At 41.0% G+C, this 71423-nt stretch overlaps 5 protein-coding genes across 5 annotated transcripts in view; 3 read left to right on the top strand and 2 right to left on the bottom strand.

Moving 5' to 3' along the window:
- The window catches only part of LOC143111727 (uncharacterized), a 9845-nt gene extending 3743 nt beyond the window's left edge, over positions 1 to 6102 (top strand). Inside the window, exons 3-5 of the mRNA XM_076273982.1 lie at positions 756 to 1283; positions 3377 to 3476; positions 4895 to 6102. Of these exons, the coding sequence (XP_076130097.1) occupies positions 756 to 1283; positions 3377 to 3476; positions 4895 to 4994 (728 nt within the window). The 3' untranslated portion in view covers positions 4995 to 6102. The remainder of the gene's footprint in view (positions 1 to 755; positions 1284 to 3376; positions 3477 to 4894) is intronic.
- A 6988-nt stretch (positions 6103 to 13090) lies between these two features.
- Positions 13091 to 19666, top strand: tbx5b (T-box transcription factor 5b). The gene is made up of 7 exons (XM_076274913.1): positions 13091 to 13182; positions 13515 to 13634; positions 14210 to 14357; positions 14472 to 14624; positions 15867 to 15958; positions 19124 to 19233; positions 19338 to 19666. Exons 1-7 carry the CDS (start codon positions 13091 to 13093, stop codon positions 19664 to 19666), a joined length of 1044 nt encoding a protein of 347 aa, XP_076131028.1.
- Positions 19667 to 22033: 2367 nt separating this feature from the next.
- Positions 22034 to 24493, bottom strand: drc10 (dynein regulatory complex subunit 10). Its single transcript, XM_076274912.1, has 4 exons — positions 23843 to 24493; positions 23179 to 23412; positions 22859 to 22930; positions 22034 to 22315 (listed from the first exon to the last, which is right to left on the bottom strand). Exons 1-4 carry the CDS (start codon positions 24491 to 24493, stop codon positions 22034 to 22036), a joined length of 1239 nt encoding a protein of 412 aa, XP_076131027.1.
- Positions 24494 to 25315: 822 nt separating this feature from the next.
- Positions 25316 to 50113, top strand: tpcn1 (two pore segment channel 1). The gene is made up of 27 exons (XM_076274225.1): positions 25316 to 25967; positions 37039 to 37169; positions 38105 to 38281; positions 39667 to 39780; positions 40464 to 40594; positions 40870 to 40958; positions 41059 to 41093; positions 41798 to 41856; positions 42030 to 42129; positions 42555 to 42671; positions 42937 to 43061; positions 43150 to 43198; positions 43449 to 43512; positions 43659 to 43703; positions 43809 to 43865; positions 44303 to 44356; positions 44471 to 44543; positions 44692 to 44799; positions 45401 to 45472; positions 45607 to 45696; positions 45784 to 45899; positions 46041 to 46087; positions 46412 to 46480; positions 46779 to 46881; positions 47257 to 47393; positions 48449 to 48529; positions 48756 to 50113. The coding sequence occupies exons 1-27, from the start codon at positions 25868 to 25870 to the stop codon at positions 48855 to 48857; spliced, it is 2445 nt and encodes an 814-aa protein (XP_076130340.1). The 5' UTR covers positions 25316 to 25867; the 3' UTR covers positions 48858 to 50113.
- Positions 50114 to 54602: 4489 nt separating this feature from the next.
- Positions 54603 to 70983, bottom strand: rsf1b.1 (remodeling and spacing factor 1b, tandem duplicate 1). Its single transcript, XM_076274224.1, has 16 exons — positions 70807 to 70983; positions 69933 to 70024; positions 69695 to 69787; positions 69204 to 69409; positions 66766 to 66908; positions 62289 to 66388; positions 61639 to 61923; positions 61221 to 61325; positions 60753 to 60832; positions 60547 to 60601; positions 59616 to 59731; positions 59294 to 59361; positions 58410 to 58620; positions 58037 to 58281; positions 57003 to 57182; positions 54603 to 56776 (listed from the first exon to the last, which is right to left on the bottom strand). Exons 1-16 carry the CDS (start codon positions 70958 to 70960, stop codon positions 56160 to 56162), a joined length of 6750 nt encoding a protein of 2249 aa, XP_076130339.1. The 5' UTR covers positions 70961 to 70983; the 3' UTR covers positions 54603 to 56159.
- Positions 70984 to 71423: the final 440 nt, after the last annotated feature.

Below are 71423 nucleotides of genomic sequence, written 5' to 3'. Positions count from 1 at the left end.
TATATTTTCCATGAAATAGTCAAATTTGTCATTTTCAATATTTGATATGTTGTCTGTGTCCTTTTGGCAAGTAAATATGAGTTTACGAGATTTGCAGATTATTACATTCTGTTTTTAGTCACATTTTACACAACGTCCCAACTGATTTGGGGTTGTACATACAGTACATACTGTAATATATATACCGTACAAGTATTTACATAAACTTCAAAACAATTGCGCTGTTCATACATCTCACTGTTATGATTGTTCTAAGATGCATTGTGAATTGCAGTCTTTTACTGCAAGTTGATAGTTCTCACAGAGACTTGCAACTTCCCTCACAGTTTAATATACCATCCCCATACCACATTTTGATATTTGCGTAGTGAGAACATACATTACTTCGACAGCCATATACTGAGAAAGTCGGTTCTAAAAATATGTATATCCTGCCTATGCAGCCTGATTACCACAGTTGCTAGCTATAGGTTATTTTGACCACCCAGCTCTCTAAATCAAGATGCTTTAAAGCACCTCTCAACATCTGGTATAGCGAGCAGGAATGCTTGTGGTTCACATCAAGTGCAAGACTTTCTACGGAAAACTGGTTATGACATATCTTGTTATTTGCTTGATTATTTGTCCGTATAGCTACTTCAATTGAACAAGGCAATGTATGTGCTTATTGTAAGAACACCTGCATCAACCTACTCTAATAGTAACAATCTTCAAATGACCTCCTCTCTCCTCCTCCTACCTTTTCTCATTAATAGCCAAAGAAGACAAAGATAGAACTGGCCAACCGCTGACCACAGAGGTCCCTGTAGAACCACAGCGTCCAACCACATCAAGTAGCACAACAGCAGCTATTAAGGTGATTTTCTCAACTGCACTGACCACCGGAGAAACCACTGCCCATTCAGATTCTTCCACTAGCAACAATGAGTCCGACGCTAGTTCTGTGTCTATCTCATCCACCACCAGCAGCCCAAGGGAACCTCAAACTAGCACAAAGTCTCCACTATCATGGGACGGCGATGCCACAGCCACGGCATGGATAGAGTATAAGCAAAATACAACGTACGACAGACAGAATGTCAGTGTGTATCAAATCAATGCTACAACAGTACAGAGGGCAATGGGGACGCGAGGGTCAAAGGTCAACAACATCTCAGTCGAAGAGAGTACACAGCAGCAGGCGGGCTTGAGGACCCAGACAACTGCTGCTATTACCACTGTTACATCATCAGACCACCAGAACCATGGCAACTACACTACTGGAGTAGTAACCACCACGCCTGGTAAAGTATCTGATAGACATCTCTACTATCCTCTGAAGGCAATTATAGGGCTGTAGACAGTGAAAGCATGTATTTTGCTGACAAGATATCAAGCACACCATTCAGGACATGGTACAAGGTCAAGTTTAACTGTACTGTAGTTCTAGTTCAAGCTACAGTATGTTGCCCTTAAGGCGATCTATAAGCAGAAAAATATAGTTTTTAAAATTATGTTTTCATAATGACCTGTTATTATGAATTGCCGTGTTGTCTAAAATTAACTCTTTATAGTAAGATAGGAATTGGGTTCCCCTCCATGGACTGCCATCTTTGTACAGCAGCCCAGAAAAAGGGCTTTTTACTATCCTTTCTTTATGTGTACCGCTCTAGGATCACCGTCTAATAGCTGTTCATTCTGTGTGTGAGTGTAACCAGAGTGCGAATTACCCCACCATAATTGGGGGGTACTGCTCCTTCACTTCTTCTATGACCATCATCCACTACCATATCAATCCCCATCGTGATCGCCAAGTGCAACATGTGTTGTGCAACACACATACAAGGTCTAAACATGCGACAAACTGATAATCAGTAGGCTACAGAATATCTCATTGTTATTATATATCCAAAAGATAACTGTTTTGATCAACTCTCAAAAGTTAGAAGTTAAGTGCACTGAAATACCATTAGTGAAAGTAATACCTTACAAGAAGCCTATTGCCTATTTCATGACATATTGATTTGGTTTATTTTTAGATTTCATAAGACCTGGAGGTAAGATCCAACCCTCTCTAGGCCTACTGTATACAGAAACCAATTTTCCATTATAGTCTATGGTAGTCAGTGTCAAATCAACACAAATGTCTAGAGATAGGTATGTGAAATCTGAGCAATCTTTAATGTGATTAAGGAGCATACTATGAAAAAAACATCTCCTTGGAAATGACAATCGATTTTACCTCACTACAATGTAAAATAATTATTTAAATAGAGATTCTTGCTAACTAACCTTGGTGACTAACCAAGGTCCACTTTACTAGCCTCAGTGGGTAGGCCTAAGTAGCAGGTAAGTAGCCGGTAATTAAATGTATGAAGACGTGACATGAGCTATGAAAGAACAAAATACGTTAATAAATGAAGGTTGTAAAATAGCACATTTTCAACAAGCTAGACGTCTGCTAGCAACTTACATTTACCCATGCACGTCAGCAGCAAACTGAATTTAGGCTAGGCTACTGGAGGAATCTACTTAGCGTTTTGTCATTCAAAGTTGACACTTGCTTGAGAAGTTGAAGTCGTTCTCTATCCATAGTCTCTATCGCCGTTGCTTCTAGCGCCACAGTGGTTATAAATGATACGGTCCATTATAGGGGTGTCTGAAATCGCTTTACATTATTTTTTTCCTAGTGAAAATAGGAGTTGACTTGTATTGTAGCCAACTGTAATGATATTTTTTCACAATATCAGAAAAATTATCTGACCCCCCCCCCCCCCCCCCAACTGATATTTCTGTCTCTTTGGGGGGTACTGGGTCTTCATTGGGGGGTATAGTACCCCCCAGTACCCACTGTAATTCGAACTATGAGCGTAACACAAAATCTGGTAGGCCTATATTTGTACATACTCCAGGCTCGCTGTAAATAGGATACAAATAGATTGGCTCCTCAGACTGAGCCAAAAACATCTCCAGCCAATCAAAACATTGCTTAAGGAGAAGGAGGATGCGATTTCATTGGCTGTTGAGCTCAAATATCAGCAACCTTTTATCAGAATTGTGGATTCTACTTAAAAGGCTTTATTCGCCTTATTCACATGGTGGCCATTGTAAACCAAAATGAGGCTACAGAATACACAAATCATAGGATTGTTGTATTCTATGTATTCGCCAGTAGGTGGCGAAAATGCATATAATGTAGTCAGTGTACCCTGTAGCCTCTTATTGGTTTACACAATGGCCGTCGTGTGAATAAGGCAAATTACTCTATTCGCCTAAGGCCGACACAACACGAAGCTCACAATGAACAGCTAAACAGACATAATAAGGCATTGAAACATGCAGATTAGCTGCCTTTCAAATGTGTTGATCTGCTATCTTCTCCTTGTATTTTCATCAGATAACAGTCGACAATACCTGTCACTCATCATCATTCTGCCCTTCCTGGCCCTGCTCCTGTTTCTTGGACTTCTATACCGTAGATATCTCATTCGGAAGAGGTCAGTCACCCCACAGTCCCTGACGCACACAACATACACCAAGTATTTAATTATGAGCATTGCTAGTGCTAGCGCAGCATGGTTATATAGGTTTTGTTCGATTTTTGCATGATTTTTCCCCCCAGCAATTTTCAGTCTATGATTTTACATGAACACTCGTGAATATGTAGGCTGAGAAGGAATAGAAGCTTTTGGTTCTCATTGGCCACTCCGCCAAGCACTGGCGATCAATAAAGTATCTATCTATCTATCTATCTATCTATCTGATAGGTTGCATCAGTACCAAATTTTTCAGATGCATGAAATTACATACATACATACATGCTGCAACTGACATTTTTCTCAAGACATTCGTGTACCAATATCTTGTAATGTACATATCCAAGTTTACTCAATTTTACAAGCTGAATCATCACCACAGTCTTTCCATTCACACCAAATGTTGTGCAATTCCACCCATAGGGGGCACTGCAACTAACACATTTCAATAGATGCTTGGCCCACTATGATCACTGCATGTGGATGCGCACATATAAATCTGTGCATTCAGTCAGTTTGGGAGCCGCATCTAGTATGCAGACTTTTACACACACATACACCCATTTAGGGTGTCACCAAAGTTGAATTTCTCTCTTGTTGTACACTTTTCTTGTGGAAGCAGTGCACACAAGTTTGTATAAACACACAAAAATTCAGTCTCACACGACACATGCACGTGCACACACACACGTACACAGGCACACACACACTCTCTCTTTGTCTTTGACAAATACTGTGTGTGTGTGTGTGTGTGTGAGTGTGTGTGTGTGTTTATGTGCGCGTGTGTGTGGTTGTCTCTAACATCAACTGCTAAACCACAACCTCACTCCACATAGAAATGGAACTCATTATGCATTTAGTATATAGTGGCATAGCACTAATAATAGTAATAATAGCATATAGTGAGTTTCCCCCACAACACATCACATGGTTCAACAAGCACAGTGTTCAGCTGTCGTCCCTCTGTGTTGGTCACCGACTACCTCACAAAAATCTCATCTCATTCTCAAAACTCCAGCGACTGGTCTCCTCAGTTCCCAGTCATTTACAGACTGTTGAAATAAGAGATGAAGGAAGCAACACAGTGGTAAACATGCCCGTGTCCCAGCCTCTTTGAGATGTGTCTCTGGCATCAAATTTAAAATGATCATGTTTTTCTGTATCAACCTATATTTGTCCGTTTCAACAATTAACATGTTGATACGTATGTACTTAGACATGGTGTTTACTGCTTATTTTGTTTGATGTGTCTTCTATTACAAACACACAATAGACATGTTAAAAAGGTTAAAAAGGTTTATTTTTGCAGATGCAGATGCCAGATGCATATAGATCCAAGGTCCTAAATGACAGATTGAATATTTTTGTGTGTTTCTTAGAATGGACGGTCCTCCATCTTTTAAGCCCCCTCCACCACCCGTTAAATACACATCCATGAGAGTACAACATGAGATCCTTATGTCGGACATCCTGGTGTGACAGGACCACACCACACATATCAAACGAGAAGAGGTGGCTACTCCTGACCTGTATAGGCCTAGTGCAAGTTGGAAATGCAGCTCAGGTGGAGTATATGCCAATGGCATCCTTTCTAGACGAACCTGCAGAGCAAATTTAAATTTGCAAACACGTTCATCTGGGTTCACCCTGGCTAGTGTCTACCAAAAGGCTAAACAAAAAGGACAGAAATGTTTCCGATGTTTTTTTGTTTTTACTCTAAAAGCTCCATAGTTAAAGGCTTATTCCATATAAACTTGTATTACAAAAAAAACATTCTTTGGTGGTATAAATTAAATATTCCATATAAACTTGTATTACAAAAACATCATTCTCCGGTGGTATAAATGAACTCACTGCTCCACATTTGTCCTTGGAATAAGCTATTTTGTTGTTTTTGGACTAAGCTATTTTTGTTGTTGTTTTTTAGAAGTGTTTTCTGTTGGAAAAGCTTACATATTTAGGTTAGAATTAGCAAACTTCAAGCCCACTATCCTGGAGACAAGGCCAGGATGGCAGTGGAACTGTTAAGTTGAAACCAAAAACATGAACCAAAAGTAGACCTAACTCTGAACCTATTAATGTGAAAATTGTGTTGATAACTGCAAATGAAACAAGTTCTATTTAGGGTAGTGACACATGATGAATCTACTGCTCATACTGTTATTGGCACAATGCAAGTCAGACCTTTCATAAGTGCCTGTCACTGCATTGTATTCCGTGTAAATTGTGTAGTTGTTTTTATTTATTTTTTTCTGTTTTATATGCCATGTTACATTATGGCCTTTTCTATGATTCTTAACAATCTAACCAATTATATTTTTGCCTATTGAACTTTCTCAGTGCTCAGTACTGTAAATAAAACATGTTTGATGTAAGTGTATGCATAACCCAACAGGCATCTTTTCGCTGAAACAGACAGGGAGCTGTGTATAATATGATTAAATTGTTTTAAATTGTGTTAAGTTTTAAACTGTTTACCATGTGGTAAATCGCTTTGCAAAAAGTGTCAGCCAAGCAATGTAATGTAATGAATGTATTCATACTGGGATATTACAGTAATATTATTAAATCATTGCTAACACACTTATTCCCTCCCAACCTTAATATTGCCTCTACTGCCTTTCAATAGATGTTATTTTGATTCTCAAAAGGAGAAGGGAAATGTGGGACATGACTGAATATGTTTGAACAGAAGTTGTTCCTATTAAAAGTTACAGGTCACTGATCTTTCAAAGGCAGCTTACTACCTCCACCTTCTGGTTAAATAGCTTCATTACAATGGTCTGCTGGTGAAAATCATATTACTGTAAAAATATTGATAAAACCAAATATTCTTGATATTCTAATCAGACATCATAGCACTGAGTAACAGATATCATAGCACAGAGTTACAGACATCATAACACTGAGTTACAGACATCATAGCACAGAGTAACAGATATCATAAGTCTTCAACTCGAGTCGTTAACTGGGGAGGATCCCTATACTGTGGAAGACATCATGTCTCATCCCAGTTCCAAACATACCCCAGTGAACTTAACAACTTCAGGCCTGTTGCCCTGACATCATACATAATTAAGTCCCTGGAACAGCTGCTACTTCATCTCCTTAGACCTCAGGTCTACCATGCACTTTACCCACTGCGGCCCACTTACCAGGATGAGGAGGGTGTAGATAGATAGATACTTTTTGATCCCCAAGGGGAAATTCAAGGTCCCAGTAGCTTATGACACCACACGCAACAACATAAACAGGATGATAAAAAAAAAAAAAAAATCCACATGACTAAAAAGAACAGTAAAAGACACTAAAGATACTAAAACAAGGATCCAAATGAATGTACTGAGGAAGCATGAGGCGCTTGAAGTGACAGGGCAGGGACTGACTGATTCAGTATGGAGTGGTAAGGTGCTCAAAAAGGTGTGTGTCATGGTGGTAGTGCAACAGTGCAGGGTTAAAGTCTAGTGACCAGCAATAAATATGGACAATATAAGAGACCAGCATTAAATATGGACAAAATGGAGAAAAATGTAAACATAGTAATATAAAAATTATAGCAGCAGTGCAAGGATAGGTTTGCAGTATAGGGTATCAGCCATTGGTCAAGTATGATGTTAGACCACAGACCAGACTGGGAGATGGAGGGAGGGGTTGTACATATGGGCTAATATAGCCAGTAAACAGTGTAGACAGTGGCTGTGTCTCAAACCGCCTACTTGCACACTTCAAATACTTAGTTTAAGTATATAGTGTAGATATTGGGACAATACTAAATATCGAAAAGTGGGCACAACACAAGTAAGCGCTCAGTGCACACTAGCAGTGTACTGACGGAAATACAATATGCGGTTTGAGAAACAGCTACTAGTGTAAGCAGTAACACAGTGGGCTAGTGGACAGTCAGTACTGTAGGCCTACAGTCACGGAACTGTAGAGGAAAGTGTAGATGCAGATAGACTATGCAGAGAAGTCTAACTCTCCTCTTCCTTTAAGTGAAGCATTGAAGAGTTGTATAGCCCTGGGGACAAATTACTTCCTCAGTCTATCAGTTGTGCATGGCAGTGAGCGTAGTCTCCAACTGGTCAAGCTCTTCTGCTTTATGATAGTGCTGTGGAGTGGATGACAGTCATTGTCCAAGATGTTGATTAGTTTGTTCAGGGTCCTTTTGTCTGATATTGAAGTGATGCACTCCAGTTCAGCTCCCACGACAGAGCCAGCTTTCCTTACCAGCCTGTCTAGTAAAAAGAGCTTCCTCCCCAGCATACCACAGCATAGAAGAGGACGCTGGCAACAACAGACTGCTAAACTTCCAGAGGAGCTTGCTGCAGACGTTGAAGGAACACAGCCGCCGTCCTCTATCTGAGGGCATACTATCACCTGGATCAAGGGAGCGGTGCAGGGAGAATCATGTTTTTTGATTTCTCCAGAGCCTTCGACACCAACACCAAGCTGTTGCAGATGGGAGTGGACCCACACCCGCTGTCCTGGATCACACAGAAAGACCTCAGTGTGTTTGGCTGAGGTAGCCTACTGCACTGCTCCTGTGTTCAGCAGGAGCATGGTACGCCACAGGGGACTGATTTCCCCCACGGGATCAAAAGAGTATTATACTTTCCCCTGTGGTGTTCACACCCTGTGCACTGCTTACTTTAAAGGAACCATATGTAAGGTTGTGGCCAAAACTGGTACTGCAATCACTTTCAAAATACTGAAGAGCGGTGTATCCCCTCCCCCTCCCCCCTGACTCGAGGTTGCCAACCCGGATGGCGAAACACTACTGACTTTGTGATTAGTAGATAGGTGGAGGGTGGCGCATCAGGCCAAAACACAACATGACATGACAAAACACAACATCAACATCAGTTGAGGGCTGCAACTTCACTTTTTAAATGACAATATCCTGGCCGGACTACTGTTGTCAGTGATATAAGTATTTGAAATGAACATGATTTCTTAATGTCTAGTGACATCAGGGCCATTTTATGATTAATTGAAATATTTTTCTTACATACGGTTCCTTTAAGTACAACTCTGTAATTACAACACTAATTGTGGGGTGTATTAATGATGGACAGGAGGGTGAGTAGGCTACAGGAGCCTGGTGAAGGACATTGTGAGATGGTGCAGGACAAATCAATAAAGCCTAATAGAAATGGCAAACTTAGCCTACTTGACAAATTAGGCTACACATGACAACTGGTTCAACACTTTTGCATGATGACGCTAGCAATGAACTAATGCCTACATGTTTTGGGGAAAGGACTATTAACAACTAGCCTAGTCTTTTGACCGTGACGTTATTGATAGAAAAAAAAACAGCAGAGAATTGTACATAAGCAATTGCATTGCATGGCTGTAGCCAAGGGCGTAGGTTTGGTCTCAGCTTTGGTGGGGACACATCCCCAACTCCTGTTGTCACAATACCAACATTAGTGTTTCAATACCAATACTAAGTGAAGAATCTCAATTTCGATACTTTTGCGATTTTTAAAACTTGATTTGGTTTGTGTGATTTCTGAGATCATTCACATCAGTGGCAATCATAGAATTTGATTGACCCTCCACACACACACACACATACACACACACACACAAACACAGACATACATAGAAAGTGATGGTTGTCATCAGTGTTGGGCAAGTTACTTCAAAATCGTATTATGTATTACTCATTACTGTCATTTCAAAGTAATTTGTTACATTATAATATGTATCTGAATTGTAAGGCATTACACTACTATTGTATTACTTTTGAGGTACTTTCACCAAAATATCTAGAAATATGAATTTGGAATTCTAAATGCAGTTTATTATACTCAATGCAGCTCATTGCACTTCTAATGGAGGGCGTTGTGGTATAACATAATGACTGAGCTAGGCTTAAGGCTAACAACAGTAGAATGCAATAGGCACAGTGATGGCTCATGATGCAATACAAGAAACAATCATAGCCAGAATTTTGTTAAAAGCAGACCAAAGCTCAAAGTCTGGTCAATTGTGATAGAAATGCTGTAACTTTAGGCTTAGGCCTACTCATTAAAATTAACAGAGAGCCCACTACCTGTATATTGCAACCCAAAACATAGACATGTCAAGATAGGCTACACAGTGCCGTTGCTGGCAATTTTGGTGCCCTAACTGGTGAAATACAGTATTAACGTATATCATCATATGGCCAACTATAAAGATGTAATCTGCCTGTTCTCAGGGATGGGTAGTATTTCTGAAACATGTAATATGTATTTCAAATACAAAATAGTATTTTGTCATTTGTATTTTATTGGGTTGAAGGAAATGGCTCTGTATTTTGTATCAAAATACTTTATTGGTGTGTATTTTTGTATTTTAAAAATACTGCAAAATACTATATGTGAAAAACACTAAAAAAAGTAGATACTACACACAGGTGTAATGAATAATTGGTAATTAGGCAACAATGGTTAATGTTTATCGCAATTAGCTAATGTGAGAACAGCTGTGTTCAACGACATTCACAGCTTTTCAGTGACGGCCTTTGCTGAAGCATCAGCTCTGGTCTGAAGTATAAATACTCTTTTGATCCCGTGAGGGAAATTTGGTCTCTGCATTTATCCCAATCTGTGAATTAGTGAAACACACTCAGCACACAGTGAACACACAGGCACTAATCACAGCGCAGTGAGCTGCCTGCAACAACAGCAGCGCTCAGGGAGCAGTGAGGGGTTAGGTGCCTTGCTCAAGGGCACTTCAGCCGTGCCTACTGATCGGGGTTTGAACCGGCAACCCTCCGGTCACAAGTCCAAAGCGCTAACCAGTAGGCCACGGCTGCCCTGAAGCACTGGTGTGAAGTCGTACGCAAGTAAAGATGAGCAAGGTTACCTGTGCAAGTTCACATAAGGACACCGACAAAGGCAACATGGACAAATGTCCTTTTGTATCCAAGCCAATTAACAGAAAAAATGTCATATCTCAATGAACCACAATGACATCAATAGATGGTAAGGTGTTGAGTGTGTTTGAATTCCCTTCCTTGTAGCATTCTTTTCTGCATTGCACAGTGGGGAGAAGTTCACCTTGTTTAATTAAATAACAATTATATTTCCTTATTAGCTGCATACTTGAGGTTGGAGATATTAAGGCAAGTCAAGTTTCTCACATACTGGAAGTTCAAGATATACAGCCTTATGATTTTCTTATTCAGTTGTACACTGGACTTGAATTATGAAATTCGGTACAGATACACAATTATGATTTTGGCCTATTGATTATAATGTGGTTAATTGTAAGTATACGTATATTTTAATCTCTGCATTTAAGAAAATATAATCTCTGCATTTATCCCAATCCGTGAATTAGTGAAACACTCAGCACACAGTGAGGTGAAGCACACACTAATCCCGGTGCAGTGAGCTGCCTGCAACAACAGCAGCGCTCGGGTAGCAATGAGGGGTCGGGGTTCGAATCGGCAACCCTCCGGTTACAAGTCCGAAGCGCTAACCAGTAGGTCACGGCTGCCGAATTGAAAGCACTGTCAGTCGTTTTGGATAAGCATCAGCTAGATGACTAAATGGAAATGGAAATTCTTGAATTATTCTTAATTCTGATCACACTACATGAACTTGCATACGGTATATCCATAATGGCATGACAGGGGCCAAATTGTATTGTTTTTTACTGTATAGTTTATAGGCTCAATGTTTGGGATAAAAAAAAGCTTTTTTGCAGTGCTTTCATACTTCCTTGAAAAAAGTATTTTGAGTATTTTCTAAATACAAAAATACAGTATTTTATTTCGATACATTAAAAATGAGGGTAGGCCTATTAGGTATTTTATTTTGAAATACATTCTGATGTATTTTTGCCCATCCCTGCCTGTTCCCAGCATTAGCACAACACTTTGCGATGGTTAGCTTGTCACCTGTGACGATATATGCTAGGCCTAAGTGACTGACCTATATGGGTGCGTTTGGAGATGCCTGATGAAATCAGACGTTGTTGCCACACACCTTGCATGTAGCTGTTCGATTATTTCCTCTGTGCACGAAGTTATTGTAACCGAAAGTAATGATAAAAGGCACTCCGGGAGGACTTATTGTCACCATGGTCAATGCATTTTTTATTGGCAGACAGCCCTGGTAACTTACCGTTGTCGTTGACACACCTGCTCGCTTGACTGCCACTGCAAAGTGCATTGGCATTCTCCATGCGTGTAGCCTGCGTGTCAGATAACCCTGACGTTTCTTGTATTGTCGTGCTGGCTGTCGGAATGATCAGCAGTACAAATAAGTTCGCTAAAATATTGGTGGGGACTATTTTGTCATCTTAAAATTTTGATTAGGACTAGTCCTTAGCGTCCCACCCTAAATCTACGCCCATGGCTGTAGCACAGTACGTACTAAACTGTGCCTTGTTATTTATCATTAACGATTATCGCGATTCTCACATAATATATTTATCCAATAGCTTGTCTATATCGCAGTTTTGCAAAGTCTCTACTTCGGACTTCTTGTGGTCTCTCTTGCACTACAGAGAGAGACTCGCCTACAGTGTCCCGCGTCGATTGCCAGCTGTGCCATGTGCCAGGTTGAGAGTTACCAGAGTTTGGTACAGTTGGTAAGTGTCGCGGGACAGTAGGGAAGTGGACAACGTCATGGGACAGTAGGCTATAGGCAAGTGGCACCGAACAGTATGGCGGGACAGCAACCAAGTTGCACGAGACAGTAGGTGAGTGACACGGAACAGTAGGCGAGTGGCGCGCGCCATCAACAACAGTACTTTTTTTGCTATTATTGACGTCTTATCGTTTTCGTATATTTAGGATGACATGCCTTCTGCTTGTTTGGAACGAATACCTGCGGCATACCGACCCCCCTGCGGAGAAGATTAAAGCCTACATTTAGGGATATTTATGCCAATTAGCTTATGTTTTTGGTAAAAAAACAAAAAAAGAAACAGCATCTCTGCATTAAAGCAATTTGGCTGTCGTTTTAGAGGTCAAGAAAAGAAGAGTTCTAGACTTGAACTGATGTTGCAAATTATGAAGAAAAAGAGGTTCCCGTGCAACCTGCAGCTTTCTGTTGATTTTCTGCCCATTTCATAGGACCCTAAAGGCAGTGGTCATCTTGTAACATTCTAGCCTACACTCATGGCGTGTGGAGGAGAACTTTCCAGTTCAACTAAACGCAATGTTGAACACCAGCGTGATAATTTGAGTGAAGATCCAGAGTCAGTTACATCACATCAGGTTGGTACGGCTTGGTACTGGAATATTCATATTATTTGAATTGCTATAGTGTTTATTTACTGTTGTAGTCTATGCGGTGTAGATTAGAATTACGTTTAGATTTAGGGTTAAAATATAATGATATTTATAGTAAGACCCTTATACTATATAATAACTTAAGGCCCCAATAAGGGCATTTATTTATTTATCTATTTTTTTACATAACTGCATGGAATCACTCAACACACTGCTTTAAGATAGCAATGATGTCTAATCCATTTAATCTGAATTCTGGCAAAAAAATATTTGTTATTATTTGTAAGTCACTGAAAATTGTCAGCCTACTTAATGTTTTTCTCTATCTTGTTAGAGCATGGAGGGGATTCAGGTGGATTTGCATGAGAAAGATTTGTGGACCAGATTTCATGCTGTCACAACAGAAATGATCATTACTAAAGCAGGACGGTGAGAACTAGAACTTCTTCTCATGCTCTTAGGAATAAACCTGAGACTCAGGCAAACTTATTAATATTTCATGATTCAGCATTAGATTTTGCTTATCTACTTAAGTGAGTAAGTAACAGGTAACTACAGTAAAAAATTGTATCTTATAGTGTCTGAGATTGACTTTTAACAACGTGTTTTCAATTTTATTTTATTTAGACATCTATTACTATTATTATTATTATTATTATTATTGTTATTATTTTATTGTTGTTATTATTATTATTGTTATTATTATTATTATTATTATTATTAATACTAATAATTATAATAATAAATTGTTCCTTCAACAGACGAATGTTTCCCAGCTATAAAATTAGGGTGACTGGCCTAAACCCAAGGGCAAAGTATATCCTTTTGATAGATATCATACCAATGGACAGCCATCGCTACAAATTTGCAGACAATACATGGTAAGAAATGTTATGCACATGATCATTGTCCCTGATCAGTTTAATTTCCCAACTGTCAAATAATGATCTTAGGCCTGTAGCAGTGTTTAGATTGTCTTAAACCAATTGTCAGCTGGACAAACTATGTGTAAATAAACCCAGAAAAGGCATCATACTGCAGGGATGGCATTATTTTGTATAGGTCCAAAATGGTAGATTGTTTTATGCACCTTTTTGAGTAATGTTTCAGCGATTAGTAATTGATAATAAAGGTAATAGTAGTTGAAGTTTTATGTGAATGTGATCTGATGTTTGTAAGTGTGTATGCTAGTGCAGGCCAATGACTGCGTGGATGAGTTTGACATTTCACTGTATATATAAGCGTGTGTGATCTGTTGTTCAGGACTATGTGGTGTGGCGGATTTAAAAAAAAAAATTTTTGACGGTTTAAGTGTGTGTGTTGCCCGTGGTGCAGGTCTGCAAGTGAGTGGTGTGGCTGAGTTTTGATGTGTTAAGTGTGTGCAGCAGCTGGGTGACTGCGTGGATGAGTGTGACATGTCACTTAATACTGTGTTTGTGTGCTGCCGGTGGTGCAGGTCCGTGAGTGGTAAAGCAGAGCCGGCCATCTTGGGCAGACTGTACGTGCACCCCGACTCTCCCGCCTCCGGAGCTCACTGGACCAGACAGCTGGTGTCCTTCCACAAACTCAAGCTCACCAACAACCACCTGGACCCTTTTGGACATGTAAGACGTCTCATGCACCTTCATTGTATGCATCGGAAAATATCGACACAACAGATAAAAATGCTGCCAAAGATATTGCTTCTATTGCTTTTTTTGTTTTGTTTTTTTGTGCAGATAATTTTAAATTCCATGCATAAGTATCAACCTCGCCTTCACATCATCAAAGCGGACGAGAAGAGTGGATTTGGAGCATCAAACACGGCTCTCTACACCCACTCTTTCCCAGAGACAGCCTTCATTGCTGTGACATCCTACCAAAACCATGCAGTAAGAAACTACCTAACCAATTGTTTTTTGTTGGTTGGGTTTTTTGGGACAGGACAGTGAAGAGAGTGACAGGAAGCAAGCGAGAGAGAGAAAGAGGGGGTGGGACCGGGAAATTACCCAGTTCGGACTCGAACCACAAACTCCACATGCCCACTGAATATGGTATGGGCATTGTAGCCCGTTGTACCAGAGCAGTCTCAGAAACTACCTAAACAGTTTAAAGTCTATTCAAGCAACACCAAATCATTCATGTCATGTGTATTTCCAGAGATGTGAATATCCAGAGTATTGTGAGTTGTGACTATTTTGTGAACAGATATGATGTATTCTGAGCGTGAGCACATCGCCTACTCTATTGAGCTAACTATCTCTGAAGATGCGATGGAGGAAGCCTTTGAAAGGAAGAAGTTAAAGTATGCAGAACTGCTAGCAGAAGCTAGGGAAGAAGGTTGACAAACACACACAAGAGCAGTGGAGATGGTGTTAGAGTAGAGGTTTGGTAGCAAAGTGAAAAAGCAGTGCAGCGTACACACATCCAAAAAAATGTTAAAATAAAATGTACAAATAATCCATTTTGACTTGTATCTTTATAACAAAGTGAGCCACCACATGTTTCACTGAAGAGCTGTAGAGGAGTTGTCTGAGGCTACCTAATAGGCAAGCCAAAGGTTATGGCTGAGGCGCTCACAGACTACTTGGGGTCATGCTTTGACCTGGATTGAGAAGTCTTGCCACTGTGTTTCTGGAGCGGTATTTGTTGATGTCTGTTTGTAATGTGTCCTAATCCATTATGAGTGTCTGGGACACCACTTTTGAGCCTTTCTGAAGGTGTTAAATTTAGCTAAATTAGCATGTGTGAATCACATATTATGCTGTGAAGGAGAGCCTTTATGAATTCCGAGTACAAAATGTGGGATGTTTGCAACTGCCGCCAGTCAATTGTGTATTGTTGTTATATCTCACATCCTGTTGTGTAATTTAAAATAGACTTGGTTGTTGGTTGGAGTCTGTGGCAGTGCATGTTGTACCGTGAAGGGGGGCCTTTATGGATCCCGGGTACAACATGCGGCTTGTTTGCAACTGCCACAAATCAATCATGCTTTATCGTGGAATTTCATGCCATGTTGTGTAATGAAAAATGACAAGACACTTTTACAAATGAAAGACACTCTTACATATTTCACATGAATTGGAAAGTCACAACAAAACTCAGTTCTTCTGAATCTTTGCCTTACTTTCCAGATCACCCAACTAAAAATTGAAAACAACCCCTTTGCCAAAGGCTTCCGTGGCAGTGATGACCTGGAGCTGCATCGCTTATCCCACATATCAAGGTTTTCATACATTCATTTTGTTTTTGTTTTTTGCATTGCATTGCATTGCACACATAAATACGGTAAATCAAAACAGGAAAAAAATCAGGTCAATGCAACCCAAAAGAGCTTGATAACGACACAAATTTGCATGAGAGCTCAATGCATTGATAATTGATCTGGTGTAGAAAGAAGCCCAGTGTTAAATAAGTTGGATTGTATGTGTGTGTGTGTGTGTGTGCGTGTGTGTTTGTATGTAATTTAATTTAATTTAATTTAATTTATTGTGCTTATAGAGCGCCAAAACATTACACATGTATCATGGCGCTTTACAGAATGTAGGCAATCAGAGAAAAAAGGAAAGAAAGGAAGAAAAGAAAAGAAAGAGAGAGGCCCATGGGTAACAGGGGCGAGGAAAAACTCCCTAGAATTGGAGATACATATAGGAAGAAACCTCGAGCAGATCCACGACTCAAGGGCCTGACCCATCTGCCTAGGGTCAATACAGGACAGTAAGGTCTGTATACATGACAAATGCATATGATAGTCAGGTGTAGAGAATAAGACATGGTGTTAAAAAGCACTTGAGCAGAAAGTTACAAGAGGTGGGGTGATTACGTATCTGGTTTGATAATTCATTAATCCTGATTTAGTGACAGAAAGTTCAAATAGTCCAGCATTGCATTTGTCCAGGGGAAGGGAGTTGTCAAGGGGCATGTGGTGGGTCGGCAGACAGGGCAGGAATCCGGGCAGAATTGTCATAGGCAGGTGATGGGTCGCTAGGCTGTACGGGCCAGGAATCCAGATAGGGGGACAGTAATAGGGCAGTCGAGGATGGGACTTCAGGTGAGATGGGTGAGAGGAGGGCCAACACATGGATGGTTGATGACTGGTGATGATATACCTCACAAGTGAGGTACAGTAAGGGAAAAAAAGAGAGATGTAGAGTGGGTTAGTATTACTGAAAATCAAAATGGTTAATGTCAATAAGTAATTAGTGGTACTATATATTGTTACAGTATATCATAGTGAGAATAGGCAAGAGAGGGAGAGTTGAGAGAGAGAGAAGGGGAGAGAGGAGAGGGGGGGGGTTGTACGGCGTGACACATGAAAAGTCCATGACAGCACTATGCTATAGCAGCATAACTAAGGCATGGTGAGGGGTAGTTGGCACCAGCGCAGGTATGGTCAGTGACCACCATCGCACGTGCGACTGGGGTGCCAGTCACACGAGGACTCAGCAAGGTGGTCCATTCCAAAAATCCCTGAGGTGGGTGAAGTTCCACACCGCACCATACCTAACTATGGGAGGCAGTAAAGAGGTATGTTTTAAGTCTAGACTTAAAAATAGGGAGGGTGTCTGCTAGTCGAATTGAGGAAGGAAGATTATTCCAGAGGAGGGGTGCCCGATAGCTGAAAGCTCTGCCTACTACTGTGGTTTTTGAGATTCTTGGAATTACAAGAAGGCCAGTATTCTGTGATCGTAGCGGTCTAGGTGGGTTATATGGGACTAGGAGATCTTTAATATATTCTGGTGCCTGGCCATTAATGGCTTTGTATGTTAGAAGTAATATTTTGAAGTCAATGCGACTTTTAACAGGCAGCCAGTGTAGAGATGCCAGGATAGGGGAAATATAATGTATGTGTTTGTATGTGTTTGTGTGTGTGTGTGTCTGTGTGTGTGTGTTTGTATGTGTGTGTGTGTGTGTGTGTGTGTGTGTGTGTGTGTGTGTGTGTGTGTTTGTATGTATGTTTGTATGTGTGTGTGTGTGTGTGTGTGTGTGTGTGTGTGTGTGTGTGTGTGTGTGTGTGTGTGTGTTTGTATGTATGTGTATGTGTGTGTTTGTGTATGTTCATTTGTGAGTGACAAGGACATGACAGCGGGGCGGAGATCAACCGAATGGCTTAAGGCAGCTGGACTGATCTGCTCTAATTGTGTTTTGCAAATTCGATTAACATAGATTGGAGGCTGTCCATACAAGTCTGCTAATACTGATTTGCACAACAGAGATGATGATAAATCCTCTGCACTTTCCCAGTCACATAAGTGGAGAAGACTTGCCTTGCTTTTAGCCTTTTAAAAGGCATTTGGCATAGGCAGTCTAGATGAGGTGCATTGTTTTGGTTTGGCTTGGTAACTCAGAGATCAAGTACGGATTCATTTGAAATGTAATTGATACATATTATCATAAAATATATTATAATTAATAACAATCTATTTTGCTCTTGTCTTTCAGTTAATACTGAGGAAATAATTGACAGTTGGCCAGGCCTCATAGTATAAGATGTGATGTGTAGGAGCCATTTATAGTAGTCCTTTTAGGCAAGTCCCTCCACTCGGCGACCGCAACGCATTTTGGGCACTTATCAGGCAGAACTGCATGTGCGCAAGGCTTCACGACACCAATGTCGCTCCAGCAGCAAGATCACAACACATGATTGGCACAATGTATTAACAACATACCACATGATTGGCACGATGTATTCACATGTCAAGTTTTGGCGGTGAAAGGGGGGGAATATGTGTAGACGACTGCCATGTTTGTGTTACAAACTAACCCCATACATTTTTATGGGAGATTCTTTGAGTGCTGTGTCTCCTCATTAGAAAGTCTTTGTTTATAGTCACCTTTATTATTTGTGGGTTTATTGGGTTTTACTTATTTTAGCCACTTGGGGGTGTAGTGCACTGGGTGTTAGTCACATGAATAGAAAGGCGTATATGAACAGGTGTTCATTGATTAATGTGAAAAGGTGTGGATAGCAGGGAAATAGGGTTCTTACCGTAGCTGTAGCCAACAAAATGCCAACACACTACAGCACGTATATACAGCAATGTCAACATTTCAACTTTACAATACACGGAAACGCCACCCAACTGGATTTAATATTTGGACAGTGGATAATTGCTACGGATTTAAGACCACTTTGCCATCCACATGGAGGTTCATAGGATAACCTCCAGATGATATGACTTATTGTCATATCTCCTTAATGTAGTCTTATCAACTTTTTAAATAGTTTACTGTTAAATGTATCTATTGTATTGTTGTTATTTGTATGTCGCTTTGGACAAAAGTGTCTGCCAAATCCCATAACCATAACATATCTAAGGCGACTTTTCTGGGTTGTACACACAGTATGTCTTTTCTCACATGCCCTTTTATGGCTCTTTTCTCTTAAAAGTAAGGAGTATGTGCCGGTACCACAAAACATCACCAGGCCAAGACCTCCAAATCTGTGTCCTCACTCTGAACCCAACCTGGTTGGCCGAGACGCCACAGAAAAAGGACAAGGTGCATATCTTTGTTTTTTTTTTATATTCTTCTCTCTCACATGCTACAGCATGGGTCTACATCTGAGTCTATGGGTTTGTTGTGTTTTTTTCTGTCACCCACAGAAGATGCACTTCACTCTGTGTCTGCAGCTGAGCATCTATGTTTGACAGACACCGATATGAGTGTTGGCACCGCTGCATTCCTTCATCATCAACAACCACAGCAGGAGGAGCATGATAGACTCTGTCACTTCCCCCTGGCCACTTTCACTTCAGGAAATAATAACCATCTCTACTGCCCAGGGCCAGCCTCTCTGCAGCCTTGCATGTTCGCCAGTTCACATGGGGACAGTGTGGAGACTGACTGGTCTTTCTATCCCCAACAGAGATTCTCCACTGGCCAGCAAGGTAGTGGGAACCTCAGCTACAGATCGGACTCTCTAGACCTCTAACCTACATACTGTATGAACTTACAAGTAACAACTATGCATGTGCAATTGTTTAGATCATTACCAGAAAACAGAAAGAGAGAGTAAAAGCGGGAGAGGCTTAGTGTGTGAGTGTGTGTGTGTGTGTGTGTGTGTGTGTGTGTGTGTGTGTGTGTGTGTGTGTGTGTGTGTGTGTGTGAGTGTGTGTGTGTGTGTGTGTGTGTGTGTGTTTGGGTCTCAATATACACAAATAGATGATTAGAAGACAGTAAATGCATGAAATATACCCTAGAGGTTTCTAGTTAATAAAAATAATGATAATACTAATAACAAGAACAAAGACAGAATATCTATCACAAGATAACTAACACCAGTGAATGGGAAAAACAAAGGGAATTTCTATAATAGTATCTTAAAGGTTTCGTCAGGAGACCGGGCAGGAGTTTGGGGAAATGGAATGGGAGTTTGGGGAAATGGAATGGGAGTTTGGGGTGGGGATTGGTGAGTTCACTCTGGTGTTTTGTTAGAGTTTTGTTAAAAAAATTAATCTAGAATTTCTGACGATACCTTGATATGATAAGTCATCACTCACAACTGATATAATAGTTACTATTATCCATGTTCTTTCAATGTGAAGTGTGGATGTAAGTGTAAGTGTAATGTATGTAAGTATGTAAGTGTAATGTATGTAAGTGTGTAAGTGTGAAGTGTGGATGTAAGAGTGTGGTTTTGGCCAGTTTGGCCACTGTGCTGCTTGCTAAGGGTGTTTTTGAACCCGTTGTTTGCGGGTTGCATGTAGGCTGGATAAGAAACAGCTGTTTTGCATTAGACGCATGTTTCACGAAGGTCATTTGGCATGGTTGATTACAAAAACAAAAAAAACATGTACCGGTAACTGAAATAATCTATATTATGGCAGTCTGTGGACAGTTATGATTCTTTTTATGTCATTAAAAAAATGAGACTGACGTCTCCAAATCGCTTCCCCAAAATATAAAATTGGGGAAGCAACACTTAAGGACTTAAAGAAAAGGCTAAATGGTTTTGAAGCACCCAAACTATTTGATGTTAAGCATTAAAACAATATGTATTTTTGACCCAGGGCAAATGTTCCAGTAAGCCATAGTCCCTCAATTAGATGCAATTAAGCAAGCAGGAACGCTTTCCTTTAAGTCGTAATAGCACCATTTAACTCCTGCTAGGCAGAGTGCTTCTCGTCCAAGCACTTTGGGTCTCGACGTGCCCTCGTTAAAATCCTTACCTCATGCATATTATTGTTTAATAGTATTACACTGACCATGGCTACAACCGTCATTTACCCAAAATTCAATTTCATTGCAATAGTTGTCAGGGGCCAACCAGATGTGCCGTAGATCTGAACACCAGAATGCAAATGGTCAAGCCAAGGCAAGAGTGATTTTTTTTCTGTAGGCATTGTACTGTGTGGGTCCATGGGTTAGACATATAACATCCACAAAAGCTTTAAAACATTTTCTTGTTATTAAATTGTTTACAAATATCAAATAAATTGGGACAGCCACGCGGCAGAATACTCATAAACGAAACAGTGTTCTGATTTTATAATGCAGGTCTGAAACTCTTGGATAATAGTTTGCAAGGTTGGGTTGTTTTAAGAGAAAACTACTTCTAAATGTAATTATGCTATAACAGCTTAGGCTTTATTGACTGGAGTTTACTGGAGTATTGCAAAATGGCAGTGCTGATATGTTCATTAAGTTCATTATATGTCCATTTGGTCCATTATTCATCTCTACAGATGACTTCCTCTTACAATTCTTAAAAATTTGCTGAACTAAAACATCTCAAGAGGGGAGAGGCTGTGGTGCTGTTTTTTTTTTTTTTTTTTTTTGTCGATCAGAAGGCCTTTAGATTTCAACTGAAGTAATGAGTCATGATTTCTATTCTATTCTTCCACGGACACCTGGTCAGAGCCGGGAAGTCTAACACCATGACAGTACAAAGAGAGACACTGAAAGTCTGACTCTTGAGCTCTTAATTGTGGTGCATAGGACCAATTGCAGCAAATCACCTTCCCATACATGAATACTGATAGAAAGACGGGGAATTCATTGCATCGACTTATAAACCAGCAATAGTTTTGTCATACGTGTTAGTTCAGTGCATACGAATGATCCTCTTTATCCTCTTTTAAAGACAATAATGGTGAAATTGTCAAATCTGCCACAGATTTGTACCTTCTCTGTTCAGAGAAACATAGTGACTGACAAAAGTGACCCCTAAAGGCCACACTGGACAATATGCACACAAATCAAACAAGTTGATGCTTTAATTTAAACAACTTTTTAAACATATAAAATATCCAGATGACCTCTGATAATAAAAAGAGCCACCTCAGTTTTTTACTCCGGTTCATTTGCCCTTCTTGCCTTTGCCCTTCTTGCCCTTCTTGCCCTTGGCCTTGGCCCTCGTGGCCTTGCGCACTCGGAAGCCCCTCCAGTAGGCCTGGATGACGGTGGCGGCCCGGCCCATCACCTCTCTGGCCCTCTCCTCCTCCTCCTGCCGCTGCTGCTCCAGCCGCCGCTCCTCCATCACCTGCGTGTACTCCACCTCCAGCATGCTGTAGTGCTCCTCCAGCTCACGCAGCTCCTCCTTCTCCTCCTCAAACACCTCTGCCATGTCCTCCAACTCCGTCTGAGCCACACACACACACAGACACACACAAGCACACATACACACACACACACACACAAAGAACATGGTTCTGGGACTGAACAGTGGGCCCATGCTTTATATTACATGGCCCAGCTATGCTATTAATGGCAGATATGACATACAGTAACAAGGGTAAGCACTAGACATTAAGTGTTTAGAATTACGATGAGGCTACAATGTCTATTGACCCCTTTACGGTTCACATCACAAGAAAAATCGCCATTACCTAAGACTAATTTATTAAGGTACAGTTTGTGGTCCTGGGGTGACAATGACAGTGCATACCTTGACAGCTCAACATGCTTGTCTATTAGCTGTGCCATTTTTCTGACCCCATGCTGCATGCGCACCCAAACTAGGCTCTGGATGTTTACAAACTTTTAAGGGGTCGATAGATTATGACAGTACTGTTATGTACTAATAATATGTTTCTATACTCTGTAATTCTGTAGTCATAGATACTGTGTAAAACAACCATAACCCTAAACTACGTATACTGTGTTACTGATATTTCATTCATACCTGTTTTTCACCCATGTCAGAGTCATACTTCTGAATCCAGTTCTCAATTTCTGTCTCCACCTTATATTTCCTCTTAAAACATGAATGGCAAACATAATTCATAGTTAACTAAATTAAACATATAAAAAAAATACAAAAATAAATTGTAAATGAATAGAAACATTCAAATAGTATATTTTCAGTGCACAGCAAGTCATTTTTTTTCGAGCACAAAGAAATGAAATGAACATTCATCACAAAATTGGGGATGACCTGGTATGATTGCTGACTACTGTACTTTCATTTGTATGCATGCATAACATTCCACAGAGGTTCCAGACCTTGCGTAGGCCCATCTCAACCTCACGGTTGTCCATGAGGAGGTTGTTCAACTGCACCCTCAACAGGTTGACGTCCTGCTGCATGCTCTGCTGACGTCCATGTGACGTCTTCTGGTCCGACTGGTTCTGCTTCTCTGCCTCCTGACGGGTCCGGGCCACAAAGTCCTCTGAGATCTTTTCCATCTGGTGCAGCGAGCTCTTCAGGTGACGGATGGTCTGGTTCTTCTTGGAGATCTATCGGGAGAACCAAGGGTGATGGGAAGGAAGAAATATTTATAAACATTACATAGATATAAGCTTAAGACATTAAGGTTAAATGAGCAGCATGCAGAGTAAAAGACAATAGGTCATTCTCATATTTCTCAATGTTGCCTGTCATTTCTCTACACGGACCACTGAAAAAGTGTCCAGATATATTCTATGTAAATACTCAAATGATAAATAAATGTTGACCAGAGGTGTTATATTGTATGTTATACATTCCTTGTGTAAATTGTCAGAACTATAATTGAGGCTTTTCACTTCTTCGTCCCTTAAAGTGTCCTGTGTTATACAGTAACATTCTTGACTTTGACTTCGGTTGGTGCTGAATCCTGGTGTGAAAGCGGAATCCAGGCATGAAGTGCTACCTATTGGACATTTGTGCTGCTCGTCGGTCCCCTACCTCCTCATCCCTGTCTTTGATGGCAGCAGCCACCTCTGCCTCCAAGGTGGCCACCAGCTCCAGGTTGCTGTGGTATCGCTGGGACATCTCCTGCATGCGGCTGATACGCTCCCTCTCCTCGGCGGGGGTGGTGAGGAGACGTTCCAGCAGGACCGATCTCAGCCCGCACAGCCCCTCATTCAGCCCCTGAAAGCCCTCGTCCCTGTCTAACCCCAGGTCCCCCAGGTTTGTAATAGCTCTGCCAGCTGCGGGACAAGCTTGGATCTTCCTGAACAAGACCTGGAGAGAAGAGTGGACAGCATGTGCTGCTTCTGCCTTTCCTTTGGCCTCTGGCATCTTCCTGTCCTCTGTTTGTCTCTCAAGAGTCTCGTATCTCTCTCCAACCCTCCAGTGATCACTTAAGGTTTCACTTAGCTCCATGTCCATGCCAACAGACAGCAAGCCTGGCCGGGATAAAACTACAGGCAGCCACGCAACCATCTCTACTTTTCTGATGCATTCATCTAGAATACCAGCTATACGCTGGGTTTCCAAGGACACCAGTTTCTTTCTGGATGGGTCTACAATCTTATGGGAGTCATCACGGATGATTTTGGTTTTGGATGGCGAACAAGAGACTGTTTGCTGTTGTTGTCCTTCACATGAAAGCATACTTTAGCACTGTAGAAGGAAATTGACAGTGTATTTAAAAAAAACTCTATAAAATACGTATTGTTATCACGTCCAACCTCCAAAAACATGACATTGCTAAGATGTTCCTAAATTGGAATGATTCAGACCTGTAACTAACTCCAAAAACGAAGGTCAAACTGTCACAGTGGATGCAATGAGAACAGAGATTGTCACCTAGACAAACTAATCATAGGCCCCAGTTGTAATACCAGTGGAGTTTATTCACTATTAAAATATAGGCCTCCTTCCAGTTTATGTCAATATGTCAAAGGAAATTCCTATTAATCTGACATCTTTCACCTACCATCTGCACCAATACAAGTACACTCGAACTTACCTGGAATGCTGTAAATGTTTAGCTTACATTAAAGACGGCCGCTCGCTTTTATATCGCACCTTTCTCAAGGTGATTTTACACGTTTGTCTTGTGTCGCTTTTGTGTCTGCTTACGCTATCTACCACATGAGCAAAGTATCAACTAGTGGTTGCTATGAGATTGGCATGGCAACGTAACCTCGCAACATCCACCACAAAAGTAGTTCATTCGATGCACTTACACCAGCTTTCTTTTACGATAGGCCTACAGGCATCGTTGGTTAAAAAATAACTAAGATGGGTTAGAACTTAGGTAAAGTATTTCACATGTTTTTTTACACAGTGACCGTGAAGAATCGTCACGTTTGATACCTTTTTGATACACAATTTGCATACCCCCTGGCAACTTTTATTTTGACAGTGAGACATGTTTTGTTCGAGACGGTTGACGACATGTCGTGAATAAAAAAAAAAATTACCCTCTTGGGATACGTTACCGCTACGCCGTTAGCTGCAATTTAATGCGCTGATATTTCCCTTCATATAAACTGAAACTTTGTAACATGACTAACCTTCTTGCATGAGATAAAAGACTCTCAATTTTTATTTATATTTTATCGTGGATTTAGACACCAGGGCAAGAAATTAGCAAGCTCCTGTAAAGTGGTCTGGTAAGTTAGCCAGTTAGCAAACCTCAACGTTAACGTTTGTGATGATCAGGGTTTTTAAATATCAACTTTACTCATTTAATGCAAACCAGGCAGGGCATGTTTACGTTAGAACAAGTGCTCTCCTATGGAGCAAGTATTAGCTAGCTCTCAGCCATTATTAACTTGACACCTCAGGTTCACAACAAAGTCAAACTTCATAAGTCAGCTAGCGTTAGCCAGGATAACGTGAAGTTAAAGGCGTCAGTGGATTAATTAACTTAGTTGGTAAGCTCTGGCTGTCCGTTATACATTATAGATGAGGTGACCAACAAAGGAATTTTTTTTTAAATACTTTCATCACGATTAAACGACTTTGATTACCGGTGAAATGGCTGACGGTGACGACGATGTCCCCTTAATTTTGACCTGGGACGACGACACAAACAGCGGTTTGCTGACGGACGACGCATCTGAAAGACCCGATGAAAGTAAGTTATATGCTGTTTATTTATTTTGCTTTTCCGTGTTATGAAGAACGCACAGAATCGTCTTATCTGGAGTTTTAAACTTATTAGCTGTCCGCAGTTTGTACATTGGCCGTTTTCCCCCCGAAACTAGTAACGTTTAGTATGTTAGACCGCTCATTCAGGAGCAGATTTGCATTGCTTTGCGTTCTGTACAATTAACGTTACTCCAATATTTTCTTGTACCCATCTACTTTACGACTATAATCTGTTCTATTAATAGCTGATCTATATGTTTTTGACTGTGCTAAACTCGTAAACTGGCGTTTGTGACGTTGCGGTCATCTGATGCTCATTGTAATGAGCAAACGATGTAAGCTTAATTGAGCGTGTGTCAGACAACGATAGTCCACATAGTTCACTGTAATCGTTGGCCAACTCACAACAACTCCTGATTATGGCTGTGATAATATACTTTCTCAACACACAATGAGATGAAGATAAAGCATACAAAAGCAGCCGAGTTGTAGTTGAACGAGGCTAAAATACTGATCACACTTTAATCAACATACACGCGTGTTTGTCGTCTTATTGTTTGTTAGTTGTTAGTGTCTTTACACCTTGAATATGTTGATGCCTACGTGACTAAAAGTTGTTTACACGCGATGTCAGTCGCCTATTGTGTTCATTCTAGAGACTGCCAAAAGAGGGATGCTGCGCATAATGGATAGAAAGTTGTATAGATAGGCAGATAGATGGACAGTTTGGCTAGATGGCTACATACTGCTATACAGCAAGGTAATTGCTTGATAGGAAAGGAGTAAGTGAAACCATCGAAGTAGAACTCTACAGCCGAAACCAGTGTTATGTTGGAGTTTCAACTGTGGACTGGCCTTTGTACCACACACACACACACACACACACAGAACCAGGAACTGACCTCCTGTGTCAGCATTTAAGCAGATACCTCTCTGTTCTCCATACATGTTATCCTGCCCCCCCACACTTCCCCTCTTGTCTGTGGTGGTGAGCTGAAGGGGGTGTGTGTTTTTTTGCCCTCTCCTTTTGTGTTCCCATATCAGCAACAGGGGTGCAGTATGGATTTTCTGTCCTTTTGCAGCTATAGATAATTGTGCTTGTGCTCAGCATCTTTTAAGAAGCAGTAGGTTGTCGGCCCATTTCCTGGAGTAGATAGATAGATAGATAGATAGATACTTTATTGATCCCCAAGGGAAATTCAATGTCTCAGTACCATACAGACAACACACACACATTCACTAACAGCAGAAAAAGTAATTAAAAATATATAATATAAAAACACAACTAAGCAATAACGACAGTAGAAGATAAAGTATATACTAAATATACTAAAAAAGAAATTATACTAACTAACACTTAATCTAAATCAATTCTAAAAACAGTATCCACATAGTGGTGATTAATCAATCAAGAGGCGCTTGCAATGACTGAGGCAGGGACTGAGCCTGTGATTCTCTGTACATAGTAAGGTAAGGTAAGGTGCTCTGTGTGAGTGAGTGTCATGGTGATAGTACAATGGTGATGGTGGTCATGGTGATAGTGCAAATGAGTAAATCCAACAGTGCAACAGTGCAAGAATAGAGTCTATATATCTATATATATATATATATATATATATATATATATATATATAACTATTTTAAGAAAAGGTATAAGTGTGGCCACAGTTTGGCTATGGCATGGAGGGAGGGGTTGTGCTAATGTGCTAATGTAGCACGCAAACAGTGAGGCAGAAAGACGGTGGTAAAAAGTGGCTAGTGGACAGACAGTATCCAAACATGGAGGGGGTGAAGAGGCAGACAGACTATGCAGAGAAGTCTATCTCTCCTCTTCCCTTAAGTGAAGCATTGAACAGTTCAGGCCCTGGGGACAAATGACTTCCTCAGTCTGTCTGTTGTGCATGGCAGTGAGCGTAGTCTCCAGCTGATCAGGCTTTTCTGCTTAACAATAGTGCTGTGAAGTGGGTGACACTCATTGTCCAAGATGTTGATCAGTTTGTTCAGGGTCCTTTTGTCAGATATTGAAGTAATGCCATCCAGTTCAGCTCCCACTACAGAGCCAGCTTTCCTTACCAGCCTGTCAATTCGCCCCGCATCCTTCCTCTTTGTGCTTCCTCCCCAGCATACCACTGCATAGAAGAGGACGCTGGCAACAACAGACTGGTAGAACATCCTGAGGAGCTTGCTGCACACATTGAAGGACCGCAGCCTCCTCAGGAAGTACAGCCTGCTCTGCCCTTTCTTGTAGAGTACGTCAGTGTTGGCTGACCAGTCCAGTTTATTGTCCAGGTGGAGACCCAGATACTTGTAGGTGCTTACCACCTCCACATTGACCCCATCAATGGGGACTGGTAGCAGAGTGGGCTTAGACCTGCGGAAATCCACCACCATCTCCTTGGTCTTTGAAGTGTTGAGTTGAAGATGATTGAGTTTGCACCATTGCACAAAGTCCTCCACCAGGCTCCTGTACTCCTCCTCCTGCCCGTTCCTGATACACCCCACAATTGCAGTATCGTCAGAAAACTTCTGCATGTGGCATGACTCGGTGTTGTAGCAGAAGTCAGGGGCCGTATTCACAAAGAATTTTAAGGCTAAAAGTAGCTCCTAAGTGGCAAATTTAGGAGCAACTCCTAAAAATAATGGGTGTGTCACTCCTAACTTTAGGACTCCTAATTCTTTTCACTAAAAGTAATTCACAAAGCATTTTAGACCTAAAAGTAGCACCTAAGTCTGGGACAGATTAAAAGAAGTCGAGAGGACTCCTAACTCACTAAGACCTCACAAACCGCTTTTTGTGGCATTTCACGTTGCGATGTTTTGAAATGCGTATGCGGCTACAGGAGCTTCCAATCGCGAGGGAACAATTTTGCATTGTAGGTATAAAAGGGATGCAATAACGCAACCAACAACAACAACCAAAACTAGCCTACTCATTGTCAACATGTAGGCCTAAATTGAATGTAACGTTTCATTGTGAATCAAATTAAAATGTTCTCTTTGCAAATGTAGGCATATGGTGACAGATTCATTTAATATTGTTGCAAAGATACTGCATCAATCCGTATGTTTCATTAGGCTACTAGGCTATTTGTTTAGCCTTACTCTTTATTTTTTTAGGCTAGGCCTTTTTATTATCATCTTCCGTCCTTGTGTAGCGCATGCATTCTCAGACCTGTCACCTGTCACTCATCATCGTAAGGGAGGTGTTTGGAATCATTCCCGCGTTACAATCATCAGCCAATCAAGGTGGTCACTTCAGTCAAGCTCGTGCATGAGTAATGATGTCATCCGTAGCAACGAAGACTCACTCTTAGTTTAGGAGGTCTGAAAGGCTTTGTGAATAACTTTTAAGAGAAAACTCCGATTTAGGAGTACTCCTAGTGGTAAGATAAAAGGCTTTGTGAATACGGCCCCAGATGTACTGTATACAGGGTGAACAGGATTGGAGAGAGCACAGTTCCCTGTGGCGCTCCAGTGCTGCTGATCACAGTGTCAGAGAGACCGTTCTTCAGTCTGACGAACTGTGGTTGCTCGGTCAGGTAATCTGTAATCCAGGTTACCAGGTGAGCGTCCACACCCATCTGCATGAGCTTGTCTCCCAGTCGGAGGGGTTGGATGGTGTTAAAAGCACTTGAGAAATCAAAGAACATGATTTTCACAGCACGTTTCCCCTTGTCTAGGTGAGAATGTGTCCTGTGTAGAAGATAAGTGATGGCATCATCCACGCCCACTTTCTCCTGATATGCAAACTGTAACGGGTCTAGTGCATGGCGTACCTGGGGTCTGAGCATACCTAAGACCAGTCGCTCCATTGTTTTCATCACATGTGATGTAAGAGCGACAGGTCTTTAGTCATTAAGCTCACTAGGGTGTGGCTTCTTAGGGACAGGGGTGAGACATGATGTCTTCCACAGTGTTGGGACTTGTCCAAGGCGTAGGCTCAAATTGAAGATGTGCTTCAGTGGCTCACCCAGTTCAGCAGCACAGGCCTTGAGTAGCCTTGGACACTGTCTGTCAGGCCCCGCTGCTGTATTGATGCGCAGTGTCTTTAGTTGGGCTCTCACTTGATCTGTTGTGATGATGGGGGGTGTAAGGGGAGGGGAAGGGGGAGGGGTGCATCTGGGATCTGTGTGTCTGATGGCTGTTGACTGAGGTCGTTGTCACCTCATTGTTCGTGATCGCCATGTGGGGGAGGGGTGCAATATCCAGTGATGGTGGGGGTACGATAGCCTGTGATGATGGAGGTGAGTGTTGCACTGGTATTGTGGGGGTGGGGGCTGGGGGATGTTGGACAGACCACCGCCATTGGAGCTGGAGCAGGGCAGTCAAACCTGTTGTAGAAGTGGTTCAACTGGTTCGCCCTGTCCAGGTCCCCCTCCACAGAGCTGCTGCTCTTCTTCAGGCCAGTGATAATCTTCATGCCGTCCCATGCCTCCTTCTAGTTGTTTTCCTGCAACTTCTGTTCCACCTTCCTTCTGTAGTCCTCCTTAGTCTCCTTCAGCTTGACTTTGAGTTCCCCTTGCACGCGCCTCAGCTCTGCCATGCCCCCCTCTCTGAACGCCATCTTTTTCCTGTTAAGAAGGGTCTTGACATTGCTGGTTATCCAAGGCTTGTTGTTGGGATAATGTTGCCAATCATGTGTTGTGATCTCGCTGCTGGAACGAGGTTGGTGTTGTGAAGCCTTGCACACGTAGCCTAGAAATCTAGACGCACCCTAGCGGCAGCAAATTAAAAAATTTGCTGCCAGGGCTAGTCTAGCAACTATCCGTTGGCTTGTGAGCTCGAAAAATTAAACTTCTATCAGGCCAATCAAATTGTGTATAGAGCATCACAGTCCCGCCCCTCCTCCGAGAGAGCTTAGTTTCCGGAAGTAAATTTCCCATTCATTTCTCCCATTGACGTTTTGGAAAAATCCGTATCTAAAGAGTTTTAGAGCATGTCTTAGGCTAATCAGCTACGGCGTAACTCATAAGCATACAACATATCATTTCGAGTGAAAAAACGAATAGAAAGTCCAAAAAAAGTCAAAGGTACAAGACTGTGTACATATTTTCATTTCCGAGCGAAGGAACTACTCATCCCATAAACCACCGGGCCTCACTGAAAAATATATAAGCAGCACGAACCAGCGCGAAATATTCATTTCCAACCGGCGACAGCAGCGAACCATCTCCTCCAAACAATGATTTTTATATAGTTAATAGCAGTTATTTCAGGAGTAATCGTGTAAATAATAGTGTTTTGGTATTGAATGTTATATTTACCATCGTGTATTTTATATCGTGTGTGTGAAAGCGGTAAACGTTAACGTTAGCAACATTGTGCAGTGCTTCGTATCTGACTGCCATCCTGATGCATGGGCCGGTGCATGGTCTGCTCTTGGACCACCATATTCAGTTTATTAACTTATTATTACACAAAATGTTCATTAAATGTACGAAGAAGTATTTCTAGGTTAATGATTGATATAGCTCGTACAGTATGAAGGCTACAGTAGCCTAGCTAATGTTAACTAGCATTACCAACCTCCCTGCAAAACTCACCACACAACTTCGTAGGTTTGATAGGTCTTGTTCCTCATGCTGGCCCATACAAAACCCACAAGCTGACCCTCGACACACAACAGTCAATAATGTGACCCGATTTAAAGTGGTTTTCACCCTTTTGGACACTCTTGATTTCGTCCTTGAAACTGAAATATTCACGGGCCGGGGGCATGGACGGTTTGCTAACCATTTTACTGCAGTGTCTACTAGGGCTGCACGATATTAGGAAAACATGCGATATGCGATACCATTATTGAGTACTGCGATAACGATATAATTTGCGATATTTAAATATACTGCTCAATAAAGGTTTTCCACACATATTTTGAAACCTTCCACCCTTTTCTCCATTCTCAAACTACATTCACAGAATGTCTGACAGTTCTTGCAAAATAAAACACTCGCCTCAAAAGTTTTACTTGTGCTCAGAACCAAACAGTGACAGAGTGATTCAGTGTATGATTGAAGTGTTCCCTTAATTTTTTTGAGCAGTATATTTAATGTTTTTTTTTCCATTCTGCTTGCTGCAAACATACACTGTAGGGTTGGGGGGGGGGGGGGGGGGGGTAAATGTATAATTACAGAAATAAATGTATAATTTTTAAATAATATAAAATATCATGTAGCCTATATGGCCTGATCAAAGTGGACAGCTAAGAGACCTACTGACTAGGCTATCGAAGTTGTGTGGAAGATCTGCTCCTAATCCTCATAAAAGACGGGTGGACAGCATATCTGAACACTTGTGCACCAACCAGCGGAATATTCCACATTGCCAGCCTTCGATGGGCCTAGCAAAGAAGCTAGGCCTACTTAAGCTATATCGCGGCAATCATCTCAGTCTGTAACCTCATACAGTACGCTGCGCATCCCACGTTATTAGGCTACCGGCATGCCGACTATGAGGGCAGCGGAAAGTGAAAGTAATTGGGCTGCAATCGCACAGTCCAGAAGTAGGTTAAACAACTTTTACAAATAACGAATCCTGATTACCTCTGTGCTGCTGTCTGGGGCTTTTGCTAAATGCAAATCATGAAATACAAGCCTTACAGACAGTGAAAGACAACTTCTGATATAACGATAACGAAAGAAATTGTTTATTTTAACACGGTGGAGAAGGACGCATTTGCGCTGTGTTTGTAACACGGCATCCTTCATAAAACCAAAATATTCCCATATAACAGACGTGCTTTTCCTTTTAGTCACTAATTCCTCTTCACCCAAGTGTAGCCTACCTCGCTCGACTCACTATTTTCAGCCATCACGACTTAGCTCCCGCTTTAACACCTAAAACACCACACACCTAAACTGGTAGGGGACGGGCTTCTTGGGCTGCATGACCGCATCAGTTTGGTAAAATATGTTGACATTCAGAATGTGAATACACCATAGACTGTATGGAATGCGCACGGCACAGAAAATGTATCGAATTTATCGAAAATTAAGTAATCTTTGCGGTATGTCCATCGCAAGTGTTGATATCGCGATAACGATAGATTTTAGATATATCGTGCAGCCCTAGTGTCTACCCGGTGGTAGCATCCAGCTTTGCTATCAGCTAGCTAGCTAGTTCAAAGGTTTAAGTTCTTAATGGGGCTATACAGTGCTTTTTATGCCTCGTCTAAGTTGATGTTTCATATAAACAACAATTCATGTTCATAGAAACAACAAGGTCACAAAACATAATATATTTCATACCTGTGTTGCAGCATGTAGGCTAATGTTAGCAGCATTATAATGACATTCTAATGTCTGAAAGGCTAATGATTAGCTAGCCTATCGGCTACCTGAAAAGTTAAGTGTTCAAACTAGCATTTACAGTGTTCTATTTGATGGTGTATTGGCCCTGACTAAGTTCGTGTGATATATAAACCACAATCCTTGTTGATACAAGTACCAATGTTCGTCTAGAAAGTTTTTATTCACATTAAGATTTTCACCATAGGCAGTAAAAGACTCCGCCATCTTGTCAATAATTTTCGCTGATTCAAGTTTCAAACTATGACCGAACAGCCTTTCCACCAATCAGAGGCATCACCGTGGGATTGTGGGATTGTTCAGGATTGTGGGTAATGAAGTACTTATCCAAGACATCGCGAATAAAAGACATTTATCTCAAAACGAGGTTAGTGCCCCGTGAACTTTTGGCGTCTATATGAGCATACACAATCGCTTAGTACAGCCGTAGCTGGTTTTGAGTCTACCATGTGCAGTTAAGTTTTTATGGCTTATACCCGAATTGTCAATGGAGAAATTGCATTGAATTCTTACTTCCGGAAACTCCTGTGGGCGGGACTGTGATGCTCTATAGAGTCGTTAGGCAGGCATAACATAATGATTGATGGCAGAGTTGCAACGGTTTGGCTTGAATCCCCTGCTACTTGAAAACAAAGAAGATGGATGTTGCTGTTGGCGAACAGTGTGACACGAGTTAAGCTTGTTTTAAGTTGGCAAAAGTTTGAACTAGCCAACTAGCTCCGCTGGTGGGAAAACGCATAGGACTCATAGCGCTGTCCTATTGCGTGCAGAGGGAATTTGAAAGACAACCGATTATCCTGCCCCTCGGACTGAGCGCTACAAACGGTGAGTCCCCAGACCCTACATTTTAATGTGGGTCTGGCTCGTCAGGCTATTGCACACGTACAGTTCTGCCCGAAATAGATGCCCGGGCGATAAGTGCCCAAAGTGCGTTGCAATATGGCCGCAGAGTAGAGGGAGTTGCCTAAAAGGACTTTGCTTGGACTATAGGCTATGGCTCAGTGTTATTGGTCATTGTGTCATGCTGTTGTGTTTAACTTGTTCCATACCGATGTTTGGTACTGAAGTGAGGGATAGTTAAGAGATTTAACTCAAGGCCAGACAGTGTCATCCTAACACATGTTCTCCCAATTGAATGAACACAGGTTATTGCCCTGTGTCACCATTTGGTTTTTGAACTAGCCTCAGGGTCTTTCTGGCAGTGAAGCCTGAAGTTCTGTAGTGTACTGTAGTGTATAGACTCTGTGTAAAATGGCCTTTAGAGTGACAAGCCCCAGATCATAGAGTAAAATTGCACTTAACCCGCCTTTCCTGTGTTATCATGTAGCCCGGCCTTCTAACTTTGTCCTTTTGGAGGGATCTTATGCTTTATGACATGCGTGCCCAGCCCTTATGCTGTAATTAGCCTAACTTGCTTAAAGAATACTGGCCCTTGTGTTTTTTGGTTTCTAAATATTTTTACCAGGAGGGGCAAAAACAAAGTTATCCTGTGACTGCAATGGAATTTAGCTTTTACATTTTGGGGGTAAACAACAAAATAAATGACAAGCACGTGCTCAGAGGATCCTGCACTGTCCATGGGTGAAATATGCACACAGCAAACAGACCAGCCTAAAGAAGGTGTGACCTTAGAGGAGCTTAATGTGGTTTCCAGGATTTATTTTGAGTCGTGGAGGGAGTAGGACAGTGCTTATTCATAAGGTCACGCCACTCCATCAGAATGGAGTTATAAAATGTTGCAGAAGTCTGAGGCACTCACACGGGTTAGGCCTAGGCTAGGCTATATGTTTAAAATGCCTTTAATCTCACATCGCTATCCAGTTAAAACATGCCTACGCATTGCAGCATAATAGCCTTTATTAGGGCATCAGGATGGAGTTATATTAAAATAAATAGTGTAGTTATTTCCTGTGTATTAGCCGCATTGTGTAATAACCGCAGGACAGTATTTTATGCAAGTAACTCATTGAGTGCCAAAAACGTAATATTAAGTTTTTCCTTCCCATGCGTTGAGTGCCAAAAACGCAATATTACGTTTTTAGCTTTTTTATTTAATTACGAAACTAGACACTCTAACACACCTTATATGTGATTTTGGGAACTCTGTGATGAATGGAAATGAAATATATGACGATCGTGAAACATATGAAAACGCACAATCTGGACATTTTATCTGGACATTTTATCATAACTCGGTTGCCGCTTTGGGTCGAATCAGTGACGCATGCACGTCTGGTCAAAACCAGGCCATTTTCGTGGGTCTATCACTAGGTGGCAGTCTAGCCAGGTCTCGCTGATCACTTCCCGGAAAGTTTACACAAGTAAGTAACAGGCAACACAAAAAAACTGCGATTTTGATGAAAACTAGCCACTGTTTAGCTTGGGATTTCTCAGGAACAGAGGCGTGTAGAAATACACGGTTTGCACCCACCGAGAGCTTAAAGTCTCACCTTTTAATCGAGCTATTGTATGTGTTCATAGCTATAACACAGAATATGCTGTGGCTGTACAAAAATCATCAACAATGGTCTAGATTGCTGGCACTCTAGGACAAAGCTCCCGAAAACAGCTTGGCATTCAATGAGTTAATACCATATTATCCGCCCCCGTGTATTAACCTCATAGCTGAAGAAATTTTGCAAAATCAGTGTATAAACCTCGGCTAATAGTTGGGAAATTACGGTAATGGTTTAGTCAGCTCACGTTTCCGTCTGTCAAAGAACGTCTACAAAACGTGACAAATGTCTGTGTCCTACTTTGGATGACCCACTTTAGCCCTGTTTGTGATGTGCCTTGACTTGTAGAAGATAGGCTACTCTTGAATCAAATTTAACTCTTATTTGAAACATGATTACTGATGTGTCTGTTGGATCATGCTAAACTGAATATCTGAATTACTGTATACATTGTCACACCTCTTTGAGGTTTCAGAGAAGCGAGTGTTGTTGTTCACACCCCTCTGGGTGGTTGTGTTGACTAGCCTCTTTCAGTTCAGTGTCCTTAAAGTCATGCACTTTCACAGAGCTCCACACCCAAGCACAGTTGTCATGTCTAAATAACATCTGCCTGTGTTCTTTTTTTGTTGAGACTATGATTAATAGCTTAAAAATCTAACACAGGCTCTAAAGCTGTTAGCCTTTTGATGAAAGGTTAGCCTTTTTGTCTGCCTTTTGTCTTTTGATGAAAGCTGTTAGCCTTTTTGTCTGAAAAGATATAGAATATTACATTGTATCATATTGTATTTGGTAGAAGATGCATCTCAAAGACTGTGAGATAAGCCTGAAGACCCCAGCCTCCACTGTCCTTTCATCAGGATGAGTGGAACGGACTGTACACTGTCTCTTGTGAATGATTAATCTCCAGTGTGACAAACATGGTCAGACAGGGTGCTGCTTTGCTTAACTGCTAGTATCCAGGGTGCTGTCCAGTCGGTGTGGACAGTCCGAAAATAACGCAGCTATGGAGACCAGTGGCCAGCATGACTTCAAGAAAGGAACTGAAGAGTGGCCAGTTCACATTTCCTCTTTAGGGAAGTTTGCGTGTTGTGGTATGTCACTGTTTGGGAACACTTGTTTGCCAATCAGTGGTGTTCAGTCCAGTGGTGCTTTGGTTTGTCTAACCGCTGTGTTTCCTGCTCTCACGAGCCGTGCAGTCCGGCTCTAGAATGTTGCATCCAGGGGTGGATGTTTCACCAGCCCAGTTCGATTTTTGTGTGTGTTTGAAACTTTGTACTTCTTGCTCTTGGATTTACAGATGGAGTTAGTGGGTACAATATCATGAACAACACCGCCATGCCGAACCCAGGACTAACAAGCACAAGAACCCAGACTTCGCTTCAACAGAGCTGGGAAATGAACTATCAAGAGGCAGCCATTTACCTACAGGTACATCATTACATATTTATTACATATTTGCATATGTATTCATTTGCCAGACACATTTATCCAAGGTGACTTACAGCAATAGGACAACATTTATGCAACAGAGCTACAACTACAGCAATAGAATAACATTTAAGCTACAGTACAGAAGAGACTAGCTAGGTATCATATACTCAATACCTCTGTCTCTATAAAACTTGATGTTTTCATGCTTTTACAATAGTCTTAAGATTATTGTATTTTATGCACATAAAAATATAAAGGTGAAGATGGATGGAATTTAGTAGTTTTATCCAAAGAGATCGTATGAAATGTATGAAAAGATTATAGGGTCATTCCACGTCAATTCAACCAGGGCCTCAAAAAATTCTGAAACAATTACCAGGTGTACCTATGTTACCCAGGAGACACTGTAAAATGACTCTTATGTAAGATCAATACTTTCCAAGATACAGCCAGTTTCACAGGGGGAGGGGGGTGTCGATTTTGTTCGGGCTCTTTTTTTTGTCAAAGTTCACAAGCCCACAGCGCAAGAACTAAACCATGTAGGAGGCTCAAGTTTTGCATGCTGGTACATAAATAGGAATTGTATGTAGCAAAATCGTCACGTTTGGTCTGGATAATCCTGCATGGTCATAGCTGTCCCTCAAAGTTGATACAAATTTTATTGGAGTTTTTGGCTGGGCTCTGTTTAAGCCTTCAGAAGAAATACTTGTACTCAACATAGGCTCTTGATTTATTTTCCTTACTGAGATAAGTAGAAACACTCTCACAAAAAACAATGAACAGAAAATAAATTCCTTCAGGGTCTGAACAGCAGACCTTACAAGTCTAAAAAATCATTTTGCTGAGCTTTCTTGTTAGAACAAAACCATTGAACAAAGTTGATAGCACTTTTAAACAATGTTTGTTTGTTTTTGTTTTAACCCCAAACACAGGAGGGCGAGAACAACGACAAGTTCTTCACCCACCCGCGAAACCCACGGGCTCTGAGTGCGTACCTGTTCGCCCACAACCACCTGTTCTACCTGATGGAGCTGGTGACGGCGGTGCTCCTCATGCTGTTGTCCCTGTCTGAGGCCCCCGCCGTGCCCTCTCTGCGTCTGGACGTATATGTATGCACCTGATTGTGTGGGTGTTAGATAGACAAGATGGATGGACAGATAGGACTGTGTCCAGCTTACTCAAAATGCTGGTCTAATGACTACTCAAATAGCTTAAAGTTCAGTCTGCCAGTGTACATGAATGAATAAGTCAGGATGAATAAGCCAAAGCTGGTATATTATTCTTAAAATGTGAGGATAATTGCCATTTTGGTATGTGTAGTCTCCATAGAATCATGCATGCCTGCCTGTCATGGCTTCCTTATCCTATGGACTACCTATATAATGGCTGCCTCTATAAGATGGGTTTCCTGTCAGGGTGCAAATCTTCCTGCCTTTGTGCATGTGACAACCATAACATATGACAGTGTTCATGTACTTCAGAGACTTATAAAAAAAACAGTCACACATTTGACCTTGCCCAGACAGTAATTCTGTTTTAGTGTGTGTTTGTGATTTGCACCGTCAGAATGACTTGAATAACTGTAATTTTATTCTCTGACCTCTAATGCTGGAACTGACAACCAGGAGCAGACCCTTTGTTTATGCTGTGGTTTCATATGAATGTAAATGCAACTGTTTAACCCTTAAAGGTGTGGGTTTTTGAACATTCTAACATAAGATTCCGTTCTGCAACAATTCTGGTTCTAAAATTCTATGAATTCAATCAGAGCCCTAGAGACATAGATATATATGCCTAGATAGTTCTGATATAAGGCTCTGAATTCAATGAACCCAGATATTCTTTAGAACGTTAATTTCCTAACATTCCCGTCACACCAGTGTTACAGTCCACCTTTAAAGGAACCATATGTAAGATTGTGGCCAAAACTGGTATTGCAATCACTTTCAAATTACTGTAGAGCAGTGTATCCCCTCCCCCTCCACCATGACTCGAGGTTGCCAACCTGGATGCCAAAACACTACTGACTTTGTGATTAGTAGATAGGTAGAGGGTGGCGCATCAGGCCAAAACACAACATGACATGACAAAACATCAACATCAGTTGAGGGCTGCAACTTCACTTTTTAAATGACAATATCCTGGCCGGACTACTGTTGTCAGTGATATAAGTATTTGAAATTAACATGATTTCTTAATGTCTAGTGACATATCAGGGCCATTTTATGATTAATTGAAATACATTTCTTACATATGGTTCCTTTAAGGGATAATGTACTGTGTCCATAAGCTTACAGATAGCATACACAGAAAGGGCAAAATTAATGTAGAGTAAGGAACAGACGGGTCTGTCCGTATCTGTGAATGTATTCAATGATGAGCATAAACTAGCCGTTAGCAGGCCAGCGCTATGCCCACTCATGCCCAGTCTGCTGCTGTGGGGGATCTCTGCGCTGTGATGGTCCTCGTCACTGAGAACGCTTGTCTTCCTCAGGTGCATGCGACGCTGGAGCTGTTGGCCCTGGTCATGGTGGCGTTTGAGCTGAGCATGAAACTACGCTGGCTTGGCTTCCACACTTTCATTCGGCACAAAAGGACCATGGTTAAGGTAAGGACACAGTGAAACATATAGCTATAGGACCATGGTTCAGGTAAGGACACAGTAAAGGGTATGGCTATAGGACAGTGGTTATGGTAAGATCACAGTAAAGAGTATGACTTTAGGATCGTGGTTAAGTTATTCATTCATTAACAAGATTAGGGTTATGGTATAGGTACAGCAACAGTATGGAAATAGGAACAAATTCACTGTTATGGTATGGGTATAGTTAAACACCTATGGTGAAGGTATGGAATATGGTTATACAGTACTGTAGAACCATGGTTAAGGTAAGGACCCACTATCAGGACTCTAGGTTTTGGTTTGAATACAATAACAGCACCAAAATTACCATATGGGTATAGAGGAAGGACTATGATTCATGCATAGGTGCAGTTATAGTTATATGATTGTTGTTTGGGATATCCTGTGTTAATGTTTCATATCTTTGCTTTGCCTCGTGTCTCATTGTTTTGCCTCATGTCTCGTTGCTTTGCCTCATGTCTCGTTGCTTTGCCTCATGTCTCGTTGCTTTGCCTCATGTCTTGTTGCTTTGCCTCATGTCTCGTTGCTTTGCCTCATGTCTCGTTGTTTTGCCTCATGTCTCGTTGCTTTGCCTCATGTCTCGTTGCTTTGCCTCATGTCTCGTTGCTTTGCCTCATGTCTTGTTGTTTTCTCTTGGATGTGGCCAGGCGTGTGTCCTGTTCATCCAGTTCATTGAAGCCATCGTGGTGCTGGTCCGGCAGACATCTCACCTGAGAGTGACCCGGGCTCTCCGGCCCATTTTCCTGGTGGACTGTCGGTACTGTGGCGCTGTGCGCAGGTGAGAGATGGGAAGGCTGCATTAGGGAAGTGGAATGCGATACTGTACGTGGATGAACTCTACTTACTTAACATGGAAAAGAAAACATAGAGTACTAATTATAGGCATTCACTAGTCCTGCATCACTCTACAAAATGAGTAGCGAATGGAAATTAAAATTAACTTTTGTTCTAATAAATGTTTATATTAGTGTTTACTTTTAAGACTTTTCTGTATTTGATTGTTTGTTTTCCTGTCAACTCACTTCCTGTGTCCCCTCTCACCTGTTCCTCCAGAAACTTGCGGCAGATATTCCAGTCCCTTCCTCCTTTTATTGATATTTTGCTGCTGCTTCTGTTCTTCATGGTGATCTTTGCCATTCTCGGTAAATCTGCACTTCCTTGTCTGCTACTTTTAGACGTCACTAATAAATATGACTCCTGCGTGGACTGCAGTTCTCATGTTCTTGTTCTCACCTTCTACAGGTTTTTTTCTGTTCTCATATAATCCAGCTGATCAAGTAAGTCAGATTTGTGATGTTTCAAAATAATTTAGGGATGCAACAATACATTTATGAATTAGTTGTCAACTATTAAATTATTCAGCAACTATTTTAGTGATTAGTTATTTTATTTTTTTAATAGTTTTTAGGAAAATACCTCAAGGATATTTTTCATGGAAAATATCTCAAAACTCTTCTTAAACTTAAATATTTTGAGCTGTACATGCTCCTCAATGACGGTAAATAAATTATCTTTGGTGTGTTTTCACCATTTCCTGCTATTTTATCAAACAACTAATCCATGAATCTCAAAAATGATCGACAGATTAATTGACTATGAAAATATTTGCAAGTTACAGCCCTAAAGTAATATGACATTTAAGCACTGAAAGAGAAAAATGGAATGAATGTGTGCAATGTCAAATGCAATAGAATATATGGATGTGAACTGACAATCCCGAATGCTTTGTTTAATGAGTTCTATTTTGGGCAATGTGTAAAGCCATAAAAGATTATGAAAGGGTAGTCATGGGTATCGTTGTCAGTCAGGGCCAATATTACCACTATGTCCCTGAACTTTCCTTTGGAAAGTTAGAGTGGCCTGCTATAGTTTGCCTACTGTTAGCTTGTTAGCTGTTAGCAGACTGCTGTAACTTTGAATGTGCTCTCAAAGATGCTTGTTTTGGTGACTAATCCCATTCTCTGTCTCTGTTCTTTACCAGTATTTTAGAACCTTAGAGAACAGCATAGTGAGTTTGTTCGTCTTACTCACAACTGCCAAGTAAGAGCATAATGTTATTGCATTCAAACATATCTCTTATCTTTTCTATTTTTTCCATATATTCACAGCACTTAAGAACTTAGGCATCTAGCATCTTGAACATCTATCTAGATCTAGAATAGGAGTCGATTCATTCTTTAAGGTGCTGAATGTTTAGTGTGGTCTCTCCCCAGTTTCCCAGACGTCATGATGCCAGCGTATTCACGGAATCGCTGGTCTTGTGTCTTCTTCATAGTGTATCTCTCCATTGAGCTGTACTTCATCATGAACCTGGTGAGGTTTTTTTTTTATTATTATTATTTTCTAATGAGAATGGATGCTGGTTGCTAGCCTAGCATTGATTACTGTCAAATAAATCGCTGATCGACACAAAAAGTCAGCATGTGGGAGATCAATGATTTTGCTGACATTTGAACATGGTGGGCTGTATGCTGTAAGTAGTGCTGGGTACAGTAACAGTTGGAGGGTGTGAAATATTAACTTAATGAATAAAAACATTATTTTGGGGGGCTTTTATGCCTTTAATCTGATAGGACAGTGAAGAGAGTGACAGAAAATAAGTGGGAGAGATGGGGTCGGAACAAGAAATGACCCGGGTTGGACTCCATAATGCCCATGCACCATAATGCCCCCTAGTGGCACTCTGTTAATGAATTCATCCTCTATCTCCACTCTGTGTCCTCTCCTTTCCCTGAAAGCTCCTGGCCGTGGTCTTTGATACTTTCAACGGTGTGGAGAAGATGAAGTTCAAATCCCTGCTCCTCCACAAGAGGTCTGCCGTAGAGCATGCCTTTCAGCTGCTCGTGAGTCGACAGGTGGGTTTAGGGCAGCGGCAAAAAATCCATTTCAGAAGATGTTTAATTAGGATTAAATACACCTGCTAAATAAGTACCATAATCAATCAATGATTGATTGATGTATGATTGATCAATGAGTACTGTCCCTTTCAAATAAATGTATGTTGATAGAAGTGCATATCTGTATTTTGCATTTTCATTTTGCATAGAAAGGTGTCTTTTGGATGAATGTTGAAGTTTATATACCGGTATGTGCAATATGCTGATGATTGTAATCCCACAGAGACCGGACGGAGTGACTCTGAAGCAGTTTGATGGTCTCATGCGTCACTACCGCCCCCGGATGAGTGCCCGGGACCGCTTCCTTACGTACAAGGCTCTTAACCATTCAGGGGTTTCCATGTTAAGGTACGTCAGTAAGTCATGCCGTTTGTATTGACATGGTGACCACGATGCCCCATTTTAAAATCTGTATGTTATTATTATTTCTTTTCAGTTTGCAAGACTTTTATAAGTTCTACGAAGTGATTGGTCTTAAATGGAAGGTATGGTTGCATAGTCATCATTTAATGCTCATTATGACCAAACTGTGGAGTGGTTGAATATTTAGATTAATACACATCACACGTTTGCCATTCCTACTTCATCAAATGACATCTTGTGTGCTTTTTCCATATTACTCTTGTTACATTTTAGAAATGTCTTTGTGTTAATAGATCTAAGTACATTCAGGGTTTGGTTAATTAGATGCTGCTTCTAGTGTGATCAACATGTGTATGTGTACTTCTGTCTTAGGCTCGACGGAGTGGAGAACATTGGTTTGATGAACTACCGCACACAGCTTTCCTCATTTTTAAAGGTAACACCATCTAATCTATTCATTCATTCTAAGATTCTAATATGTCTTGTTTGTTTGTTTGTTTGTTTGTGTGGGTGTATCCCTTTGTTCTTGGTGTTTTGAAGTGTTTTGTACTGTTATGACTAATTTCACGTTTTACTCAATAGGGATAAACCTCCTTGTAAAATCCAAGGCTTTCCAGTATGCCATGTGTAAGTCCATGTTCTGTTGATTTTTCCTTCCTTTCTTTATCGCATGCATGAAGAATGTCATTCAGTTAAAACATGTTTGTTAATTCATGTTTATTTATTCAACAGACATTGTTGTTGCTGTTAATGGGATATGGATATTAGTTGAGACTACAGTATTGAACAGTAAGTTTTCTGTTTACATGTTTTCTGTTTACATGTGCACAAAGGAGTAAAGTGGAAAAAAAATGTATATTTGAAGAGTTTGGTTCCAAAACGTTGTGTCTCCGATTTTAAAAACATTAAAAAAGTCAGGCTTGTCAGATGTGTATTTCAGGTAATATCAATCAAATTGTGTTGTTTTGATTGAGTACAGATAAATCTAATAGCAATACCCAATTACAGTTCTACTGAAATAACTTGTAAACAAAATGTAAAAAAAAATATTTATGGAAATTCATTGAAATGGTGGATATGGTGTTTCGGAACCAAACTCTTAATTTGTTGACACATGACCAAGGAATATACATACACAAGATATATAGTGTGTAGTCACTACTCAAACTAAGTAGTCTACTAAAACAGGCCTTCCTTTACATAACATGTATTTTCTGTCACCACAGGTGATGTGTCATGGTCCAGATTTGTCCCTTGGAGCTATGTGGTCTTCCTTACAAGTAAATGTTTTGTTCTATATTATTTGTTATACATGTGTGCACAATATAGTACAAGAATAACCATGAACATGGCCATAGTAACGTGTGTATAATTTCTTCCCTTGTCATATCCAGTCTATGGTGTTGAGGTGATGTTAAAAATCACAGGTCTTGGACCACTAGCTTACTTCAGCTCAGGATGGAACTTGTAAGTTTGTGCACCTCTAGCACACACACTTATTGCATTACATACACATTACACAGAGTATCTAACACACAAACAACACATGCTGCAAATGCCTAACATTAGTCCCATATACAGTATGTAAACTTAACTGATCTCTTCCTGTTATCAGGTTTGATTTCTCCGTGACTGTGTTGGCCTTTCTGGGCTTGATTGCTCTGGCCTTCAATATGGAGCCATTCTACTTTATTGTGGTTCTCAGGCCTCTTCAGCTTCTGAGGTATTAGCATGAACCTGCTTGCTGTATTAAGCCTTGAGCCTGTTTGTACTGTTATAACTCTGAAAGCCTTGAGCCTGTTTATACTGTAAAACTCTCTAAGCCTTGAGCCTGTTTATACTGTATAATTTTCTAAACCTTCAGCATGTTTAAACTGTATAACTGTCTAAACCTTGAACATTTTATTCTGTATAACTCTAAACTTTGAGCATTTTTATACTGTGTAACTTTCTCAACCTTGAGCATTTTATTCCGTATAACTCTCTAAATCTTGAGCATGTATATACTGTAGAACTTTCTAAGCCTTGAGCTTGTTTGTACTGTAAAACTGTCTAAACCTTGAGCCTAAAACTATATAACTGTAAGCAATGAGCCTGCTTATATTTTAAAACTCTAAAAGCCTTGAGCCTAAAACTATATACAGGTAACTTTGAAAGTCTTGAGCCTGATTCTACTGTACTGTATAACAGTTTGAGCCCTGAGCATTCTTACACTGTATCTGTAGGCCCAACTACACATGGATGCTTTGAAAATCTGATTTGCTCCTTTGCAGTGGTTCTTCTGATGACGCATACTTTTGCTGTAATTTTTTTTTTTTTCTCAGATTATTCAAAATCAAACAGAGGTATCGCAATGTGTTGGACACCATGTTTGAGCTTTTTCCACGTATGGCCAGGTAAAAGAAAATATTTTCTCGAAAAAGTCTTTTTGTCAAATTCTCTTAAACATTCTCAAACATTTTTACTCCATGTGCCTGGCGTGTTGCTGTCTGTATGAAACTCACTGTCCAGCTCTCCCTTGTGTCTGTAGTCTCGGCCTCACCCTCATCATCTTTTACTACTCCTTCGCTATTGTTGGGATGGAGTTTTTTGCCGACGTTGTCTACCCTAACTGCTGCAAGTAAGTCAAAGATCTGTTGTTGTTGTTGTTGTTGACCATTTAAAAACTTCAGGAGACTGACGCTGCCATTCTCTTTGTCTTATCTAGCACCAGTACTGTAGCTGATGCCTATCGCCAGATCAACGTGACCATTGGCAACGTGACAGTCCTGCAGGAGGGATACTATTATCTCAACAACTTCAACAATATTTTGAGTAGTTTTGGTATGCATGCATTATTTCTCACATACCTCTTATAGTTGCAGATAACATGTTAATTTTGTTTATTTCTTATACAATACCTTACATTGTGAAGTCACAAGTCTGGATGCATGGTCTGCCAACTATCTCCTCTGTTTCCTTTAGTGACGTTGTTTGAGCTGACTGTAGTTAACAACTGGTACATCACCATGGTGAGTGATCCGGAAGAAAAATACTCCTTGTTGTTTTTCTACACTCCGCTGAAGTGTTTGTGCACAGCTCTGTGTCTGTGTCTATATATATATATATATATATATATATATATATATATATATATATATATATATATATATATATATATATAATACACATACATGTATACATACATACAAAAATAATTAATATAATATTAAAATAAACTGGTTATGTCATCCAAGTTTTTAATTTACAATTTCATTATCTCCATATTAACGGTAAGTCCATGAACATTTGCCTGACACACTTAATTTCATTTCTGGTGTTTTCTTTTTCTTCAGGAAGGGGTGACCTCTCAAACAACTCACTGGAGTAGACTCTACTTCATGACTTTCTACATTGTCACTATGGTGAGAGACTTTTATTTTGATGAGCACATTTCAAAGAAGTTAGCTGTTATCAAAACACACCTTGCAGGTTGGCCATGGAACTAATGTGAGTCTTTTTTGAAATCTGGACTGCAGGATGGTTTTAAAGACCCAAGAGTAAACTAGTTTAAACAAGTAAACAGAGCACAGGTGTTTAGCTGTGCTGAAACTCAACTGAAGATGCTTGTGAATCATCTGTCTAGGCAAACTGCTTCTTTGCATTAATTACTGATAATTACCATCATTTATTACAGTTGTTTTGTCTGTTTGGCATACATAGGTTGTGATGACCATTATCGTGGCCTTTATACTCGACGCGTTTGTCTTCAGAATGAACTACAGCCGCAAGAACAAACAGGAAGAAGCTCTCGAGGATCCAGAAGGTCCAAAGCTTTCATGTGCACAGACATTTGAAATAAATCACCTCTTGAACAGATGAACACATTGTTTAATTACACATGTATATGTGCAATATGTGAACTTACCAAAACGACCACATCAGTATATCATATCAGACATCGGTATTTCAAAAAGGCTTCAGTGTAACTCTCTTCAGAACTCTCTTTGTAATATATAAAGCGCATTTTCAAGCACAAAGGTAACTCTTGAGTGCTCTCCTTTGAGTTTAGTCCCTGACCTGTTACTATGCATTTTTTTAACATATATAACAAGATCTGGTAGCATTGTGACGTTACAGGTTTAGTAAAGTGATGCGTTGAATACGTTTTAATGAGAATCCTTCCCTCCTTTGTTGCCAGGTGAGAAGGGGATCGTGTTTGAGGCGGAGGTGAGCCGGGCAGAGGCGCTGCAGGCACTGGAGTTCTACAAACACTCTCCGGCCAACTCCAGCCTCAGCTCCCTCCACCAAGTGTGTGTGGCCATGGAGCGCGGAGGGGTACATTTCTTAACCCGCAGCACACACACACACACACTCACACACATACATACATACACACACACACACACACACACACACACACACTTGGGTTGGGCCTTATGGAACCAAATCAGACTCAACCAAATCAACCAAAATTTTGTATGTGTGTATCACGACTTAAAACAAAATTCTAATTCCAATTCTACAAGTACGGATCTGTAATACAGTGACAAATCATCCTACAGTTCCAAATATTTTACCATTACAAATTTATTATACAGTTACAAATCAATGCTCTACGTACAAAAAGCTGCCCTACAGTTACAGATCTTCTCTGCTTACATAATTGTAAAAGGGTTCTCCAATGTTTTCTCAGTTAGCCTTTTAAAATGATATCAGATTAATACATAGAATGTGCCTTTGGAACATTAGATGCATGGTTGCTGATAATGGGCAATGTAGATATTGCATTAAAGATCAGCCATTTTTTTCTACAACAGTCGAGAACCCTTTTGCAATTATGTAAGCACATAATGTAATCTGAAAACTGCTGCCCTGATTAAAAAAACCATGCAACTGATCTCAGCTGGTATTTTCTCTATAATGGAGTGGAATAGAAATTTCAAAGTGACTCCAAACTTTTGACCAGTAGTGTATGTGTGTGTGTGTTACAATTTGTAACTGTAAAACTGATTTCTGACACAAAACTGATTTAGTTTATACAAAATGTGTTCAATATTACCAATATGTTCTTTACCTACAAATCCTGTGGTTAAAAATCTATTGTTTCAAGTCTTGATACACACATACAAAACGTTTGAGTCTGATTTGATTCCATAGGGCCTCAGATCATGGAGGTGTGGACACTTACACAGATACTTACTCATTTCGTTAGGTGTACTTGTTTTTTGCTAATGAATTCTTGATTCACTGATGGTTTTGAACAAAGACAAACAACTGCAATGTGTTGGATGTACACCTGTGTATGTTTTGCCAGACATCATGGTTACATTTGTGAAAATACTTTTTTTTTGTTTTGTTTTTGTTCATTTCTCAAATGTTCTTTGCTACAGCATTCCTCTGTGGTCTTCCTTGGACGACGGTCACGCACCAAAAGTGATCTCAGTATGAAGATGTACCAGGAAGAGATTCAGGTTGGTTTTTCGGAATAGGATGACAAGGGTTGTGAATGTCAGAGCTAAATACAAACAAATGTTTTCCTGCAGTTAACAAGCACTCACATATTTAAGCAACTCTGAATAAGTCACATCAAAATGAATCCCTGGTTCTTGTAAAAAGCCATCCATGAGCTTTCCTGGAGTTCGGTAGTGGAGGTATTGTGTTGTGTGGATTTAGATGGATGTGTTTTATGTGTTGTAGGAATGGTATGCGGAATACTCCAGAGGCGACCTCACTCCGCTGGGCGAATCTCCTGAGAGTGACCTCGACTGCCCGGTCATCTCCCCGCACAGTATCAACTAGGCCCAGGCCTGCCCAACCCAACTAGACCCAGGCCTGCCCAACCCAACTAGACCTAGGCCTGCCCAACCCAACTAGACCCAGGCCTGCCCAACCCAACTAGACCCAGGCCTGCCCAACCCAACTGACACTCACACGCTCTAAAACGTTTTCTAAAACGGAGCAGTCCATGGACCAGGAGACGGTGTGATCACGCCACATTCAATGGATATTTGTGGAACTTGATACACTTAATACCATCCTGTTTCTTTAAGTAAACTGAGGAGGGCCTGCCCCCTTCCTATCCCGCCCATTCCCCACTCCACTCTCTCTCTAAAGGACCAGGAGAGCTTCTCAGAGACCAATCGGATGTGGTTGCACATTTCAGGACCCTTTAAAAAAACAAAACAAAGAAACAAGTTAACATGACTTCAGCAGTGCTGCAGGATGTTGAGAAAGAACAGTTGGGTCACGAGTCCAGTCGTCTACCCAGATGGGGCTGTAGAGTTATCGAAGCTAAGCTAGGTCTTCCTGCCTTTTCTACGTGTTTTAGCATTAGTATCCTGTCCATGTTACTAGTAGCCACTATGGCGTCATGTCTTACGAAAATGCCTACGAAAGTGCGTTCTTAAAAAAAAAGCATCAACAGGACCTTCGCCGTGACCATACACTGCTACGAGGAACACCAGCTGTGCTGCTGTGGCACACACACTTGTGTCCAGCAGAGCCGTGCTTCTTGGTGGCGTTTCTGTCATTATACTCCTCTTTACCCTCGTTTTCCAGACCACCAACTTGCTTCTGGGTTTAATTAAACCTCTATTGAGGTGCCATAGCTTTATGATCCTATTAGGATCATGTCGATGTGTGTAATAATGTTTTGTGTTTGGATGCCCTTACATGTATTTTCTTGAAGTTAAGTAGGCTTCGGGCCAGTATGAGGTTGGCTGAGCGTATGATGGGGGTTGACACCACATCGCACTGTAATACGACACCGTGCCCTTATACTCATATCCAGCATTATGGATATCTCGCAGTATATCACTTTTTTCCTCAGTTCAACACTATTTGTGACAATCATGCGCCATTAGCTCCAAGTATTGCCACAGTATTTCCCCCTCTTCATCTTAGCTTATGATAAATTAATCAGGAGTTTGTTATGTTATTAGAACTTAAACCCCAAGATATATGGACAAGCAGTCAGACCGCATTAACACAGGTTATATATTTTATATATGTATATATGTTTTATTTACATATATATAACACAGGTAATTACATTTTTGTATAGATAGATAGATAGATAGATAGATAAATACTTTATTGATCCCCAAGGGGAAATTCAGGGGGTCTCAGTAGCATACAGACATCACACACAACATGCACTTACAGCAAATGGTAAATATAAGTATAAGTATAAACATATAACCAAACACCACTGTACAATAGAGACAGTAGGAGATAAGAAAAGCTAACAAAACTAACTGCATTTGATATTTTTTTCCTCAATCATTTTAACAAAGTGACATTTTTTAAGGCCCGTTATGAATAACACTGAAATTCAAGATGTTGTTTCAATCTCTACACATTTTCAGTTCACGTCCAGCACTCCTAATGACTTATTGTCACAATATGTGTTTTTTTCTTAGGCCCATAGGGCAGTATGTTACACGGTAGCCCTGATAAAACTTCAAATAAATACTAGATTATGTCAATAAATTAAAATAGGTGTTCTGGTCTTCCTCAAACAGTTACGGAGCAGTTGTAATACTAAATATACTGGCTGTTACTTGAACTATATATATTAATTTAAAGCCAGTGAAAAATTTAAACTGCCCAGTTTCTCATCTATCATTTCAGAATAATTTAATTAATACATTTTTTGGAGGGCCTAAAGCAATTCAGAGTAATGAGTGGGCAGGTCAAGTTTCATCATCAGTAACTGACTGCTCTAAGAGCAATACATTTACTCCAGTAAACCAACCACCATGGATCGATTCCTTTTGCTTGGAAGTAAAGAGACAAAAAGCTGGTCTTTGGTGGTGGTGATGTCTTGCCCTGAGTATATTGCACATTAAGGGTGGGAATAGGATGGCGGTGGGAATGTGTGTGTGTGTATGTGTGTGAGTGATGTCACAACACAATGGAAATGTCATGTGACTGAGATTGAGTGATATATTCTATTCTGATTGCGAAGTATAATGTTCTCAAATGAATCACTGGGCCTCATTATTGAAATGCAAACAAATACATTTCATACTATATATTTATTGTTTTTTTTTATTATTATATTTTGTGTCAAGATATATCATTGTCGAACGCGCCTCCTGCAGATCTGCTTGTTTCACTGACAACTGGTATGTCACTATACACAAATTCTAACCAATTTGGTGTTTACATAGAGGACCCTGAAATGCCTCAACCATTTTAATCATACTCTTACAATATCAACGTACATTTACAAAGATTTCATCAATGAGGCCCAGGCTGTTCAACTCCCCTATGAACTACATCCTGTCTTTGTGCAATGTCACTAGCTCTGGTTATGCTGCTTCACATCCACCAATACTGGATGATGCAGCTGTTTTTTTTTTGTTTTTTTGTCTGTGTTTAACCCATAAAATGTGCATTACATCTTTTTTTTGTTTATTCCTTTGTTTGTTCCTGAAATGTATTTAGACAATAAAAGGTATATACTTATGTTTATCTCTGAGTGAGCCGGAGTTTGTGTACACCTCACAGGTTGACCTTCCCAGTCCTCCTGAGTGAGTCAATATGTAAATGTATTGATCAGTATAATCAAGTTCTCTCAACTACTCATGAACTTCACAAACAATTCACATCAAGCACTGTGTATTTGTGTTTGGGTTTCTTAACTATTTATGGAACAATACAGCATGCAGACACATTTTGAAATCTCCAAACAAAGATGATTTTGGTGCAGTAAGAACTGTTTCCAATAGTAGCCAACAGTAGACTGGATCAGCCTAGTTCTACTGTGAAATCTGACTAATCGTCGCCAGATCCAATTCAGAGCCAGCTACCGATGGAAATAATAATAATAGTGGAATGAAAATAATGACTTTTTATATTTACAAAACCATAAACATACAAACCATAACTCTGTAATAGCCGTAAGAGTACAGGACACTAGACAACTCATTCCACCATTCTCATTCCAGGATCATGAAATTCAAGTAGCAGACCCAGTGTAAGTGTCCTAAAGGCCAGAGTGAGGGATTTGAATTTAATTCTGGCTGCTATAGGAAGCCAGTGGGTAGGCACTAAGGATGGGATACAGCTAACAACGGAAGTCACGTAACAGATAATGAAATCTCCATAGAAATAAACAGTATCAGGACAGGAAGTAACCTATCCCTAATACTAACCCTAACCCTTAGCTGTATCCCTTCTAGACACCACCGGCACTAAGAGACGTTTCACGTGGCCTCCTTGGCTGATTAAAGAGCAGACGTGCTGCAGCATTCTGAATCAACATGTGATGGTCCAACTACACAAGCATGTAGGCAGGCCAGTTAACAATTGTAATCGTCTAGTTTATAGAAGCATGGCCTGCACAAGAAGCTGTGTGGCATATTGTCAGATAAGTTCTGATCTTCCCAGTATTGTAAAGGATTGAAATATAGTCCACCATCAATTATGATGCCAAAATTACGTGCCGATATAGTTGGGGTCAGTGAAGATTAACCAAGCTGGATGTTAATCTGTTGGGGAATAGCTATATTAGCTGGGAACAACAAAAGCTTGGTTTTGGAAAGATTAAGCCATCATGTCTTCTATAACAGCAGCTGTGTTGAGGCCCTTCCACTTCTACTCACTGCATGTTTTTATCTCTACTTGCTGTTCACTCAAATGCTGGTACCCTGGTCTGCAGTTACTGGTATATTCATTACTGCTGCCAGTGAGTACACAGTGACTTATTGCTAATGAGAAGTTTAGAGATTGTTGCGGTTTCTGAACAGAGCAGTTCCAAGTTCTGCAGTAGGCCTTGGCCTATTGAGTCACCGACAAGGCAAGCACTGAGGGCTGTGTGTAGGCCTGTGCACCGCAAGTCAATTTGGAAGTGTCTGCGAAATGAAAAAAGATCATTCAAATGACCAGCCAGTGTTTTCTGTTCATTTGTTTTGCTTTGTTTTTCTTACCGTACCCTAAGTTTCAAACAAACAACCCTCACATGGCCTAATAGTGCATAACTTGTGGTGAATGAACTTAATATTTAAAATGAGTATTTATCCAGTGTGGACACTGGCTCTCTTCATTTTACATTTTCAGTTTATTTTTTTATATTAGTTTTCAATATCCTATTCTGTAGACGAGATGACTGGAAAGAAAGAGACTTATTAGGTCAAGTGCCCTTTTAATATGACAAATGTACAAGATTGCATTTATATCAAAGGAACATCATAACAAAAACATCCAAAAAGACCAGACACACGCAGAACAGGTCTAAAAGCTACCGTTCCAAGCAAGACTGACTGGAAGTCTATCAAGACTTGACTACATTTAACATTTATATAACTGACAGACGCACGGTCTCAGGCCTCAAACATTGCGTGTAATATTTTAAATTGTGACAGACTGCAATTTAAAATATTTATTAATAGTGAGTAACTGAAGCTTCACTAAACACAAGGATGGAAGCAGCTACAAAATATATAAAGAACATAATTACAAAGATGAACAGGATCTCTGGATTCATTTTCTACCCTCTTATAGTCGTCTCGATATATCTGCAAATACTCTAATAGGAGGATTATATTCAAACCAGTTCAACCTCTTACTCAAAAGCACTACCTTGCCTTGTAAATGGTTTACTTATTAGAGAACTGTTAGACGGCATCTAGAAGACTAAAGAAGAAAAAGAGGAAAGTAGCATCTAATATTATCAATCGATACATAAAAAAATAAATATGAGACGATGGCTACCCAATACAAGTTGGGAATATATCTGTCAAGGATTTAGGGGGAACGAATGTGCATGCCAAGTTTTCACATTATTATACAAGACATTTATACAGAATCCCTCCACCATAGTGAGCAGTACTTTGCTGCCAACTTCACACCACAAATACCCAAATATTTAAAATCCTGTCAGAGAGCATGTTATATGTGATTCCTTGTGTCAATCCAGTACTGCGAGGAAGCCTTAAAGAACTGTTATGACTCCTTCCATGGACATTATGGAAAACAAAATACCAAATCGCTATATTTAAAAAAAGTAGGTTAAATGCAACAACCTAATACTAATAAAATAAACACGCAAGAGCAATCTTTATGCTGATGACCTAGGAATGTTGCACTGCAAAACAAACATGAAATCATTCAGGTACACACACACACACAAATAAAAAAACACCAGCAATTTGGATTGAGATTTTTTGATGGTAAGAGTTATTGAGTTTGTGTATACATTTTTAGCCACAGTAATGGCATGGATGTGATGAACGGTAATACTCTGACAGATCATAAACATTTGACATATATATATATATATATATATATGCAGATCTACTCATCCAGGATAAATCAATAAGGATAATAGATGGCATTTTATTTTTAAAAAGGGGATAAAAGAACACATCATTGTAAACCACAACAGCTTTGCTATGATTGGGTTTGAAGTGAATGTATAAAAAGGTGTACAGAGTTAGACTTTAGACAGCAAGTAATTAAATGAACGCATTTCAACAGAACATAGGATATGATTCCAAAGATCTGAGTGGGTAAAAAAACCAAACAAACTACATAAAATATGACAAATCCCTTTTATTAAATATATGTATTAAAATGAAATGAGATGAAGTGCATGGAATCCACTGATAGTGTTGGTGGTGCAATCAAAATTCCTAGAAAACAAAACTTCCAGAAATAGACCATCTTTGAGCTTCTCGTGCAAGTAGCCAAAACACATATGCTCATTAACACACACCTAATGAGATACCTTTTCGGCCAAACAAATACACCTTCTATTCTTCATTCAAAGTCTAGCATGTGTCTGTGGTTGAGTGTGGTCTTCAAGAAAGACATTTTTATTTGGCATTTAATGCACTAAACAGCTGCCAGGATTAATAGTGTTTGACTTATATGGGTATGCATATTTTGCTAAGGGCAAAAAAACAGTCCAAATACAATTTGGGGATACAGTAACAAGCTGTAATGAAAACTTAAAAAAAAACTAAACAAAACAGTTATGTAATATGAAACGGACTCAATGAATGCTACAAAATATACAATGCAATTTAAAAATACTAAGCATCCTGGTTCTGCTTAGTTGTCATTTTAAAAACACTTAATATAAATACACAATGGTTTTGTTTAAGACCAAGTTCACCATACCTTTTTTGATCGCATTTGAGGACAGCTGTTGTGGATCTCATGAACATTTGCATTGCCTTTCAGGCAATAATAACAGACAACCAAATAACATATTTCAATATGCCATAAACAAACATTTTATCTAAAGGGCAAACTTTTTTTACTGTGGTGTCCACTTTTTGACAAGAGCAATAATCAGCAATAATACGTGGAAGATAATGAACCAATATGAGACAGTCCAATATGGAACGCTGCTGCAATCCATCTCCTGAAATTTACATAAGTAAGATTTATAAGTAAGATTTTACGATTTAATACAAAATGTAAAAATTTTAAGTGATGGAAAATAATACTAAACTATTTCCTACCAAGACCAACACACAATAAAAGAATAAAAACATGATGTGTTCTACAGTATATAACGGGTATCTCTAGGATGTCGGTTACACGATGGAAAAAAGATAATGTCACATGGTTAAGAAGGATACTTCATACTGGACAAAGGATGGGAAGGTGACGTTATAAAACTGCTTTTCCAACTGCGAGATGCAAGTTTTTTTTCTTTTTTCTTTCACAAAAAAACATCCCGGATTTTGTGAAGTGGAATATTTACAGCCTTTTGAGGCTCTGCCCTCTCAACCAGGACATACAGCCTACACGTCTGACAAACGGGACTCCCAATGGTGGCACTGCTGCTGACCAAAGTCACAAGACGAGTTGAGGGAAGCCGACCCAGAACAGTCTCATTCTGTGCAGTACTTGGTACGATATTGGTGGGGCTGAGGTTGCATTGCTGGCATTAGGTACAGACACTGAACGTGTAAAGCATGAAGAGGGAGAGGGGTTTGGGTGGGCGGGGTGGTTGTTTGGGGTGAGGTGGGGGCATAGAAAGTGAAGAGATGCACAGGGTCAAAAGTACAGGGAATGGACAGTGGAGAGGATGCCAAGGATTTGGGGAGGGGGAGGGCAAAAAGGACAAAAGTTCAAATTCCTTTACAACTGTTCGCTGTTGCAGACATAGTCAACAAGGTCTGTGACGCCCAGCAGGTCATCCTCGTCCTCGTCGGGCGGGGGCATCTCCTGTGGAACCAGGCCGTTGGTTGTCATGGCGACGGCCGTGGCCGCGGCCGGGTTCTTGGGGCCGATGTGGGCCAAAAGGCCCGCGGCAGCCCCGACTACAGCGTCCCCCGGTGGCCGGGAGATCAAGCCCTCCGGCCCCTTCATGGGGCTCTGTCCGTTGGTCGGGGGAAGGTCGACCACGAGGTAGTCCAGCGGGCTGGTCCCCTTTACCAGAGCTGCCGCCTCCTCGTCCTCCTCGTCCAGGCCGAGACGCGGTGGCCTCTTGGACTCCTCCGACTCCTTCTCTGCCGGCGCACTCTTCTTCTCCTCTTCCTCCTCATCGGAGTCGTCAGAGTCGATGCGATTCACCCGTTTGCGGATCGGGCGGTCTTCCTCCTCAGAGTCGTCCGAGTCGTCGTCGCTGTCCTCGGACTCTTTCCTTCGCTTGAGGGAGAGGTGCCTCCGCCGTTTCTTCGAGTCCTCCTCGGAGGAATCTCTCCTCCTCTTTTTCTTCCGCTCCCCCTCATCGGAGTCTCTGGAACTGAAGCTTGCTGAAAGAGTATAGGGGGAAAAAAAATATTATTCAAACAGAAAAGGGTTTAGTGATTTACTTAAGCATTAGTTCCTTTATAAGCATTACATTCTTATACTGTACAATATTCAAGTGCGTAAGTGTTCAGCAATATGTAGAAGAAAGTTCAGCAATATGTAGAAGAAATGAAGAACATGTAAAAACCACTGTAGTGCACACATGTGAGGTGTTGATGCTAAGCTAACCTTGACTCTCAGAGCTGGAGAGGCGCTTGCGGGGCTTCATTTTGTCCCTGTTCTTGGCAGTCTGGGAGCCGTCCGATTCGGACGTTTCACAGTAGTTCACTGCCTTTTTCAGACTCCGGCGGGAGCGCCGCCTCCGCATGTCCAGATCGCTCTCGCTGAACTCACTTGAGCCCTCCGTTACTGCAGAAGAACACAAACAAGCAGATTTCAAATAACCCCAGTCAGACCAGATGATTTATACAGATACATTTGTGTCTGTACTGCTCAGGATGTTGACTTGTTATTAATCAATCAATCAATCAATCAATCAATCAATCAATCTCCTGTAAACAGTCTTGGCCACGCTGGCTCGTGCTGTGCCGAGCTAATCTGCATCTCTGTGACAAGTTTAACTACTCCGCACCACACGGTCATTTTGGGTCCTCTTCTGAACACCTCCAATAGAGCAGTAGACTCCAGTAGAAACTGACAGGACATGAGTGAGAGAGAGAGAGAGAGAGAGTGTGTGTGTGTGTGTGTGTGTGTGTGTGTGTGTGAGTGTGAGTGTGATTGTGAGTGTTAGTGAGAGAGAGAGAGTGTGTGAGAGAGAGAATGTGAGAAAGAATGTGTGTGTGTAAGGGTGAGAGAGTGAGAGAGACTGTGTGTGTGTGTGTGTGTAAAAAGGTGAAAGAAAGAGAGAGAAAAAGAGAGAGAGAGTGAGAGTGTGAGAGAGAGAGAGAGCGCAAGATAGATGGATGGGAGAGTAGGACCAGGAAATGCCAACCTGGAAACAAACCCAGTGGACACTAAGACCCTGATGTGGTATGAATGCTGCCCTTATATAGCCCATTGTAAAGATATGGGGACCTAATTTAAATGATGGGCAAAGTGCAAAGTCTATCAACAAGGCAAGTTCCTGTGCATAAACTATAGCTGCCGTGTTGCATTATTAAATTATTAAAGTTATTAAATATTAATTAGTTATTAAATTAACTTGAGTTGGACGCAAGACTTTGCCAGTAAAACAAATTAGGGCCCATGAAGTGCAACCGTACCGATCTCGTCATCTTCTTCCTCTTCAGTCTCCTCCAGTTCTTCGTCGTCGGAGTAGCCTTTGGGCCGCCGGCGTCGGCGTGGCTGCCGTGTATTCCACCGGCGCTTAACAGGCTTCCTGGACCACGCTGAGCCCCGGAACCGCGGGCCATTGCCCGTGCTCCCGAAGTCGCTGTCGTCACCGGACTTGACTTCAGCATCACTATCCGCATCGTTCTCGGACACCACAAACTCCTCCTCTTCAGAGCTGCCATCGGGATGGAGGGGAAAGAGACAAATGACCGAGATCAGAGCCAGGGTCAGATCGAGGCCAATGTTATTTTCAAAAAAGAAAGAAAATTATCTTTGGTCGATTTCCTGTGGGATGGTTACTACCTGTCGCTGATGCGGAACTCATCCTCGCTCTCCTCCTCATCCACCGTACTGTCGCTGTCCAGGTCGTTGAGACGTCGCCGCTTCTTCCTCCGCTGTCCGACGTTTGGACGCTGTGGCTTTCCATTCTCCTTTCCATCTTCACTCAAAATGGTGGACATGTCCTTTCCTCGGAGGCCTGTGATGTTGGCCATGTCCTTCCCCCGACCAGCTCCTGTGGGTGAAAAAAGTTACACTGCAGTTCAAAAGTTTGGAGTCTCTTAGACATTTCCATTCCACTCCATTATAGACAGAATACCAGCTGAGATCAGTTGCATTGTTTTTTAAAATCAGGGCAGCAGTTTTCTGATTACATTATGTGCTTACATAATTGCAAAAGGGTTCTCCAATGTTTTCTCATTTAGCCTTTTAAAATTATATGAGATTAGTAAACAGAATGTGCCTTTGGAACATTGGATGAGTGGTTGCTGATAATGGGCATCTGTATACTTATGTAGATATTGCATTAAAAATCAGCCATTTCTTTCTACAACAGTCATTTACAACATTAATGATGAAAACAAGGACATTTCTAAGTGACTCCAAACTTTTGAAAGGTAGTGTATTATAAAGTTAATTAAAGTTATATTATATTATAATCAGTATAATCAGCTGCTATTACACAAGATTGAGTCATTCTTCAAGATGATTGTGTCTTTATGTGAAGAGGATTCAAAGAATGACATTTCATGTGAATATCTAACTGCTAATCAGAAAACATAACATCAGCCTTTGTTTAGGCAGCCTGAGGTTTAGATTGGCCAATCAAGAGTGCTGCCTAGAGATCGATGTGAAGATATGAAAGAAATACGATCCAATCAGATACTGGTGCTCTTTTGTAGACTCACCTCCACCTTCTGCTTCCTTGAGATCCTCTTCAATTGCCTCCTCAATGGCTTCATCAAACTCATCAAACCTGAAAGCAGAAAATGGGATTTCCCATTTGTTAGACAGTAACAACAACACAAAAAACAGTTGAAGGTGAACTTTAGAGCACATAGCTCAATTCATGTCATGGCACATTCAGTACTAGAGGAAATTCTACAATTTCATTAGAAGGGACACCACTCAAACAAACTGATCGCAATCTTCAGTTTGGTTAGGGAAAGACCACCACAGAGACAGGGGGAATCGATCAATCAAACAAAGACACAAATCAGCATATGGTACCTGTAGCTTATGAATTTCTTTGCCCTTGTTGACCTCCGACCCCAGCTTTTGCTCTTTTTAACTTCTTTCTTTTCCTTCTTTTCCACTTCCGGTTCCTTCTGCTCCTCCACTTCCACCTTGCAAATAAAAAAACAAAACAAAAAAACAGGCCAACGGCATCATCAAAAGAAAACCCACCAAATGATTACACCTAAATGCCAACATGGTCAGTGTTGGGAGGGGGGGCGCTAAGGCCATGGGGACCCGGGTTCGAATCTGACCGGGTCATTTCCCAATCCCACCCTATTTCTCCCCCAATCACTTCCTGTCTCTCTCTTTACTGTCCTGTCACAACAACAAAGGCAAAAATCCCCCAAAATATACATTTTCAGTGTTGACTCTAGCATGGTAAGTATTGGACTGCTAGAAAAGGATAGATATACAGTGACGCCCCTGATTTCTTGTGGGATGGTTACTTTTGGTCACTGAGGTGGAACTCTTCTGGTTTTATAACTGTTTTGTAACACTAGCTCAGAGAGCCCACCAAATTAGAGCAAAACAATACTGTCTAAATGGGACATCTGGATGGATGAAGCAACATTGCTATGAAGACAGACTAACGGCTCCTACACACAGCTGCGTTCCGTCAACGCATGCCAGTGGGTGTTCCCGACGGTAGCTATGCAAATTACTTGAAGTAAAACCGTAATGTGATTGGTTGGTGCCGTCCGTAGATTGGCTTGATTGGCCGGTGCCGTCTGTCGGTGCAGCAACAGCTGAACTTCTCAACGCGAGCGGCGGGAGAAACGCGACGCAACGGACCCACAATTCAGTTCGGCAACGGATCACGTGAGCCCATGTAAAGTGAATGGGATGCGTCTCCAGCAACGCGATGCACGCAGCTGTGTGTAGGAGCCATTACAGAACCTGCCCATAACACCACACAACTTACCGATGGAGTGATGATGTTCTCCACACTGATGCCAACATAGACTAGACGCTCTTTTCTGATAGAATGATTCAAGCAAAAACAGATTTAAGTAATTAACAGATATTTCATCAGTTGAAGGAAATTATGGACATTCTATGATTATCGATGTCCACAGAGTCAGAGGCTGAAAATATCCTCTGCCAGAGTTAAGGCTGAATGGCACTCACCTTCGCTCAGCGCGCTCTCTTTTCTTTAACACAGCATCGAGATTTGTTAATTGCTCTTCCAGTTTTTCACATAGGAGCTTCTGCAAGGACAAACCAAAGACAGGCAGAAGATGAGTACAGACCTTTTCTCTGTCACTTGAAAATTAAATCCTATAAATTATTGATAGATACTGTAAATACTTTAAACAGTGTCTACACAGACAAAAGGACAATAGAGCACAATTAGCAATATAAAAAACGGGAAGTCGTTAACCATCATCATTCAGATGTGGGTCATCATTGTAAAGAAAGAAGAAAAAAAGAAAAAAGCAACACTATATAGCTATAGTTTTTTGTTATTGACATCTTGTTTTGGCATCATCTTCATATTCACTTTCACTTTGACGGTATGAGGTCATGTCAAGGACAAATAAATACAACAGTCATTCCTCATTCCTTCCTGCCCAAGCAAAGAACCTAATCACTTACATGCTGGCACGGGGGGCAGAACCATTCTCCATCAGGGATGATCATTAGGGGTGGTCTGAGACAGGCCGTGTGGTACCCACTATCGCACGAGTCGCACAGCAGAATCTGAAACACCACACGTACACACACACACACGCACACACACACACACACACACACACACACACACACAGGTCACGCAAGTTCATAATCACATCACTCAGATAAGAGCCTCCCACACAGCAGGATCTGCAACACCAGAGGGCCCTATTACAACCAGTTCACCCACTTTTACCACTGTCGTGTGCACTCTGACGGTGCCAAAACAGCACCATCACCTGAACACTGTTTTAGATCAGTTATGCATCTGCATAATGTTTATATGTATTATGGTACTACAGCAGGGTGACAAAGACGGTGTTTTCATGTTCCCACGCACCAGTTCAGGATGGTTTGGCAGGCCACAGTGTTTACATGGATCATCATTTGGCGGGAGGTCATCATCGGAAGACGTGTCGGAGTCGTCGGTGTTCCTCTCTCTGCGGTTCCTCGTCCTTCGGGGCCGCTTCTCCACTTTGTAGTCCTCATCACTGTCGTCTTCCTCAGATTCGTCTTCAACGCTCGACCCGTCTTCGTCATCATCTTCGTCGTCGTCATCCTCCGAACCTTTCTTTTTCCGTCGTGTTCGAGTGTTTGACCAGCGTGTTCGCCTCCGCCGTTTACCCTGTAATGGCATATAACGTGTAAGCATGCGCACGGTTGTGATAAAACACCTACATGTGCAATCCAGTCCTACGTTGACAAAACTGACTTGTCTCACTGTGACGTTAAAACACACTATAAAACAAAGATTGAGGTGGACTATTTTAGTGATTGATTGATCGATTTAGTGATTGATCTGATTCTGTGCGTTTCTAGTATACATCCAATACATATGGGGAAACAACTTCCTGGCTTCCCAGCTTCAGCAATCTCGGTCACTTCAGCCTTTTACGCATTTTACATGTTTAGTGGGAGAGCTCATATCATAACTGTACACTGTAGTCTTAACCGCAGTCTAACACTTTTGGGGGAATTTTAAACTATTACCTTTGACTTTGGATGTCCATCAGTGTCCACTTTCTTCTCCTTGGGTTTTTTCACCGGAACAGGACACTCCTCCTCTTCTTCCTCTTCCTCCTCCTCATTCTCTGGCTTTTCAGCCTCTTTGTTGGCCAGCGGCGTGATCTGTTTCTTCTCTTGTTTCCTGTCCTGGATCTCAGCCACCTTGGCAGTGGGGCGACAGATCCGGGGAGATCTCCTGAGCCCCCTCCCGTCCACGGCCTCCGACTCGGAGTCGGCCCGCCGCTCCTCCCTCTGGACCTCTGCTTTCCTGCGGTGGGCCGCCATGCGGATCTTCAGGTGCAACCCTTCGTTTTCACCGCCCTCCCCATCTTCCGTTTGGGCTGCCGATTTATCAGGCTCGTCCGTCTTTTCTTCATCCTTCTCCTTGCTCTTCTCGGAGCCACTGTGATCTTTCTTCGCCTTCGAGGGCTCATGTTTTTCACCATCTTGTTTGGGGTCATGTTCTGACTCTTCCTCTGATGTAGATTTCTTTTTTTCTGCGTCCTTTTTGGCTGGCTCATCACAGTCCATGGGGGTTGTTTCGGCATGGCAGTCCTTTTCTTCCATGTGTTTGGACTCATCCTTCTTCTCTATTGCCTTTCTGGACTCATCCTTTTTCTCCTCTGCCTTTTTGGATGCATCCTTCTTTTCTTCTGCTTTTTTGGATGAATCCTTTTTCTCCTCTGCCTTTTTGGATGCATCCTTTCTGGACTCATCCTTTTTCTCCTCTGCCTTTTTGGATGCATCCTTTCTGGACTCATCCTTTTTCTCCTCTGCCTTTTTGGATGCATCCTTTCTGGATTCATCCTTTTTCTCCTCTGCCTTTTTGGATGCATCCTTTTTCTCTTCTGTCTTTGTGGATTCATCATTCTTCACTTCTGCCTTTTTGGACTCATCCTTTTTGGATGCATCCTTTTTCACTTCTGCCTTTTTGGACTCATCCTTTGTAGAATCATCCTTTTTGGATACATCCTTTTTCTGTTCTGCCTTTTTAGAATCATCCTTTTTCTGTTCTGCCTTTTTGGATTCATCCTTCCTCTCTTCCTCTGTTTTGGATCGATCCATTTTCTGATCTGTTGCTTTGGATTCATCCTTATTCTGATCTGTTTTTTTGGATTCATCCTTTTTCTGTTCTGGTTTTTTGGATTCATCCTTTTTCTGCTCTGCCTGTTTGGATGGATCCTTTTTCTGTTCTGCCTGTTTGGATTCATCCTTTTTCTGATCTGTTTTTTTGGATTCATCCTTTTTCTGATCTGTTTTTTTGGATTCATCCTTTTTCTGATCTGTTTTTTTGGATTCATCCTTTTTCTGATCTGTTTTTTTGGATTCATCCTTTTTGGATTCATCCTTTTTCTGTTCTGCCTGTTTGGATGGATCCTTTTTCTGTTCTGCCTGTTTGGATGGATCCTTTTTCTGTTCTGCCTGTTTGGATTCATCCTTTTTCTGATCTGTTTTTTTGGATTCATCCTTTTTCTGTTCTGTTTTTTTGGATTCATCCTTTTTGGATTCATCCTTTTTCTGTTCTGCCTGTTTGGATTCATCCTTTTTCTGATCTGTTTTTTTGGATTCATCCTTTTTCTGATCTGTTTTTTTGGATTCATCCTTTTTCTGATCTGTTTTTTTGGATTCATCCTTTTTGGATTCATCCTTTTTCTGTTCTGCCTGTTTGGATTCATCCTTTTTCTGATCTGTTTTTTTGGATTCATCCTTTTTCTGGTCTGTTTTTTTGGATTCATCCTTTTTGGATTCATCCTTTTTCTGTTCTGCCTGTTTGGATGGATCCTTTAGCTGTTCTGTCTTTTTGAACACATCCTTTTTCTCTTCCACTTTTTCAGCATCATCCTTCTTTTCTACCCTTTTGGTCTCATTGTTCTTGTCTTTTACCTTTTCAATCGTGTCCATCTTTTCAGCATCTTTTTTTTCTCCTGCTTTTCCCACCTCACTGACAGATGAGGTTTTTACAGGCCCAGAAACAGATGTCTGAACCTCCATGGGCTCTTCCATGCTTTGGGAAGAAGGACCACTCTTTTCAGGCAATTTCTTTGCCTCTTTTTCTGCTTTGCCGGTCTCCTTTGGGGTCACTTTGGGGGCAGAAGTAGAAGTCTTATCCTTACCACTATCCAGTTTGTCTGCATCCTTCGGGTTAGCAACAGAAGCTAAAGGTGTGTGGCCCTTTTCCTTTTCAATTTCTTTTGAGGTGCTTTTAGTTCCTGACTCCCTGCAGCTAACTTCCATTTCTATGCTGCCTTTCTCTTTTAATTTCAATGCCTCTGTCTTTTCAGCGGAAGGCTGATGTTCAAATTCTTTAGCTGGAAAACTTTTTACCACTTCCTTTGAGGTTGGGGATTTCTCTTTCTCTACAGATGGAGTTGATTTTGTGGATTCTTGGGCAGGGGATTTCTTGTCTGTCTCACTGATAACTGTCTGTTTATCTTTCTCATCAGATGATCTTGATGTATCCATCTTTATGACAGAGGCTACTCTAGTGGTCTTTTCAGAGGTGAACTGCTCCTTTATAACAGATGGTTTGTTACTTTCTTTAGTGGAGGGCTTGTCACTTTCCTTAGTAGATGGTTTGTCATGTTCTTTAGTGGAAGTTTTTTCGCTTTCTTTAGTGGTTGCATCTTCGCTCTTTTTAATCAGGATTGGCGACTTAGTTTCTCTTATAACAGAAAGGCCACTGGTCTTCTTGGAAACACTGAGGTCTTCTGTCAGAGATTTGCCTACATCTTCTGGAGATGTTTGCTTGTTGTTGTCTCCCACTTTCTTTGTGTCTCTCTCAACAGAGACTTGTGGTTCACCCACAGTTTTAGAGACAGACGATTTTTTTGTCTTGCTGTTATCTTCTTCTGTTGGGGCGCGAGATTTCTCTTCCTCATTAGGAGGAGACAAAGTCACCTGCTCTGTACTTTTGGGAGGGGCAGGTTTGTCTGTCTGGTCAGGTGGTTGCTTTTCCTTACCTTTTTGTCCATCCAGCTTTTTTGAATCGTTCTGAACTGACGTGGTGCTTGACTCTTTTGAACAGTCTGGTTTGTCTTTGGAAGAATTTGGAATGGTGGTTCCTTTTGCTGTGACCCCATGATTATCTAACATTTCAGATGATTTTGCGTCTGACTTTGATGACGTTGATTTCTCCTCTGACGAAGGAGCTTTTCTGATGGTAGTGAAAGGAGGTTCGTTGTCCTTTCTGATAGAGGATGTCACTTCCTGTGGTGGCTTGTGTAACTTCTCCTGCTTGTCATCAGGCGTACCTGTGCTTTTAATGCAACTAGAGGCCTCAGGCTTATCCACATCCATCTTTTCCTCTGAGGGAAGAGTTGACACTTTTTCTTTTTCAGCCAAGATTTCTGTTTTCCCATCCTCTGCCTTTTCTAACTGCTGCTTGTTTGATTCCTCCTTCTTCCCAGAGGTTTGTGAGGCCTCCATCTTTTCTTCCTGTGCTTCTTTCCGCCTCTCCACTTCTGTCGTTGTTGTTGTCGTTGTCGCTGCCGTTGATGCGATTCCAAATTTTGTACCAGATTCGTTTGCCTTCACGGGCTGCATGTCCCCGTTGACCTGATCTCCGTTCAACTCCTTGACTGGCTCTTTGGCGGTGACGAGGGACGTATTTGCCACGATAACGCTCGAGCCGCCACTGCCAGCATTGCTATCGAAGTCCTCACTCAGCTTCATCTCCCTCTTCTTCAGGGGGATTTTGGCCTGCTGGTCGTTCTTGATCGCTCGCTGGACCTCCTCTGCTGTTTTTCTCCTGGCCTCTTCTGTAGGCTCGGTCACTGGCGGACCGGTCAGTTTACTAGCGGTCACCTCAGAGCCAGCTTTGGTTGGTTCGGATACCTCCATGGGCTCTTCTTTGATTGTCGTCTTCACGGTGTGCTCCTCTGGCTCTCCGACGGGTTTCTCTGATGCCACGTCTGCCCCTTTATGACTGTCTTTGAGTGCTGCATCCTCAGCAGGGACTTCCTGCTTCATGTTCTCATTTCCTGTGCTGTCTTTTTGGCTCTCTGACTTGGAAGATGCTGGTGACTTGTTTTCCTCGGATGGCTTGTCTGCATCATTTCCTACGTCTTCCTCTTTTTTCACGTCTCCTGTGACAAGAGATGACAAAGAGATGGGAATAATGAAATGATAAGTGAAGTTACTCCTCAAACTATTAACTTAGTTAAAGACACAATGTGCAAGTTGTGTACCGTTTTCTGTGGTAGGGATTTAATGGTATATGATCATGTGAATGACAACAGATACTGTCCCACTAGCACCCCAGCCTAATCAACCCTGAAAGACGTAAGAACAGCTTGATGTTGCCGAATATATCTCTAAAATTCAGCAATCTAGCCAGAGTTCCGTGCTGTTGGTGCTGCTTGCATGACAAGTCTGTTCGCTTTTAGCTTGTTGGGCTGCTAGTTTTACTGTTTTGTAATATCTTCTGTCCATTACTTTACATTAGTACCCTGAAGTATCATACCGTTGTCTTCACCCTTCTTTTCTTGGTCTTCTGGGTTTGCACTAGTGCCTGTGGCCTCTTCCTCTCCCTCCTTCTTGACCAGAAGCGCGGGGTCAATATGCGTCTTTAGCAGAGCCAGCATCTCAGCAAGATCATTCCGGTTTCTATGAGGGAACATTATAAAAATTAGGACACATATTTCCCAGTTGAGCATATATGAGTTAATGCTAATTATAGATACAAACAACGCAAGAAACATTTTAGGAGATGCATTAATAAATGCAACTCTTCACAATCATCCATTGCAAACAAAACATCTCCTCTGGTGTAAAAAACTAAAGCAAATTAACTAAACCGATAAAGACGCTCAGACATGCGAGGAGTTAAAAAGTGATGACGACCAAGAAACATGTAGAAACACAAGAAAACGGGCACTGTGGGGTGCAATACCTCAGTTAGTGTGATCCTATTCTGCCACTGTGGGGTGCAATACCTCAGTTAGTGTGATCCTATTCTGCCACTGTGTTCACATGCTGAGACAATGACACCGGTTTGAATATTACTGACTTTCTGACAACCATCATTATATAGAACCCACCAAGTACAAGTCTCTAACCTAGCCTACAATCCCTATCAGTTAAGAAACACTTAAATTGAACTATTACTATATGGTTCATTCAATGTCAAATCAGATAAGGTAACTACTGCACCATTTCAGACTTTGTTCAAACTTTGTCTACATCATGAATAAGAATGAGTCCCAAAACAAATGCCTGAAAAATATTTCTGTTCAAATCATATTTTTCAAATTATATTTTTTTTATATTCTTGATATCAATTGAGGTTTACAGCCTGAAAAAACATGTTGGCTAGCAAGCCAGGTTTGAGCATTAATATCTTGAATAAAAGACTTGGTTCATAACCAACCCAAACTTTGTAGAATGGAAGACAAACATTCTCTCAGTATGACAGAACCTTAAAAGGTGTTCTACAAAGCTTAATCAGGCTTGGAATAACACTAATTTAAGATATTAAAGGTTGTATCAGCGGTTTCAGGCCCAAAAAAGGCCCAAATATAAATAATCACATTCATCTAATCTTTCCTAACGATCCGCTAGCTGTCTAACCCATAAGCAGGCAGTCAAAAAATCGTGTCTCTGTAGGCAGCCTAGGCTCCGAGATCTGTACACAAAAACAATTGCTACCAAGGGTTGGCAACCCACTCAAAGGCAAAATAAAGTATTTCAACCAATAACCGACGAGATGCGCGTTTAGGAGAGTTTTAATTGCAATGGAGGGAGGGAGAGGGAGTAGCGAGCTAGCTCTCTGTTTTGTTTGAACATCAACAGAAGTGACGTATCCCCGCTATCGCTGAAACAACCTTTAATGCCCAAACATGGCTTCCAAGTGTAATAGAAAATTCAATAAAAATATGAAAACATTGGAAGAGCATTTGGAAGAGCAGAAGGAATTATTTGCATGGCAAAATTATGACCATATACAATATTATACATACATACCACTACAGATATCCCACAGGAGAGGCTTTTTATCAGAATCAAATGTTATCTGAATCATAACACATGCCACATTTATATGCACTTTATGACCAATAAATACTGCCAAATATACTAACGTTACTAAATATAAATACTACGCTAGAGCCTATACACATAGTGTGAAGCATTCTGTCTCCATTTGGTTGACAAAACTACCAAGAGAAACAGTATTTTTCACACAACAGCTGCTAGGTGTGGTTCTCGTCTCGTCTCCTCTCGAAGTGTGATCAATACTGTGATATTGTCAAGCACTCACACACACACATACACACTTTGGGTCAGCATTGAAGCTGCAGGCCACATCTTTGTCAGGTTTCACACACACACACACACACACACACACACACACACACACACACACACACACACACACACACACACACACACACACACACACACACACATTAATCCTCGGCTATGTTGGCTATCAACTTTCACAATTTTGCAAGCTATTAAACAAACCATAAATAACAGCAGAGTATACTGTGTGTATGTTAGTCTTACACTACAGCATCGTATCAGCAACTCTGACAAGAAACAGTGTTTCTGTCAAACTAGGTAGCCTAAACAAATTCAGAACTAAGCAATAACCTTAAATGAACTCAATCATAAGCACTGCCTCCAGTTCATACAGTTCGAAAGCTTTACAAAACTTCTGACGTCAGAATCCAACTGCACAACTGCCACATCAATTATGTTTTTGTGAAACAGCAACAAAGGTACAGCAAATGTACGGTAATGCCCTACAAGAGCCTCGTCGCAAAAATGACACAACAAAAGGAACACATACTTACGGCTTCTACACACAGTTGCGTTCCGTCAACGGCAACTGTGTGTAGAAGCTGTAAAATTCCACAACACAGCAGTTTTAACATACTTGTTTAAAGAGATCCATCTTACCTCACAATGCATTTCCATGATGACCCATCCAGGTCATCCTGTTCTTCTACATAGACGCGCACATTATGGTCCTGGTCTAACTGAAACCAATACATCAAGCCATCTTTGTCTTTCCCAATGGGCTGTAGCCGCATCTTCTCAGGATCCTCCTCATTGACTGCAGTTTTGAACTTGACATTGTCATCGAACTGACATTCGCAAAGGTACTACAAAGAAACAAAAATTACAACTTTTTACAAAAACTAACAAATAACAAACATGTCCAGTGATATTACTGTAAGTAAAACATGCTGGTTGTAACAGCTACACCACAGACACAATGGTCAATTTCTAATCTACACCATGTTATAATAAGAGTGCAAAGAAACCATCCAAAAAGTTGTCAGATCAAATTTGAAACAAAAACATGAAAATGGAAGTACAAAAACAGGGGTTACTCAAAAATAAAAAATGTAAACAGAGTAAACGGCCCAAACAGTAAATGTACTTACTTTAAGAATCCCCGTCTTACACTCCACGGTCATCTCTTTGTAACCCTTCTTCTCGAGTTCCCATGCCCAGGTAGTATTGAACTCCTGACATACCTGTAATAAAAACAAACAATGACAAATTAATGAAAGACAGGATGATGCATAAAATTAGAACTGGCAGGCTACTTACTAAGCAATATTTGCATATATGTGGCGAATGCATCTGGATGGTGTGCATTATTTTCATATGCATACTCACCTTTACAAGATACTTCTCCCATCTATCTGCCGAGACGGACTTGCCAATTTTCCTCAGCAACTTCACGTGGAGGTCAACCAACAGCTTAGGAACTGCAACAATAAAAGGCAAGCTATTGAACAAAACGTCTTTAATTCAACTATCTTTAAGTTAGGCTTGCCGTTTCATTTTGCGATGTGCACGCTTTGATATCTCTCACTCTAGATAGGTGGTCCTACATCTGACATTTTGCTGTTTGAGTGTATTTTGTTATGAAAACATTGAAGAATCATGGTCGAAATAGTTTGAATGAATGAAATAAGTTGACAGTTTCGCGCAATAACAAGCTTCGTGTGAGCAGGAAGTATATGCGATGTGCGCATGCTCAGTGTGGTACGCACAGTACTGTGTAATGCCAAATTATTATTTAACTGTAAATATGCAAAGCATTTCGTATTCTCCACAAGATATACTCTTCCATTTGAGCAAAAGAACATTTACGGAATGATAACATTTATTCTACACGTGTAATTTCACCCCGATTTCGCATGAGGTCCCTCGCTTGCTGGCCTCTGAGAGTGTGATGGAGAGCAATTTAGTCTTGAGCAGATAAAGCCAGCCTGAAAAATAAATCCCGACGAATAAAATACGTTCATGGCGCTCGGAAATGCTCTTTTTCGAAGAAGGAAAACTTTCAAGTGATCCCCTACCAAATGCGCAATCGTTTAAAGTATTTCTATCGAAAATAAGACACATATTTACCCTCGAAAAACAAATTACGATGTCCTGCAAGCACACAATAACACAACAGCCAGCGAACGCTAAAACTCATGCAATGGTGGTTTTGAGACCCTTTCCTCCTCCCACATCGCAGCTCCAAATATTAAACTATTACCTGATGAGTTATCCTGCAGATATCTTTCCAACTGTGGAAATGTAAGTTCGGGTAAATCCAGTAGGGCTCCATATCGCTCTAAAAAGGAGCAGATCACGGCGAAGCTTGGGCACAACCCGGGGGAAGGAGCCGCCGCTGCTGCCGAAGCAGCCATTTTTCCGATGGAAGAGCAGAAGACTGTAAGCGCGGAGGACCAATGACTGCCCAGAATTCAACGCGTCAATGAAGCTAGTGGCCCAGAGGTCTTTGCGGTACAGGCAAATATCTAATGTAAACATTAGGGTACTACTTGTATGATTGAACGTAGACGAACTGTAAGCTATATTACTTTGTTAACCTAAGTCCAAATACCTTTGTTGAACTGCTTTAATACAAAAATGCAACAGAAGCAGGCGTCTATAATTCGAGATCATTATTATTCTTTCACCACGATTCTCTTATGCAAGCTGTAAATTACGCCAACACATATAGATTTATTAACATATGTTTCCAGAACTGTGCTGTTTTTTGTGTCATTCGTACGTACAACACTGTTACAGTCTCACAGCTAAAGTTGTATCTACTGTTCTCTGTCAACTCAACACGCAGTACTCCCAGCACCTAGCCACATTAGCCTG

The sequence above is a fragment of the Alosa pseudoharengus genome, unplaced genomic scaffold (genome assembly GCF_046254945.1).
Source record: "Alosa pseudoharengus isolate Yale_2024_CS ecotype anadromous, Long Island Sound unplaced genomic scaffold, YU_APseudo_1.1 YU_APseudo_1.1_scf_8, whole genome shotgun sequence".
NCBI classification, from domain to species: Eukaryota; Metazoa; Chordata; class Actinopteri; order Clupeiformes; family Clupeidae; genus Alosa; species Alosa pseudoharengus.
This window is presented reverse-complemented; position numbering and strand designations above follow the sequence as displayed.

Bases quoted from the DNA above. Each gene is read 5' to 3' on its own strand.
- rsf1b.1 (XM_076274224.1), bottom strand. From the start codon at position 70,960: ATGGCTGCTTCGGCAGCAGCGGCGGCTCCTTCCCCCGGGTTGTGCCCA. The intron at 61,326-61,638 runs GTGCGTGGGAAC...GTGGTGTTTCAG, and splicing joins TGCCAAACCATCCTGAACTG to ATTCTGCTGTGCGACTCGTG. The intron at 59,732-60,546 runs GTAAGTTGTGTG...TTTATTTGCAAG, and splicing joins AGAACATCATCACTCCATCG to GTGGAAGTGGAGGAGCAGAA.
- drc10 (XM_076274912.1), bottom strand. From the start codon at position 24,493: ATGCTTTCATGTGAAGGACAACAACAGCAAACAGTCTCTTGTTCGCCA. The intron at 23,413-23,842 runs GTAGGGGACCGA...TTCTCCCGATAG, and splicing joins TCAAAGACAGGGATGAGGAG to ATCTCCAAGAAGAACCAGAC. The intron at 22,931-23,178 runs GTCTGGAACCTC...TCATGTTTTAAG, and splicing joins TTGAGATGGGCCTACGCAAG to AGGAAATATAAGGTGGAGAC.
- tpcn1 (XM_076274225.1), top strand. From the start codon at position 25,868: ATGGCTGACGGTGACGACGATGTCCCCTTAATTTTGACCTGGGACGAC. The intron at 25,968-37,038 runs GTAAGTTATATG...TTGGATTTACAG, and splicing joins ATCTGAAAGACCCGATGAAA to ATGGAGTTAGTGGGTACAAT. The intron at 41,094-41,797 runs GTAAGTCAGATT...GTTCTTTACCAG, and splicing joins CATATAATCCAGCTGATCAA to TATTTTAGAACCTTAGAGAA.
- tbx5b (XM_076274913.1), top strand. From the start codon at position 13,091: ATGGAGGGGATTCAGGTGGATTTGCATGAGAAAGATTTGTGGACCAGA. The intron at 13,635-14,209 runs GTAAGAAATGTT...CCGGTGGTGCAG, and splicing joins AAATTTGCAGACAATACATG to GTCCGTGAGTGGTAAAGCAG. The intron at 14,358-14,471 runs GTAAGACGTCTC...TTTTTTGTGCAG, and splicing joins ACCTGGACCCTTTTGGACAT to ATAATTTTAAATTCCATGCA.